General features: G+C 47.1%; 3 protein-coding genes across 5 annotated transcripts; 2 read left to right on the forward strand and 1 right to left on the reverse strand.

Moving 5' to 3' along the window:
* The first annotated feature begins 17,345 nt into the window (after positions 1-17,345).
* LOC123130272 (DNA-directed RNA polymerases II, IV and V subunit 12) lies at positions 17,346-23,235 on the forward strand. The gene is made up of 3 exons (XM_044550208.1): positions 17,346-17,587; positions 17,850-17,942; positions 22,940-23,235. The coding sequence occupies exons 1-3, from the start codon at positions 17,545-17,547 to the stop codon at positions 22,960-22,962; spliced, it is 159 nt and encodes a 52-aa protein (XP_044406143.1). The 5' UTR covers positions 17,346-17,544; the 3' UTR covers positions 22,963-23,235.
* A 402-nt stretch (positions 23,236-23,637) lies between these two features.
* Positions 23,638-27,155, reverse strand: LOC123130246 (uncharacterized). 3 transcript variants are annotated; one of them, XM_044550200.1, is made up of 6 exons: positions 26,369-27,155; positions 25,758-25,883; positions 25,149-25,206; positions 24,908-25,028; positions 24,722-24,814; positions 23,638-24,637 (listed from the first exon to the last, which is right to left on the reverse strand). In XM_044550200.1, the coding sequence occupies exons 1-5, from the start codon at positions 26,675-26,677 to the stop codon at positions 24,724-24,726; spliced, it is 705 nt and encodes a 234-aa protein (XP_044406135.1). In that variant the 5' UTR covers positions 26,678-27,155; the 3' UTR covers positions 23,638-24,637; positions 24,722-24,723. The 3 variants fall into 3 exon arrangements, with proteins under 3 accessions (XP_044406135.1, XP_044406132.1, XP_044406126.1); XM_044550197.1 differs by having other exon boundaries at positions 24,908-25,206; XM_044550191.1 differs by lacking the exons at positions 24,908-25,028; positions 25,149-25,206 and having other exon boundaries at positions 26,369-27,123.
* Positions 27,156-69,478: 42,323 nt separating this feature from the next.
* On the forward strand, positions 69,479-70,382 carry LOC123092434 (autophagy-related protein 8-like protein DDB_G0290491). Its single transcript, XM_044514212.1, has one exon. The coding sequence runs from the start codon at positions 69,629-69,631 to the stop codon at positions 70,124-70,126; it is 498 nt and encodes a 165-aa protein (XP_044370147.1). The 5' UTR covers positions 69,479-69,628; the 3' UTR covers positions 70,127-70,382.
* Positions 70,383-72,089: the final 1,707 nt, after the last annotated feature.

A 72,089-nucleotide genomic window follows, 5' to 3' on the forward strand; every position in this document is an offset into this window, starting at 1 on the left:
CCAATGTCACCTCGGGAATATGCAAGTTGAGTCCCATAACATACATCAAGTAAATCAATATGATACCCCATTGTCACCTCAAGTATTCATACTGCAAGACATACATCATGTGTTCTCTGATCTGAACATTCAATCCGACAAGTCAAAACTTCAAAGGGTAAAGATTCAATTCATCACAACAAGAGTAGAGAGGGGAGAAACATCATATGATCCATCTATGTTAACAAAGCCCATGATACATCAAGATCATGACATCTCAAGATCATGAGAGAGAGAGAGATTAAACACATAGCTACTACTACAAACCCTCAGCCCCGAGGGTGGACTACTCCTTCCTCATCGTGGTGGCCGCCGGGATGATGAAGATGGCCACCGGTGATGATCTCCCCCTCCGGTAGGGTGCCGGAACGGGGTCTAGATTGGTTTTCGTGGATGAGGCTTGCGGTGGTGGAACTTTCGATCTAGGGTCTCCGCGAGGGTTTTTGGAATATTTGACGATTTATAGGGCGATGAGGGGGTGCGAGAGGCCACCGAGGTGGGCACAACCCACAAGGGCATGCCTCGCCTAGGGGGCCAAGCATGCCATGGTGGGTTGTGCCCCCCTCAGGGTAACCCCAAGGTGCTGCTCTGGCCCATCGGATGTCTTTTAGTTCATTAAAAATTGTCAAAAAGTTTCACAGTGTTTGGACTTTGTTTGATATTGAGTTCCTGTGATGTAAAAACAAAAAACAGCAACTGGCACTGGGCACTGGGTCAATAGGTTAGTCCCATAAAATGATATAAAGTTGCTATAAAATGATTGTAAAACATCCAAGAATGATGATATAACAACATGAATACTTCTTAAATTATAGATACATTGGAGACGTATCAACATCCCAAGCTTAATTCCTACTCGTCCTCGAGTAGGTAAATGATAAAAGAAATAATTTATGAAGTGTGAATGCTAGCAAAGTGCATAAGTTTGATAAATGATAATTTCAATCACTTCCCCTAGCATCATAGCAGAAACTCTTTCTCGTAAAACTCATCATGACAAAGTTGTTGGAAATATGCCCTAGAGGCAATAATAAAAGTATTATTATATTTCATTGTTCATGATAATTGTCTTTTATTCATGCTATAACTGTATTATCCGGAAATCGTAATACACGTGTGAATACATAGACCTCAATATGTCCCTAGTGAGCCTCTAGTTGACTAGCTCGTTGTGATCAACAGATAGTCATGATTTCCTGGCTATGGACATTGGATGTCGTTGATAACGGGATCACATCATTAGGAGAATGATGTGATGGACAAGACCCAATCCTAAGCATAGCACAAAGGTCGTTTAGTTCGTTTGCTAGAGCTTTGCCAATGTCAAGTATCTCTTCCTTAGACCATGAGATCATGTAACTCCCGGATACCGTAGGAGTGCCTTGGGTGTATCAAACGTCACAACGTAACTGGGTGACTATAAAGGTGCATTACAGGTATCTCCGAAAGTATCTGTTGGGTTGACACGGATCGAGACTGGGATTTGTCACTCCGTATGACGGAGAGGTATCTCTGGGCCCACTCGGTAATGCATCATCATTATGAGCTCAATGTGACCAAGGTGTTGGACACGGGATCATGCATTATGGTACGAGTAAAGTGACTTGCCGGTAACGAGACTGAACAAGGTATTGGGATACCGACGATCGAGTCTCGGGCAAGTAACGTACCGATTGACAAAGGGAATTGTATACAGGGTTTCATCGAATCCTCGACATCGTGGTTCATCCGATGACAACATCAAGGAGCATGTGGGAGCCATCATGGGTATCCAGATCCCGCTGTTGGTTATTGACCTGAGAGCATCTCGGTCATGTCTGCATGTCTCCCGAACCCGTAGGGTCTACACACTTAAGGTTCGGTGACGCTAGGGTTATTAGGAAGACTAGTATGTGACTACCGAATGTTGTTCGAAGTCCCGGATGGGATCCCGGACGTCACGAGGAGCTCCGGAAGGGTTCGGAGGTAAAGATTTATATATGGGAAGTTGTCAAACGGACACCGGGAAGTTTCGGGGTCATACCGGTATTGTACCGGGGCCACCGGAAGGGTTCCGGGGGTCCACCGGGAGGGGCCACCCCTCCCGGGGGACCACATGGGCTGCGCGGGGCAGGGAGCCAGCCCCTGGTGGGCTGGGCGCACCCCCTCCCTTGGGCCCTTGCGCCTAGGATTGAGGGGGGAACCCTAGAGGGGGCGCCCCCCCTTGGCTTGGGGGGCAAGCCACCCTCTCCCCCTCTCCCCTTGGCCGCCGCCCCCCCTAGATGGGATTTAGAGGGGCCGGCCCCCCTTCTCCCTTTCCCCTATAAATAGAGGGGTGAGGGGAGGGCAGCTGCACCACCCTCCAAGGCGCAGCCCTCCCCTCCCCAACACCTCTCCTCCTCCGTTGTGTGCTTGGTGAAGCCCTGCCGGAGTACTGCTTCTCCACCATCACCACGCCGTCGTGCTGCCGGTGGAGTTGTCTTCCTCAACCTCTCCTTTCCCCTTGCTGGATCAAGAAGGAGGAGACGTCTCCCGTCCCGTACGTGTGTTGAACGCGGAGGTGCTGTCCGTTCAGCACTTGGACATCGGTGATCCGAATCACGTTCGAGTACGACTCCATCATCACCATCCCCTTGGCTAGCTTCCGCTCGTGATCTACAAGTGGTATGTAGATGCAAACTCTCTCCCTTGACTTGTTGCTTAGATGAACTCATAGATGGATCTTGGTGAAATCGTAGGAAAAATTTTAATTTTCTGCAACGTTCCCCAACAGTGGCATCATGAGCTAGGTCTATGCGTAGTTCTCTTTGCACGAGTAGAACACAATTTTGTTGTGGGCGTGGATTTTGTCATCTTACTTGCCTCTACTAGTCTTTTCTTGCTTCGGCGGTATTGTGGGATGAAGCGGCCCGGACCAACCTTACACGTACGCTTACGTGAGACAGGTTCCACCGACTAACATGCACTAGTTGCATAAGGTGGCTGGCGGGTGTCTGTCTCTCCCACTTTAGTTGGAGCGGATTCGATGAAAAGGGCCCTTATGAAGGGTAAATAGAAGTTGACAAAATCACGTTGTGGTTATTCGTAGGTAAGAAAACGTTCTTGCTAGAACCCAATTGCAGCCACGTAAAAGATGCAACAACAATTAGAGGACGTCTAACTTGTTTTTGCAGCGACTGATCATGTGATGTGATATGGCCAGAAGTTGTGATGAATGATGAATTGTGATGTATGAGATCATGTTCTTTGTAATAGGATTCACGACTTGCATGTCGATGAGTATGACAACCGGCAGGAGCCATAGGAGTTGTCTTTATTTTTTGTATGACCTGCGTGTCATTGAAGAACGCCATGTAACTCACTTTACTTTATTGCTAAACACGTTAGCCATAGAAGTAGAAGTAGTCGTTGGCGTGACAACTTCATGAAGACATGATGATGGAGATCATGATGATGGAGATCATGGTGTCAAGCCGGTGACAAGATGATCATGGAGCCCCGAAGATGAAGATCAATGGAGCTATATGATATTGGCCATATCATGTCACAACTATATAATTGCATGTGATGTTTATTATGTTTATGCATCTTGTTTACTTAGGACGACGGTAGTAAATAAGATGATCCCTTACAAAAAATTTCAAGAAGTGTTCTCCCCTAACTGTGCACCGTTGCTACAGTTCGTCGCTTCTAAGCACCACGTGATGATCGGGTGTGATGGATTCTTACGTTCACATACAACGGGTGTAAGACAGTTTTACACAGCAAAAACACTTAGGGTTAACTTGACGAGCCTAGCATGTGCAGACATGGCCTCGGAACACGGAGACCGAAAGGTCGAACACGAGTCGTATGGAAGATACGATCAACATGATAATGTTCACCGACGATGACTAGTCCGTCTCACGTGATGATCGGACACGGCCTAGTCGACTCGGATCGTGTAACACTTAGATGACTAAAGGGATGTCTAATCTGAGTGGGAGTTCATAATTTGATTAGAACTTTATTATCATGAACTTAGTCTAAAACCTTTGCAAATATGTCTTGTAGATCAATGGCCAACGCTAATGTCAACATGAACTTCAACGCGTTCCTAGAGAAAACCAAGCTGAAAGATGATGGCAGCAACTATACGGACTGGGTCCGGAACCTAAGGATCATCCTCATAGCTGCCAGGAAACAATATGTCCTAGAAGGACCGCTAGGTGACGCTCCCGTCCCAGAGAACCAAGACATTATGAATGCTTGGCAGTCTCGTGCTGATGATTACTCCCTCGTTCAGTGCGGCATGCTTTACAGCTTAGAACCGGGGCTCCAAAAGCGTTTTGAGCACCATGGAGCATATGAGATGTTCGAAGAGCTGAAACTAGTTTTCCAAGCTCATGCCCGGGTCGAGAGATATGATGTCTCTGACAAGTTCTACAGTTGTAAGATGGAGGAAAACAGTTCTGTCAGTGAGCACATCCTGAAGATGTCTGGGTTGCACAACCGTATGACCCAGCTGAACATTAACCTCCCAGATGAGGCGGTCATTGACAGAATCCTCCAGTCGCTCCCACCAAGCTACAAGAGCTTTGTGATGAACTACAACATGCAGGGGATGGAAAAGACCATTCCTGAAGTGTTCTCGATGCTGAAGTCAGCAGAGGCTGAAATCAAGAAAGAACATCAAGTGTTGATGGTCAATAAGACCACTAAGTTCAAGAAGGGCAAGGGTAAGAAGAACTTCAAGAAGGACGGCAAAGATGTTGCCGCGCCCGGTAAGCCTGTTGCCGGGAAGAAGTCAAAGAATGGACCTAAGCCTGAGACTGAGTGCTTTTATTGCAAGGGGAAGGGTCACTAGAAGCGGAACTGCCCCAAATACTTAGCAGATAAGAAGGCCGGCAAAACCAAAGGTATATTTGATATACATGTGATTGATGTGTACCTTACCAGTACTCGTAGTAACTCCTGGGTATTTGATACCGGTGCCGTTGCTCATATTTGTAACTCACAGCAGGAGCTGCGGAATAAACGGAGACTGGCGAAGGACGAGGTGACGATGCGCGTCGGGAATGGTTCCAGAGTCGATGTGATCGTCGTCGGCACGCTGCCTCTACATTTACCTACGTGATTAGTTTTGAACCTTAATAATTGTTATTTAGTGCCAAGTTTGAGCATGAACATTGTATCTGGATCTCGTTTAATACGAGATGGCTACTCATTTAAGTCTGAGAATAATGGTTGTTTGATTTATATGAGAGATATGTTTTATGGTCATGCTCCGATGGTCAATGGTTTATTCTTAATGAATCTCGAGCGTAATATTACACATGTTCATAGTGTAGATGCCAAAAGATGTAAAGTTGATAACGATAGTCCCACATACTTGTGGCACTGCCGCCTTGGTCACATTGGTGTCAAGCGCATGAAGAAGCTCCATGCTGATGGACTTTTGGAGTCTCTTGATTATGAATCGTTTGACACATGCGAACCATGCCTCTTGGGCAAAATGACCAAGACTCCGTTCTTCGGAACAATGGAGCGAGCAACCAACTTGTTGGAAATCATACATACTGATGTGTGCGGTCCAATGAGCGTTGAGGCTCGCGGAGGATATCGTTATGTTCTCACTCTCACTGATGACTTGAGTAGATATGGGTATGTCTACTTAATGAAACACAAGTCTGAGACCTTTGAAAAGTTCAAGGAATTTTAGAATGAGGTAGAGAATCAACGTGACCGAAAGATAAAATTCTTACGATCAGATCGTGGAGGAGAATACTTAAGTCACGAATTTGGTACACACTTAAGGAAATGTGGAATCGTTTCACAACTCACGCCGCCTGGAACACCTCAGCGAAACGGTGTGTCCGAACGTCGTAATCGCACTCTATTGGATATGGTGCGGTCTATGATGTCTCTTACCGATTTACCGCTATCATTTTGGGGATACGCTCTAGAGACAGCTACATTCACTTTAAATAGGGCACCGTCTAAATCCGTTAAGACGACACCGTATGAATTATGGTTTGGGAAGAAACCTAAGCTGTCGTTTCTAAAATTTTGGGGATGCGATGCTTATGTCAAGAAACTTCAACCTGAAAAGCTCGAACCCAAGTCGGAAAAATGCGTCTTCATAGGATACCCTAAGGAAACTGTCGGGTATACCTTCTACTTAAGATCCGAGGGCAAAATCTTTGTTGCCAAGAACGGATGCTTTCTGGAAAAAAGAGTTTCTCTCGAAAGAAGTAAGTGGGAGGAAAGTAGAACTCGATGAAGTACTACCTCTCGAACGGGAAAGTGGTGCAGCTCAGGAAAATGTTCCTGTGATGCCCACACCAACTGAAGAGGAAACCAATGATGATGATCAAGGTACTTCGGATCAAGTTGCTACTGAACTTCGTAGGTCCACAAGGACACGTTCCGCACCAGAGTGGTACGGCAACCCTGTCTTGGAAATCATGTTGTTAGACAACAATGAACCTTCGAACTATGAAGAAGCGATGGCGGGCCCGGATTCCAACAAATGGCTTGAAGCCATGAAATCCGAGATAGAATCCATGTATGAAAACAAAGTATGGACTTTGACAGACTTGCCCGATGATCGGCGAGCGATAGAAAACAAATGGATCTTTAAGAAGAAGACAGACGCGGATGGTAATGTCACCATCTATAAGGCTCGACTTGTTGCTAAGGGTTATCGACAAATTCAAGGGATTTACTACGACGAGACTTTCTCTCCCGTAGCGAAGCTGAAGTCCATCCGAATCATGTTAGTGATTGCCGCATACTATGATTATGAGATATGGCAGATGGACGTCAAAACGGCATTCCTTAACGAACATCTTAAGGAAGAGCTGTATATGATGCAGCCGGAAGGTTTTGTCGATCCTCGGAACGCTAACAAAGTATGCAAGCTCCAGCGATCCATTTATGGACTGGTGCAAGCATCTCAGAGTTGGAACATTCGCTTTGATGAGATGATCAAAGCGTTTGGGTTTATGCAGACTTATGGAGAAGCCTGCGTTTACAAGAAAGTGAGTGGGAGCTCTGTAGCATTTCTCATATTATATGTAGATGACATACTCTTGATGGGAAATGATACGAAACTCCTGGACAGCATTAAGGCCTACTTGAATAAGTGTTTTTCAATGAAGGACCTTGGAGAAGCTGCTTACATATTAGGCATCAAGATCTATAGAGATAGATCGAGACGCCTCATAGGTCTTTCACAAAGCACATACCTTGATAAGATTTTGAAGAGGTTCAAAATGGATCAGTCCAAGAAGGGGTTCTTGCCTATGTTACAAGGTGTGAGACTGAGCTCGGTTCAGTCACCGACCACGGCAAAAGATAAAGAAGAGATGAGTGTCATCCCCTATGCTTCAGCCATAGGATCTATTATGTATGCCATGCTGTGTACCAGACCCGATGTAAACCTTGCCGTAAGTTTGGTAGCAAGATACCAAAGTAATCCCGGCAAGGAACACTGGACAGCGGTCAAGAATATCCTGAAGTACCTGAAAAGGACGAAGGACATGTTTCTCGTTTATGGAGGAGACGAAGAGCTCATCGTAAAGGGTTACGTCGACGCTAGCTTCGACTCAGATCTGGATGACTCTAAGTCACAAACCGGATACGTGTATATGTTGAATGGTGGAGCAGTAAGCTGGTGCAGCTGCAAGCAGAGCGTCGTGGCGGGATCTACGTGTGAAGCGGAGTACATGGCAGCCTCGGAGGCAGCGCATGAAGCGATTTGGGTGAAGGAGTTCATCACCGACCTAGGAGTCATACCCAATGCGTCGGGGCCGATCAAACTCTTCTGTGACAACACTGGAGCTATTGCCCTCGCCAAGGAGCCCAGGTTTCACAAGAAGACCAGGCACATCAAGCGTCGTTTCAACTCCATCCGTGAAAATGTTCAAGATGGAGACATAGAGATTTGCAAAGTGCACACGGATCTGAATGTCGCAGATTCGCTGACTAAACCTCTCTCGCGTGCAAAACATGATCAACACCAGAACTCTATGGGTGTTCGATTCATCACAATGTAACTAGATTGGTGACTCTAGTGCAAGTGGGAGACTGTTGGAAATATGCCCTAGAGGCAATAATAAAAGTATTATTATATTTCATTGTTCATGATAATTGTCTTTTATTCATGCTATAATTGTATTATCCGGAAATCGTAATACACGTGTGAATACATAGACCTCAATATGTCCCTAGTGAGCCTCTAGTTGACTAGCTCGTTGTGATCAACAGATAGTCATGATTTCCTGGCTATGGACATTGGATGTCGTTGATAACAGGATCACATCATTAGGAGAATGATGTGATGGACAAGACCCAATCCTAAGCATAGCACAAAGGTCGTTTAGTTCGTTTGCTAGAGCTTTGCCAATGTCAAGTATCTCTTCCTTAGACCATGAGATCGTGTAACTCCCGAATACCGTAGGAGTGCCTTGGGTGTATCAAACGTCACAACGTAACTGGGTGACTATAAAGGTGCATTACAGGTATCTCCGAAAGTATCTGTTGGGTTGACACGGATCGAGACTGGGATTTGTCACTCCGTATGACGGAGAGGTATCTCTGGGCCCACTCGGTAATGCATCATCATTATGAGCTCAATGTGACCAAGGTGTTGGACACGGGATCATGCATTACGGTACGAGTAAAGTGACTTGCCGGTAACGAGACTGAACAAGGTATTGGGATACCGATGATCGAGTCTCGGGCAAGTAACGTACCGATTGACAAAGGGAATTGTATACAGGGTTTGATCGAATCCTCGACATCGTGGTTCATCCGATGACAACATCGAGGAGCATGTGGGAGCCATCATGGGTATCCAGATCCCGGTGTTGGTTATTGACCTGAGAGCGTCTCGGTCATGTCTGCATGTCTCCCGAACCCGTAGGGTCTACACACTTAAGGTTCGGTGACGCTAGGGTTATTAGGAAGACTAGTATGTGACTACCGAATGTTGTTCGGAGTCCCGGATGGGATCCCGGACGTCACGAGGAGCTCCGGAAGGGTTCGGAGGTAAAGATTTATATATGGGAAGTTGTCAAACGGACACCGGGAAGTTTCGGGGTCATACCGGTATTGTACCGGGGCCACCGGAAGGGTTCCGGGGGTCCACCGGGAGGGGCCACCCCTCCCGGGGGACCACATGGGCTGCGTGGGGCAGGGAGCCAGCCCCTGGTGGGCTGGGCGCACCCCCTCCCTTGGGCCCTTGCGCCTAGGGTTGAGGGGGGAACCCTAGAGGGGGCGCCCCCCCTTGGCTTGGGGGGCAAGCCACCCTCTCCCCCTCTCCCCTTGGCCGCCGCCCTCCCTAGATGGGATTTAGAGGGGCCGGCCCCCCTTCTCCCTTCCCCCTATAAATAGAGGGGTGAGGGGAGGGCAGCCGCACCACCCTCCAAGGCGCAGCCCTCCCCTCCCCAACACCTCTCCTCCTCCGTTGTGTGCTTGGCAAAGCCCTGCCGGAGTACTGCTTCTCCACCATCACCACGCCGTCGTGCTGCCGGTGGAGCTGTCTTCCTCAACCTCTCCTTTCCCCTTGCTGGATCAAGAAGGAGGAGACGCCTCCCGTCCCGTACGTGTGTTGAACGCGGAGGTGCTGTCCGTTCAGCACTTGGACATCGGTGATCCGAATCACGTTCGAGTACGACTCCATCATCACCATCCCCTTGGCTAGCTTCCGCTCGTGATCTACAAGTGGTATGTAGATGCAAACTCTCTCCCTTGACTCGTTGCTTAGATGAACTCATAGATGGATCTTGGTGAAACCGTAGGAAAAATTTTAATTTTCTGCAACGTTCCCCAACAAAAGTAGCAACCAATTCACATGTTAAGGTTCAAACAATGAATTCTCTTGAATTCTCAACAACCTATATTCTTAGTCACCAAACAATTGCAATTCAACTTATTAAATAGAGTCTAAGTAAGAGCTCAACACACTCAACCATCATATAGTCATCTATGATTGCTAACACTCACCGCATACACATGAGCAAAACGTTTCAACCAGACACATAGAAAGATAGGGGCTTATAATTTCACCTCCCAAAGTATTCACCTCAAGGGTGATGTCAACAATAATAACTCATGCTACCCATATCCAACTAGATATATGTGCCTAGATCTTTCCTCACCACATGATACCTGCCAAAAGAGAAAAATAAAAAGGAATAGAGAGAAAAACTTTGACTCTTGCATGAAAGTAAATAAATAAAAGTAAAAGATATGCCCTTCACAGAGGGAAACAGAGGTTGCCATGCACTTTTTGGTTGTATGCTCAATCCCTTAGTGCAAGAGAACATCACGTTGTATTGCCCCTTATGATGGCAACCTTTATTATGCAGTCTGTCGCTTTTATTCTTCGCCATCACAAGTCCGTACAACGCTCAATTTTCTCTTACACTAAATGATCTAACACTTTTAGAAGCAATTTTATTGCCTTATTGCACCGATGGTAACTGAAGGATCTTACTCAATCCATAGGTAGGTATGGTGGAATCTCAAAACAAGATTTGGGTTTAAGGGTTTTTGGATGCACAAGTAGTATCTCTACTTGCTGCGGAATGTTTGGCTAGCAAAGATGGGGGGCAAGCACCACATGTTGAAGGATCTATGACAATATAACTTATATGTGAATATGAACAAACATAAATCATTATGTTGTCTTCCTTGTCCAACGTCAACAATTTTGGCATATAATATTTTGATAGGGGCTCACAATCACAAAAGATTTCCAAGATAGTGTATTTGCATGTGAAAGTTCTCTTCCTTACAGTAATCATTCAGGAATTGCTTGTATGACCAATATTGTGATTGTCAAGCTTCAAAAGATTTCACTTTGTAGACCCAATGTGAAGCTACCACTAGGAATGATATGAACATACAATTTCAACTTCATGATATTCAATCCAGTCAACAATTTACTCATAGGATATAAGTGAAGCACAAGAGTAAATGACAAGCTACTCCAAAAAGATATAAGTGAAGATCAAGCGAGTAGTTAAGCAAATGAGTAGCTATGTGAGGGCTCTCTCTTATTTAAAAGTTTCAGATCTAAGCATTTTATTAAAACATCAAGCTAAACAAAATAAAATGGCATTCCAAGAATAGCACAACTCATGTGAAGAAGCAAGAACTTAGGCTCAATCGATACTAACCGATAATTGTTGAAGAAGAAAGGTGGGATGCCTACTGGGGCATCCCCAAGCTTAGATGCTTGAGGCTTGTTGGAATATTAACTTGGAATGCCTAGGGCATCCCCAAGCTTGAGATTTTGTGTCTCCTTAATTCCTCTCATATCACGGTTTCCCTAAATCTCAAAAACTTCATCTACACAAAACTCAACAAGTACTCGTGAGATAAGTTAGTATAAATCAATGCAAAACCTTATCATTCTCTACTGTAGAAAATCACTAAATTTGTTATTTAACATTGCCTACTAAATGCCTCTGCATATTTAATAATCCTATCCTCCAATAGAATCATTAAACAAGCAAACATATGCAAACAATGCAGACATAACAGCAATCTGCCAAAACAGTACAGTCTGTAAAGAGTGCAATATTCATCATAGACCTAACTCCAAAAATTCTGAAAAATTACCACACTGTAGAAAAATTATTATAGGTTACCGTGAAAAAAGTTCCAACATTTTATCACATTCTGACTTTTCTCAGGAATTTTTGCAACAGCGATAAACTTTCTGTTTTGAAACAGCAAGATGTAGACTTGCAAAATAAGCATGGTAAAGGCTATCCTTGACATTTTTATTGAAAATAAAGATGAAAACATTATTATAAATAACAGCAAGCAAATCTTAACAAAATAAAATGGCGCTCCAAGCAAAACACATATCATGTGATGAATGAAAATATAGCTCCAAGTGAGATTACTTATAATGTTGGAGACGAAAGTGGGGATGCCTTCCGGGGCATCCCCAAGCTTAGTTGCTTGGATCTTCCTTGAATATTAACTTAGGGTTCCTTGGGCATCCCCAAGCTTAGGGTCTTGTCACTCCTTATTTTCCTCATATCGACATCTCATCCAAAACTTGAAAACTTCAATCACACAAAATTTAACGAAACTTCGTGAGATAGGTTAGTATGATAAAGAGCAAACCATTTCACTTTGGTACTATTAAAGACATGATTCATAATTGTTTCCACACAATTCCTACTGTAGCATATCATTTCCACTATTTATATTGAGCAATATAAGCCATATAAACTAGGAAACAAGCAAACTATGCATTGAAAACATAATATGTCAAAAACAAAACAGTCTGAAGTAATCTGTACTCCAACCATACTTTTGTAACTCCAAAAATTCTGAAAAATTAGGACAACATGAGAAATTTGTTTATTAATCTTCTGCAAAAAATAATCAACTCAAAACAACTCTTCTGTTAAAAATGGGAATTATTTTTGTGAGTGCAAAAGTTTCTGTTTTTCAGCAATATCAAATCAACTATCACCCAAACTATCCCAAAGGCTTTAGTTGACACTTTATGGAAACAAAAGCAACAAAACATGATTAATACAATAGCCTAATCATGTTAACACACAAAAACAGAAAGTAAAAGTGTTGGGTTGTCTCCCAACAGGCGCTTTTCTTTAATGTCTTTTAGCTAGGCATGATAAGTTCAATGATGCTCGCATAAAAGATGAGGATTGAAACATAACAAGAGCGTCATCAATCATAAGTTCCTATCTCATAATAATTTTCAGTAGCACCATGGATAGATTCATCCATATAACCATCACATAAAGCATTCTTTTCATGATCCAAAAGCATAGAAAAATTATTAATCTTTATGGCATACATGTCATCATAATAATCATCATAAGTAGCAACTTTGTTCTCATCATAGTCAATTGAAAACTCTTCCAAAATAGTGGATGTATCACTAAATAAAGTCATGACCTCTCCAAATCCACTTTCATCAATATTGTAATAAGATTCGACACCCTCCAAAATAGTGGGATCACTACTACCTAGAGTTGACACTCTTCCAAACCCACTTTCATCATTGTAATCATCATAAATAGGAGGCATGCTATCATCATAATAAATTTTCTTATCAAAAGTAGAAGGAATCAAAGGATCATATTCATTACGCAAAGCATCCCCAAGTTTAGGACAAGCAATATTTTCAGCAAATAAATCTTCAAACATTTTATAGTCATCAAACATAGCATCCCCAAGCTTGTGGTTTTGCATATAATCATAATCATTCTTATCAATAGCATGAATGGCACCAATAGTATAGTAAACATTATTATCATATTCATCCAAGCAAGTGCCAAAAAGATTTTCAAGATCGTAAGAGACATCATTGTCTTCCCAATCATAATCATCACAACAAGAAGTAGGCATCACAAAATCATACTCAATATCAACATCCTCCATCAACATATTTGATTCACTTTCATGAGGCACAATGGTGATAGGAGCAATAGTACTTGGGAGAGTTACCTTTTTACCTCTACTTTTTCTTCTTTTCTTTTTCTTCTTCACCACCTCACGTGTGGGTTTAATCAACTTTTTCGAGCTTCTTGTTGAAGAGATTGATTGGATAGGAAGCTCCTCCCCTTTACCTGATTCATCATAATAAACACTAGGAGGGTATTGGGAAATATTTTCCCTTTCATTAGTACTCTCTTCATACTCTATTTGTTTTCTTGTCTTTATATAGTTGGAAATATAAGGATTCTCAATGCAATTTACCACACAAAACATATAAATTTCCTCTAGATGAAAATCAAGAAATCTATTGATATTAAATTTTGGAATACCCTTAGTTATACGTTTCATTTCTTCATACCCCAAAAGAAGACTAAGCTCTTTATGATGCTCAAGGGTAATCAAGTTATGGCAATTTTTGGACACGATTTGATCATGAAACAAATAGCATTGGAGATTTAAATGACCACGTTCATTGCAAAGTTCACAAGGATGGCAAAAAAATTAAATCTTTCATCACAATCATCTAGCCTCTCTTGCAACATTTTCGTTTCTAAATATTTATGCTTGTTACAAAATCTATCTTCCCTTTTTGGTGTGCTTGCACTCCCAATTCACTCCGCAAAAATTGACATTCTTATAGGAGACATCATTATCATGACCAATGCAATCATCATTAGCATCATGGATATTCAAAGAATTTATACTAGCAATATTGCAATCATGCCCATCATCCAATGTTTTTGTGCCATAAATTTTGTTGAATTCTTTTTCTAGAAATTGAGCACAATTACCAGAATCCTTATTCTCAAGATAGATATTATAAAGCTAAGGAACAACCTGAGGCAATCCAATCTCCATTTTTTGTGATTTTCTTTTTATAAACCAAACTAGTGATAAAACAAGAAACTAAAAGATTTAATTGCAAGATCTAAAGATATACCTTCAAGCACTCACCTCCCCGACAACGGCACCCGGAAAGAGCTTGATATCTACTATGCAACTTTATTCTTGTAGACTCATGTTGGGCCTCCAAGTGTAGAGTCAAGTGGATGACCTAAGTTTTATCAATCCGTGGGAGGCGTAGGATGAAGATAGTCTCTCTCAAGCAACCCTGCAATCAAATACAAGAAATCTCTTGTGTCCTCAACACACTTAATACAATGGCAAATTGTATAGGTGCACTAGTTTGGCGAAGAGATGGTGATAAAAGTGTAGTATGGATAGTAGATATGAGTTTTTGTAGTGCGAACAATAAAAAACAACAAGGTAGTAAATAGTAAAATAGAGCACAAATGGTATTGCAATGACGGAAAATGAGGCCTAGGGTGCATACTTTCACTAGTGCAATCTCTCAACAATGCTAACATAGTTGGATCATATGATTATCCCTCAAAGTGCAATAAAGAATCACTCCCAAGTTCCTATTAGCGGAGAACAAAAGATAGAAATTGTTTGTAGGGTACAAAACCACCTCAAAGCTATTCTTTCCAATCAATCTATCCTAGAGTTCGTACTAAAATAACACAAAGCTATTCCTTCCGATCAACCAAGAGTTTGTACTAAAATAACACCATATGACACACATCAACCAACTCTAATGTCACGTAGATATTCCAATGTCACCATAAGTAACCGTGAGTTAATTCTACGATATGCATCAAACAACTTCATGATCATAATATTCAACCCACACAAAGAACTACAAGGAGACCCTAAAGTTTCTATTAGAGAAAAGATAATAAAAACGTGCGTCAACCCCTATGCATAAATTACCCCAATGTCACCTCGGGAATCTGCACGTTGAGTGCCATAACATACATCAATTGAATCAATATGATACCCCATTGTCACCTCAAGTATTCATACCGTAAGACATACATCATGTATTCTCAGATCTGAACATTCAATTCGACAAGACAAAACTTCAAATGGTAAAGATTCAATTCATCACAAGAGTAGAGAGGGGAGAAACATCATATGATCCATCTATGTTAACAAAGCCCATGATACATCAAGATCATGACATCTCAAGATCACGAGAGAGAGAGAGAGAGAGATTAAACACATAGCTATTGGTACAAACCCTCAGCCCCGAGGGTGAACTACTCCCTCCTCATCGTGGTGGCCGCCGGGATGATGAAGATGGCCCCCGGTGATGATCTCCCCCTCCGTCAGGGTGCCGAAACAGGGTCTATATTGGTTTTCGTGGATACAGAGACTTGCGGCGGCGGAACTTCCGATCTAGGGTCTCCGCGAGGGTTTTTGGAATATTTGACGATTTATAGGGCGAAGAGGGGGTGCGGGAGGCCACCGAGGTGGGTACAACCCACCGGGGCACGCTAGGGGGCCCAGGCGCACCCTGGTGGGTTGTGCCCCCCTCTGGGCACCCCCAGATGCTGCTCTAGCCTATTGGATGTTTTCTGGTCCATAAAAAATCCATAAAAAATTTCGCAGTGTTTGGAATCCGTTTGATATTGATTTCCTGCGATGTAAAAACAAGTCAAAAACAGCAACTGGCACTGGGCACTGGGTCAATAGGTTAGTCCCAAAAAATGATATAAAGTTGCTATAAAATGATAATAAAACATTCAAGAATGATAATATAACAACATGAATACTTCATAAATTATAGATACGTTGGAGATGTATCAAACCTTGACGAGGCAAAGTCACATTCTCCGGCACCCCGTATGGTGCACCAGTCCGGGCGCCACGACCGCGTCGTGGTGGATGTCGCCGGCTCATCTCAGGATGGATCCATCATTGACGTGGCGTCCATTGGCGCCGTTCGGGTTCCGGGCTCCGACGAGGAAGAGTAGGCAATGGGAGATGGCGCCTTGAGTCCCGTGAGCCGGCTTGTGTGCCATGCCCTATGCTACCTTGCCGGCGACCGGATCAACACTCTAGGGAACGCAGCCGGACGCCGGAGCCGGACGAGCTCCGCTTAAAGATCAGTTTTACGTTACATGTAATAATATGGATTTGAGGTATCTGGATGTAGAATGAAATATTTGAAGCATGACCGGTCACTGCCCGCAGACGCGCTGGCGTTTAAGGGCTCGGATTTGCCAAGTCCGGCTATAGATACTCTTACTCCTTCGCACTCTAAGAAAGGGAAAAAAGAGAAGCGGAGCAGTAGCACGCGTGGGAAAGGACGAGAAGCGGCGACGCTAAGGGGAGATCGCGGGTCCACGTTAGAGCATCTCTAGCAGATCCTGCAAACCAGGTCATCCGGCAAAATAACCGCCGGTTTGTGGGAAGAGGCAGTTTTGCCGGTCCGAATAGATCCTGCAAATCCGTCCATTCCAATTTTTTTTGTGGGATCCAGAATCTGCGGGCTCATTTCCTTCATATCTACGGGATTTGAGCTCTTTTTTACATGACCTGAAAACATGGAAACGGTTGGTGGGATAGAACTTTCAGCTCCTGCCACGGTTTTCCTCGAGTGCGATCTCGCTGGAGCGCCTTGATGCCGGCGACCACCAGACCCTAGCTGCCGCCCAGCGAGCTGCCATCGCTGCTCGGTGAGTTGTCGCCGCCCCGCGAGCTAGCTAGCTGCCCGCTGCCGCTAACTAGCTAGTTGATGCCTGCTCCTTGCGTCCGCCCCCGCACTCCTTGTCTTGCTCCACGGCGGCGCCGTCATCGGCAAGACGCATGCTCCTTCTCGCGCTGTGGCACCTCTGCCCCTGCTCGTGCCTCGTCTGCGGATGGGGAGATGCGGCGATGAAGATGGACCCAATTGTAATTTAGCAGACATTTTTGGAGGGTTTATATAATTTTGCCAGAACCATTGAATATTTTTACGGGATGTGTTCTATCAAAGCAAAAAGTCATACCCAAAAAACGTTAGAGATGCTCTTATCTCCCCTATCGCGGCAACTCCGACCCTCCTCCCTCTCTCAAGCAAGGTGCTGATCTAACGGCCCAGAGAGGCCAGCCCGTTAAGCGTTGCCTTCCCTATTTCACCCCGCTCGCGGCGCCGCCCCTCACGAACCCTAACTTTTCCAAACCCTACTCCACCCACTTTGCGACACTCTACTGGTCTCCCCGATGGATCCACAGCAGCCGGAACCCGTCAGCTATCTGTGCGGAGGTGCTCTCTCTCTCTCTCTCTCTCTCTCTCTCTCTCTCTCTCTCTCTCTCTCTCGTTTTCTTGCTGGCGTTTATTTTTCGCCCAGATGTTAGGCGCCTTGCGTTGATTCGATTTGTCGACCACGAAGAGAAGCACGGTGTTGTGCCGATCTGACTTGCCCGTGCCTCTCACAATTATCATTCAGCTCTCCGTTGTATTTCTCGTATAGATAATTTGATTTCCCCTTCATATTTTAAACGATTATGTGTACGCGTTCCTACAGATTGCGGAGCTGAAAACACGCTGAAGACAGGGGATGTGATCCAGTGCCGTGAGTGTGGCTACCGCATCCTCTACAAGAAGCGCACCCGCAGGAGTATGGCCCCTTCTCTTTATTCACTCCATCCATTCTTAACCTCTTCACTTTTCCTGTCGCGGTTTAATATTTCATTTGGCGATTGCTTTGTGTGCACTTGTCTGATACTCCCTCCGTCCGGGAAAAGTTGTCCAGAGCGCAGTGTAATGTTCTTTTTGTAAAACAACCCTCGAAATTTGAAAACTGTCTGAAGTAGGTACCAGTCTCCTTCTCCTCCCTCCGCCCGTCCTCCGCTCGTCGCCAGGGGCCGGCGCGGTCAGATTCCGCCGCCGTGCTGGTGATTCCGGCGCTCGCAGACACCCATGAACACCCGCGCCGCCCACCCGAGAACAGCTGCCCATTGATTCCGCCGCCCACCGGAGGCGAGCTGGTCCCCGATTCCCCCGCGCGTCGCCAGGACCAACCGCTGACCACCTGCGCGATTCCGCCGCCACCTACCTGCGTGATTCCACCGCCCACCGCCACTGCCAGCCACCTAAGTGACGGAATCGCCCACCCGACGGTCACCGAGCTGGTAGCCAAGCTTGGCTGGTGGAACGCTCTTTCCTCGCCCCCGCCTCTGCTGCTGCTGCTGCTACGAATCCAATCACCGGCCCCGCCTCTCGTAGGCATTCCCCTGGACGCATGAAGATGTTTGGAAACAAACAATCAATCATTTTTTGGAAGCAAATTAACTATCCATTTTTGGAAACAAACAATCAATATGATTCCACCAGGTTCCTCGAGATTGGAGTATATTTCCAAATAATTTCAGTGCACAATCAATCAATTTTATTTTGGAAAGAATCAATATGATTCCACCAATTCCTCAAGTCTGGAGTATATTTCCAAATATTTTCAGTGCACAATCAATCAATTTATTTTGGAAACAAATCAATGTTCCACCAGATTCCTCAAGACAGCAGTATATTTTTCAAAACAATCAATCAAATGTTGTAGTCTTGACCAGGAGAATAACATTTTCAATCAAAAAGTTGCAGTCTTTATACATACGGTTTTCTTCAGTTAGTCTTATGGGTCATCCAAAAAATAGTTCATTGGAACATTCTTGTTGACAGCTCCTTGTGGTCAAATTCCAAATTATTGTAAGGAGTTAACTGAATTTAGTTTCGGTAAAGTTTACAGTAAAGCCAAATTAACTGAATTTTAATTAACAACAGGAATTTTCTTGCTGGCATATCTGAGAAACTCTAATTTTCTCACAATTTATCTAAGAAACTCTAATTTCTCACGATTTTTTTGCACTGCAAATTCACACTGGCGTTGCAAATCGTCAGGTGTAGTACTGGCATTGCATTGCAAATTCACCATATATAATCCCTCATGACAGTTAGATGGAGTAGCACTCTTGATTAACAGGACAAGAACATGGTGGCAACACTGTTAGATGGAGTAGCAACTAACAGGGTGTGTTTCAGAATTAACAGGAACATGGTGCATATCTAGACTTGTGTACTCTTGATTGCGGTGATTTTGGTAGATAATGTACTCCAGCAACGACATCTAGACACACAAAATCTTCAGATCCTACTACTCCACATGTACTCCAGAAATCACAGTTTCAGAATTAACAATCTGACATTAAGAGTTAAGATTTACTGAACTTGGTGAAGGTAGATCAAAATTTCAGTGCGGCACTGAATTTGTAAACATCTGAATTACAACACAGGATACTGACAGTAAATAAATTAGGCTAGATTTTGGACACATTTTGTGCAATCACTGAACTACAATGGACAATTTTGTTAGCTAGCAGCTCCTGAAGGAATACCTGTCATTGGCCTGAATAACCTAGACCTGCCCACCATTGAGGAAGCATAAGTTAGCAGATGAGTAAATGTTGATGTTGATTTGGATAATCAGAGTTATGACCAAGTTGCAAACATCAAACATCACATTTGGTACTGCAGGCACTAATGACTGAACATCACATTGCAGCGAGCTATAACAATTAAATCACTGAACTAGCATCAAAACCTACTATAGTCCTGCAGGCACAAAAAAGGAAGGGGAATGCTAAAATAGCAGCTTGTTGAGCTGGTTCGTCAAGTTCAGGAATTTCCAGAGAGGTTCAATGCAATTCTTTGCAAACTGAATTTCAACATTCTTCCTGTGAAGCACAAAGATCACATCAAGCACAGCGGGGCAATATCAAGCGATTGGGACGCGGCATGGGGCTGAAAGGGGCAAAGGGCCTGACCTTATCGTCAAGGACAAGCCGCAAGCGCGCCACGGCCTTGCTCTGCCTCCGCATCCGGCGGCCCCGCACGGCGATCCCGAGCAGCGCGATGGCGACGGGCACCGACCACGCGCTCATCGCTGCGCGCGTCGCCCACAGTAGCAGCACCTCCACAGGAAGCCTCCACCACGGAGGAGGAGGACCTGGAAATGGCCGCCGCCGAGTAGATCGAAGAAAAATTGAGCCTTCTCCTCACCGTGGATCACCATGGGGAAAGAGGAGGGGAACAAGGAGAGGGAAGCTGCGGGGGAGGCGTGGGGTGGGTGAGGCTTGGGGCAGGAGAGCTCCGGCGACGCGGGGACCTGCGGGGGGGCTGCAGAGGAGCCGAGCTGCCGAGGCGCGAGGGAGCACGACAGAGGGGCGGGGGAGACGACGGGGAGCTGCGGGTTTGTCGGGAATTCACTGGGGGTGTTTTCAGAAAAAGACCATGGAGACAACTTTTTCCGGACGGAGGGAGTAGGTTATAAATTGCTTGTGCCTTGTGCTGTGGATATGTCCTTCTTGATCTAGCCGATCCAGTGAACATAGTTCCCTAACTACCACCTCAAACAAACAAACAAAATCATTACTCTGCAATTACGTTTAGAAAAAAAGATGTAATATGCATCTGAAACATTGAAATTCAGTTTCACAGAACAGTATTCACCATCAATGAACCTGGAAGTGTTCCTCCTTTACGGGTGGAAATAGTTGGTCACCACATATTCGTCATTGTGTAATCTACCGCTGTATAATTACTAATGCATAGTGGATCTAAGTATGTGCCAGTTCTAGGTGATCTGGAAGTGCTTATAAGCTCACTACATGCTTCCATTTACTTGTGCATTAGTTTCTGACTTGCTCAAGGAGAATGAAGATCCATATGGAAATAGGAAGTTTAAAAAGTCTACATAACCTCTTGAATCTTGGGGAAAAGCCGCATAACTCCATTAAATACATGATGTGTTTGGTTCATCCACTTGTATTAAGGTTCACAAGGAGGTATATGAATCAGATTGTTTCTATCTGTTACTTTGTTTCTATTCATTACTTCATTCACTAATGAACTTGCTAATATACTATAAACCAATTGAGTACAGATTTGTGCAACACTTTGTGGCTTAGCCAAGCTAGAAAAGTTTGAAAGATTTACATAGCCTCTTGAACGTTTTGAAATGCCATGAACACAATAAAATTTTAACGGATATACCGCAGCACAGTTTATGCAATTATGCTTTATAGTATACTGTTTGAAGTAAATGAGGTTGGCAAACCAAGTTTGTGTCCTAGTAATATTTTTCTGTTTGTAGAGGTACACTTTTGTTTCTTTAACACCCCCCCCCCCCCCCCCCCCTTTCTGTCATCAAAGGCAATAACGTTGCTACCCCTTTTTCTGTCTTCAAAGCCAACAATATTGCTACTGAATCTAACTATGTTGACTTGTGTTAAATGAAAATAACCGGGTACATGTCAGCTACATACTTATCACATTACAAACAATGCACTTGACATATCCCTTGGATCCATGGGCGGAGACAGGCCCCAGGCAGCCCAGGCGGCGGCCTGGGGCGTGCGGCCCATCTCCTTTGTGGCCTGGCCCAATTCGCCTGGGGCATAAGGCACTTAGGCCTGTCTGCTTCGTTCACTGGCGCCCGCTGCAGCGCTTTGATGGGCCGGCCCGCAATGGGAAAGGCAGCGAACAGAAATCACAAAGAAAAAAAAACATGACTGCTTCAGGATTCGATCCTGCACCGCTACCTTATTCTTGCTTAGCTGACCACCACACCGATTGGGCATCTGTGATTTTCATTGCGCTAACAGTACATTTACTATAGCCGCGCTATTTATTTTATTTTACTTTCATAAAATCGTAAATTTAAAGACATTCATCGATATTCAGACATAAGTTCACAAACTTCAAAAAAGTTCATCGATTTTGAGAAATAGTTCACAAACAGGCCAATGGGTTCATCGATTATGAGAAATACTCCCTCCGTCCCAAAATAAGTGACTCAACTTTTGTACTAGCGTTGAGTCACTTATTTTGGACGGAGGGAGTAGTTCACAAATAGGACAATAGTTCACAAACAGACATTCATCGATTATGAGAAATACTGATAATGATTTACTGTAATGCACTGTTAGATAAAGATGGAACATGGCAGCATAGTCCAATTTTGACTAATTTGAATGGGTTCACTTTTATCAAATAGGAGCATGTCTTCTACACAGTACTTCCTATGTTAGTCATCTTCCAAGTTTATTTAGAGAGGTAGTAGAAACAGGCCAATGGGTCATTACAACCGAACCAACTAATCTACTTGCTCCAAATATATGCCTTGAAACTACAGTTTTTTAGGGGTAGTTATTAGCTCTTAAGTTTCTCGCCTGGGGCGTCACCCAATCCTGGCTCTGCCACTGCTTGGATCCTCAAGATGCAGCCACCTGGCCCACCTATTGATAATTAGGAATACTGTCAATCTTGCTACTTTACTGAGGACTACTGATCTTGATTGCAAAGTGGTTGTGATGAATTAGTTGGTTTTAGGTCAAAGCAGGCACGCGATCGTCTATTTCTTAGTTTTTGTTTTGAGTTTTGACCATGGACTAAGAAGTAAAAAAAATTGCTCTCATGGTTGTTATGGTTGAGAAAGATCTGATGTATGCTCAATGATGCCACTCAATATTAGATTTTTCAGTTCAAACTGAATTTGTTTGCAACATATAAACATGCATGGTGTGTGCAATCTCTGATTAAACCGTCTCCTTGCTTGGGCAGTTGTTCAATACGAAGCTCGCTGAAGACAAAAGAACAAACATCATTCACTGTTGGTTCGTGCCTCGATTTGATGGAGTGTGTGCCCGAGACAAAGCTACAATGGAGAAATGTATTATATACAGTACTTTTAGGTCTTATTTGTCCGTTGGACTTTGGCTTGAAGTGGTAAAACTTGTCGTAACCGTATTGAGACTTTAGACGTTTGAGAATCCAGATTATGCATCCTGAAAGCTGGATATCGAAAAATGGTTATTATTGCTATTGCCAGCAATAAAATGCTCTGTTGGTTGGTTGCAGGCTTTTGCTCTTATTTGCTGCCCGAATTGCTATTTCCTTCATTCTCCTGCCGTGTTCTTTAGTTTTGCTAAACTGAGCTTTATAATGTTCTGTGTGATTTAAGGATTTTCATTACGTCATTGTCATATTTGGGGTATGACTAGGCGACTAGCGCATAGTAGGATACTCTTACAATGTTGCAGGTGATAATTAGGACATGTTTGGTTTTAACCTAGGTTTGCCCTACCAAACAAGCTAGGCAAATTTTTGGTGGAGCTGTTGGTTGCCCATGAATTGACTAATGTCGGCTATAAAAATAAACTAGGATAGCCAAAGAGGCATTGGCATGCCAAAAAATTGGTAGCCATCCAACCAAATTTTGTGGTCATGGCCAAAACACACGCTAGATCACTCGCTTCCTGTAGTGACAAACAACAGAAAGACCAGCTTTTGCAAAGAAACATACTCCCTCCGTTCGGTAATAGATGACTCCAGGGGAGGCGGAATCGTGAACAAATCAATTTTACAATAAGGCCCTTCCGAAATTTGAAATCATTACAATCCAGTACCCAGTTCTCCGTCCGCTCGTCGCGATCCACCGCGCGGAACCTCCGTCCGCCGGCCAGAACCTCGATCTCCCGCCGGCCAGAACCTCGAGCTCCATCCCTAGCACTAGGACCCCGTCGCCGGCGTCAGCTCCTCGAGCTCCCGCACCCAGCACCTCGAGCTCCCCACCTCCGAGTACCTCGAGCTCCGTCTCCGGCAGCAAGATAGCGCCGGTAACTCCAGCACATCGAGCTCCGTCTCCGCCGCTGCCAGGATCAGGCGCCGCGGCTCCATCTTCTGCCTCTGCCAGGCTCAGGCGCCGTGGCTCCATCTTCCGCCGCTGCCAGGCTCAGGCGCCGTGGCTCCATCTTCCGCCGCTGCCAGGCTCAGGCGCCGCGATTCCATCTTCCGCCGCTGCCAGGCTCAGGCGCCGCAGCTCCATCTTCCGCCGCGGCTCCATCTTCCTCTCCTCCTTGCTGTAGCGTGGGAAGGTGTCTCTGCATCTCCACGGCAAGGTTCGTGGCCACAGGGGTGCAGCTGCTACCACAGGTTCTTCTATAGATGTTGATCCTCTGAACGATCTGTAGATGTTGATGTTGGTGTTGATGCTACCACTGGTTCTTCTGTAGATGCTGATGCTACCACAGGGGTGCAGCTGCTACCACCATCTCCTCTGAAGGATCTTCTCGCGCGCCACCACTGGTTCCTCACGTTTTTCTGTCTCTGTAGATGTTGTTTGAATGACTTGAGTTGTCTGAAGAGAGCCAGTTTCTTCAGGTGCATCAGTGAGATCAACAAGTTGTCATTGAGGAAGCTTTTAAACTCCTGGAAGTTCTCCTCTGTGGGGCGATAGTGGCCACTGTGAGGCCAAATAGCCTGCCAACAATAAAGTTCAGGTTGTGTCAGCATGTTGCCTGATAAAACTGGTGTAAGAGCTGTTTGCAGATAAGAATTGCATACCTTCAGAGTCCCATTTTGAGCAACCAGTTTCCTAGCAGCAGATGTAGCTCCCCCAGCAAGAAAGCTAGAATGCTGAAATTTACCTTTCTTCTTCTGCAATTTATAAAGGCAAAAAAGATTCATATTACACACTGAACTGACATTTCTACATTTGAAGCAGAGAAAGAGAAAGAGGAGCAGCAGCACCCTCCAAGCAGAGAAAGGGAAAGAAGACCAGCAACATCCTCCAAGCAGCAGTACTCTACAAGCAGTAGCAGCACCACCACCACCTTCGAAGCAGAGAAAGAGAAAGAAGAGCAGCAGCGCCCTCCAAGCAAAGAAAGGGAAAGAAGACCAGCAACATCCTCCAAGCAGCAGTACCCTACAAGCAGTAGCAGCACCACCACCACCTTCGAAGCAGAGAAAGAGAAAGAAGAGCAGTAGCGCCCTCCAAGCAAAGAAAGGAAAAGAAGCAGAGAAAGGGAAAGGAGCAATTCCGTGCGTCCCTGCAAAGGTTGTGTTCAGCAGGATAATGGAAGCAGTTTGCAGGCCAGTAATGTGTTAAATTTCACACAATCATTTCCATTGTTGATGACCAGGAAGAGCATAGGATACGAGCACAGATTGTGTGTAAACTCCAACAGATTTGATTACTGTATATGAAAGGAAAGGATGATGCAATTTTTTTATTAGCAACATGGCAATCTCTGTGTCAATAACTATGTGGTTCAACTTGTATGATTGTGTGAGCATGAAGTGGTTGTGTGAGCATGAATTAGGAGTAATAATTGTTTCTTCTAGAAACACATCAGTGGTAATAATAATAATAACAAATGAAGCAACTAACTGACCTTGTATTGCAACTATTGACATTGTATTGCAACTAAATCCGAATGTGCTGCTTCAGGTAATTGACATTGTATTGCAACTAAATTGTTTTTAGAAAATGCAGATGTCATTTTTGTCATATTTGGGACTCTGCAATTTCTTACTCACTGAATTTATCATATAATGTGGTTCATGATCAATGGTGAAAGAACTGAACACAGATGGTTACCATGGGGGAGCGTAGTGATTGGAATTGCTTATCCTCTCGGACGTCGACACGCAGTTGTTGGTCGCCGGGCACAAGGCAAGGGAGGGGGGCCTCTTCTGCACGCCAAGGTAGCTCGCCTTTGTGCCACTGGAGCAGCCAAGAGAGCAAGAGAAATAAACAAACACACATGTCAGACCACCAGAAAAGAAGAAATTCAGTTAACTGGTAACTGCATCCCCTTCTTCAGAGAGAGCTCAGGTTCTGAATTTTCCCTTCAGTGTACACACAAGTGGAGAACAAAAAATCTAGCAGAAACAGAGGACTGAACCAAGATACGGCAAAGAATAGCTGCATGTTTCTGAAGATGCAGCCTAGTGCCCAAATCTGTGCGCCATCTGTGCGGGATTTGTGCGATCTCAAGTCGCACGCAAGTGGCAGATGGGAGTACAGACTACAGAGAAATGACTAATGCTTTGATCCAATGACTACTGGCAAGCGGGATTTGTGCAGGACAAAAAAGACTAATGCTTTGATCTAATCTTATGGCGCCTACAGACTACAGAGAGGTTAACTGAACAGTATACTTGAGAATGGAGAAAGGGATTCCAGAGGTGAGAGGTGGCTAGGCTGACCGTGATGTAGATAACGAAGGAGGCGACGATGGTGCGGTACCGGCCGAGCCACGAGTCGGCGACGGCGGCGCCGAGCAGCGGCAACATCGACGCGGCGCCCGACCACGCATTGACGGCCGCGGGCGCTAGGGCAGCGGCTGGCGAAGCTCCTTGGCGGGTGTGCCGGCTGGCTCGGTATGGAGTCAGAGCTTGCGTACTGCCGCTCCAGGCCGCCGCCCGCAATTCTGCCGGCAGATCAACCACCGGCGATGTGGCAAAAATTGAAGCTTGAGACGGTGGGGAACGAGGAGGGGGACGAGCCGGCAGCATCGCAGCGTGGTTCGGGGGAGGAAGGCGGCGTGGGGCGGGGGAGGGAGGAAGGCGGTGGGGGGCGGCGTCGGAGAGCCAAGACGGCGAGCGGGCGAGCAAGAATGGTGAGCGACGGAGTTCTATGTCGGGAGCGGAGGACCGCGGGATTGGTCGGAAAAAATAGAAGGACTGTTTCGCAAAAAATACGACGGGGTCATCTATTACCGAACGGAGGGAGTATTTATCATGTGCATCCAGACGCCTTTTTTTTTCTCAAAAAGACCGAAGACCGTATACAAGTATCATAAGTTCTTACAAACACACCCTTCCAGAAAAATAGAAAGCTTTCAAAATTTTGAGATTGTTGAAGTCTTTTTTCTCCTGTATCCACCAACGGTGAGCCGGTGAAGGACGGAGAGAACATTATTCCTGCCCTTGGATAACGCTGCCACTTTGCTGCCTCAGACCAAACACGAAGAATCTCTAAAGAGGAACTGAAAAGGAAAAAATAGTTTCAACCCCCCCCCCCCCCCCCCCCCCGGTCACCTCGGTCACCTCTCTCAAGGGCGTGACTTTTGTTTGTTTGTCATGTGCAACCTGATGTTTTGGTCACATATGATGTATCGTCAAACTAATGCATATAAGAAGGTTTGAGTGGGACTTAAACGCCAAATTTCCATTTTAACGTTTTGATAGACCTGTACTCAAAACCAGCCGACTGTCCATGTGTTGCTACGATGAAACAACGATCATACTGGATGAACCTTTGTCTTCTTGTCTGGCTATGTCATCATCTTATCATGACTGAACAATCAAAATCCGCCATTGCCATTTTCTGAGATACACCCAGCGACATGCACATCGTTCTGATGACTGAAAGAAATGGCTCTACAAGAGTTGCACTCCGCAGTCCCTATAGGCTAAAACAACAGAACATAATCAGCATGATTTCCGCAATGCATATAATGAAATAGGAACATGCATATAATGAAATAGGAAGTACTCCTAGAGTTAATTTCAGCTCTTAAATTTTAGTTCATGGCAAACTGCACTTGTCAACGTTATTTTCCCCATTATGTCAAAATAACCTAGCAACGGCAATATTATGAACTCTCGAGTCTTGTGCAATCAAAAGCCATCATTTCTTCATGCAAAATACTCCTTGAAACTCTTCACGGAAAAGGAGATGGATGTCATGCACAATTCTCCTTGACACTCTTCACAAGAAAATACGTTGCTCATTTTATATTTGTTTCCCCTTCCCCCATTATTACCTAGCACATTGTCAATCAATTAACGAAATAGCTCTAAAACAGTACGAAAATCATAATGAAATAATGAAATAGCTCTCGCGTCAATAAAATCCATAATTTCACCATAATGAAATAGCTCTCGCGTCAATCAATTCTCCTTGTCAATAAAATATCACCATAGTAACAGGCAATGAAACAATCTGTATGAAGAACAAAGAGGAAGGGAAAGAATGAACACACAGAAAATGCTGTTATATCTCATTTCAACTTTATCACAGAACCACCACACACAGAAAAAGAACCTCACACAGAAAAAATTAGACAAGACTACCAAGAACAAGGCATTGAATAGACATTTAGAAGGGAAGTTCTGCAGCTGCACTAAAACGTTTCTGACAGATATAATACACGAATAGTAAATAGGCCAAGATATTTATTCTTAACCACCACTAACTATTTTACAAGGATAGCTTGGCTGTTTGTAATAACTAAATACTGCACAGGTAGTGTTGCTTCGGCCGATCATGGATCATGCTGGCTTCTTTGCGTGTATCTCAAACGCTGCCGTCTTCCCGGCGGAAGTGCTGGGCCATCCTGCCTCCTATCAATACCTGCACGATTGTTTCCAGCGTAACGTCGATCAAAGATGCCATGGCGATATCCGCGGTAACTGCTGGTGTGCCTCGAGTGCCGATTCGAGAAACCCTGGCGCAGCCAGCTTTGCGCGCTTGACCGTCGGATGCCCTGCCAATCTTCACGTGAGTTGCGCCTATCACTGAATGGCCTGGGCTGCGGCAGAAACCTAGGGAAGGCATGCCTTCCATCTGGCCAAATGGTAGGTGATCCTAGTCTTCCATTCAGCCAGGGCCTAGGGGCACGATGTCGGTTATCCGGTGATTCTACTTGGTCTTGGGCAGGAGACCACCAATCATCACCACTTTCTTCCCCAGAATCTTCATCAGGAGACATTGCATCTCTAGTCTCCATAACATAGTCACCAACTATTACTGCACCAGGATTCTGTGACCTGATTGCACTAATGACATCACCAAACTCCTGCTCACGTTCAAGGCGATCCCAAGACCTTTTCCTTGAGATATCTACAAGGGCAGGCTTTGCAAGCAAGTGAGCTGTTCTAGCATGCTCACGCAGCTGCTCATAGCTACCAACAAATTTGCAGCGATCATGGGAGCAACACCTCGACTTCTCGTCCAGATACCTTCTGACTTCTCCAGCAGGAATCCAGCCTGATACTGATCCTCTACAGAGAGGACACTTCATGTCAACTGAAATTTGCACAGCATCATGACATTCTTGCATTATAATGCTACTTTCTCCTACGAATGGTGTTGAATTAGCAGATTCTTGGTTATTAGCATTGTCAATGTGTCTTCTGAGGCTTGGGCTCAACAAATGTCTGGAAATCGTACTATAGTGAGATCTTGGTTGGACTGTTCTGTTATTGGAGTTTGAAAGCACCGAAGAGGTTGAGTGTGAATCACGGACCTTACTATCTCCATTCATTTCTCTGAACCGATCTAGGCAATTAGAGTGTCGATGGCTTGTGTTACAAATATAACTTCTGCAGCCATTCTTGTACGAACTGCATATAAGTAAAACAGCATTGTGTGGTTGCTCCATACAAATAGGGCAAGAAATCCTGTCCCATTCCATATGCAGAGCAGTGCATGATGTGACTGTAGGTCTGTTACTTTTCTTACTTGTCATCTTGAAATCAACTGTGACGAATCTACTTTATCGTTAGAATTGTTGAAGAAAGAACTATTAATTGACTCAAGTCGAGCATTTATACAGATTAAGAAAAACATTATCTTGCTAAACATAATTTCATTGCAATACCGAATTAAACATTAATACATTTTTACAACGGCAGAGAAAAAGGAACTGTCTTACTAAAGCTTTAAGATAAGATAATCTGGGGGGATCAGATTTTAGTTTCCAAATCAGTGTTAGCCCCAAGGACTAAGGAGATTATCATGGTGCAAAGTAACTCATGCCTTGCAAAGATACGAATCACAATTCTAGAAAGTTCTGGTACAAATGGTAAATAGATAAAATCATTCTCAAGATTTGGGACATTAAGAAATAAACATCGTGAAGCTATAGTTTCATCAGTACAATAGTTCTTGTCTAACATGTGTTATAGTGAAATATGAATTACTGGCCTTGAATCTTCATACAAACTGTTCCAAGACATTGACGGCATTAAACAAGGCAAATTACACCAGATTAAAATTAGTAATTTGCCACAGGAAATTTTCTATAGTAAAATGTTACATTAGTTATCAGCAGTGAAATAAATATAAAATATATATATTAAGACAACTACAAAAAGGATGAGAAATGAGTAAAGCAGATGGTTAAGACAAATGCACCTTCAGAAAAAAAAAGTGAAAGCAGAGGTTTCAAGCACAAAAGTAAGTTCATTAAACTCTGGGAAAGGGTTAGCAATAACCTACAGGCAGCAGGCGTAGGTTCTGCACGCTTCAAAGTAAAGAGCCGTGATAATATTGACACAACAGAAACCCTGAAATAGTTTTACACCATCAGTATTTTAAGATCATAATCTACAATACATAACAACCAATAAGTAGAATAAAAAAGCATCCGGAAAAGGAGTTATTTTGTTTGGATAAGTTCATAACTGACTGAAACATTAGTACTTGGCTGCTAGCACAAATAGGAATCAAATATGTGAATTTACATTATACATGAAAACAGAAATTTCCCAGGCTTGTGATTTCTATCAAAAGTAGAAATACGAAGATTACAATGTAGCATTTCTCACTAGGAGTTGACAACAGCCTTGAAAATAAGCATAACAACCCCAACACGACCTCTGGAAACAACAAAGTAGCCCACAAGTATAACCATGAGCAATGGTTTAGCATTACTCATGTCTACAACATAGATTCAGAATTGGAGAAGCTAGCATTACTCATGTCTACAACATAGATTCAGAATTTGAGAAGCTAATATCTCCTAGGTGATCTTACAGTCGAATGCTTTCCAGGCCACGCTTCTTACTAAGATAAGTCAACAGAAGATCGCCCATGTGATAAAGATCAAATACGTTGGAACCAACAAAGGATCGGTGCAATCCATATCGATTCTTTATTTAATTAATTTTAACACCGACAAGGACAGCAGCCCGTGAGTTTTTCCTCTTAGTTTCCTCGAGACCATCAAAATCCCCAATCCCCTCTAACCGTACAACGAATCGGCAACTAAATCCCCTTACCCCGCAGCCAAATTATCCTATTGAGCCGAGAAAACCTAGCCAAATCAACGGCGCTATTGCCTACCAACCCTGCCGTGGCCGATAATTTAGATCGGGTCGATCTAGCGCCGATCGGGAGGAGGGAGGCAAAATCATCCGAGAGAATCAAGAACACGCGACGGGGAGAAAACGAAAGAAAGGTGAAATTATTACGGCGGTTTGACGAGACCGCAGATCGGATTAGGCCGACCCTCCTCGTCTGCCTTTTCTTGCTTGGGAGCCTTTCTTTCGGGTATTTTTCCGTGGCGGAACAGGTGGGGGGTGAGGGGGTATTGGTTGCGTTTGTGGTCGCGCGCGTGGGATGGGTGGGGTGGGGTGCGGTTTTATGGCGAACGATGGGGAGGGGGTTGGCCGGCTTGAGCTCCTTTTCGTTTCCGTTCGGTTTAAAGCCAGGACGGGAGTACCCTCAAAAAAAAAAGCCAGGACAGGAGTAGTTTCTTGTCTTTTTTTTGAAAGACCTAGCTTGAGGAGCTGGTGTTTTCATGTTAATCATAGCAGGGAGAGTTGCGGGAAAAACAGGGGCATGGCACTGACCCACGGACCAGAAAGAGAAAAACAAGGGAAGAAAGGGAAGAAAAGCCTGACAATCAGCCTATCCCTTCTGGAGGCAAAGGAGAACGGGTGCATTAGGCAGGCTGCCCCGGCTTGACGCCCCAGATCGATGCCTCTCCTGATTGCCTGCATGATCGCCGTCGCGGAGGGCTCCATTTCTCTGAAAGTGCAGCTGTTTCGGTGCAACCAGATCTCCCAGAGCGCCAGCATCGCCAACGATTTAATCCCTTTTCTGAACTCTGGCCTTGAACGCTCCACAAACCACAACACCCGATCAGCTGCCGTTGCGTTGCCATCTTCAGGCTGCAGCCGCAGGGCCTCACAGCCGTGCCATGTCGACAGACTGTTCCAGAGCGAGGCGGTGAACGGGCATGTCCAGAAAACGTGCTCAGCAGTCTCAAGGTTGCGCACACAGAATTGGCAGAAATATGAGTTTGGCCATCCTCGTCGTTGCAATCTGTCGTTACACCACAACCTGTTCAGCATCATCAACCAGCAGAACACCTTCAGCTTCCCAGGCGCCCATGTCTTCCAGATAAGTTGTGGGAAAACCGAGCCGTGGTTGGTCTGGAATTGCGCTCGATATGCTGACGATGCCGAGTAGCAGTCACTGGCCTCTAGGTTCCATCTGATTTCATCTGCGCATTCCAGGTTGAGAGAGATGGACGCAGTTCGCAGCAGCCGTGCCAAACGCACGCAGTCTTGCACCACCAGCTCGGTGTGTCCATGCGCTAGGTCCTGGATCCAGCGATCCTCATGCAGGGCATCGGCCACACACCTGTTCTTCCGCTTCGAGTGCTGGTATAGGGCGGGAAATAGCACCCTGAGCGTGCCCATTGGCAGCCAGGAACATGTCCAGAAGCTAGCAGTTCGGCCGTTTCCAATTGTGACTGATGTAGCCGCACTGAAGAAAACCTTGTCTGCTTCCGAGCACGGCACTTCCATGCCCACCCACGGCCTTTCTGGGTGCTTCCATGTTAACCAGAGCCATCTTTGCCGAAGAGCTCTGCCGAAGCGCTCGAGGTCGATGATCCCCAGCCCCCCCTTGTCTAGAGGAGAGCAAACCTCGGACCAATTGACCTTGCATTTGCCACCGGAGAGCTCCTCATCCTGTGCCCAAAGGAAACGTCGCCGCACCTTGTCGATCTCTTTGAAAAACTTCTTCGGCATGCGGAGCACGGTGAGAGCGAAAGTAGGGACTGCGCTTAGAACTGCTCTGACAAGGACCCGCCTGCCGGCGATGGACATGAGCCTTCCTTTCCACCCGGCCAGCCTTGCCCTAATCCGATCGAGGACGGACTGGAGGTGCACGATCCTGGTTCTGGTGAGGGTGAGAGGCAGCCCTAGGTATTTCATTGGGAACATAGCCACGGTTCCCCCAAAACTCTGCAGCACCTGCTGGATGTCAAATTCTTCGCAACAGATCGGAGTTGCAGTTGATGTCTGATGATTGATCTTCAGACCTGTGGCTTCTCCAAACTTGTGCAGAATCTCTACTAAAGCATCCATCTCTGCCTTGTCCGGGTTCATGAAAATCACGGGATCATCTGCGTAGAGGCTGACCCTTAGCTTGAGCTCTCTCCTTGGTAACGGCTTGATCATCTGCTGCATGACCGCCTCATCGATCAGGCGCTGCAACGGGTCAATTGCAAGAATAAAGAGTAGTGGTGACAGCGGATCTCCCTGACGGAGCCCTTTCCGGTGTCTGATCCTGGTCCCTGTCGTTCCATTTAGAAAGAACTGAGAGCTCAATGTCGATAGCAACCATGCCACCCAATCCCTCCACCGAGCGCTGAAGCCCATCTCTTGTAGAAGCTCCAGCGGGTAATCCCAGGAAACACTGTCAAACGCCTTCGATATATCCAGCTTCAACAGCAGTGACGGTGTTTTGCTTCTGTGCAACGCTCGTACTCCATTTTGTACGTATAGGAAGCTGTCCTGGATGCACCTCTTCTTCATGAAGGCCGATTGCACCGGAGAGACAATTGTGTGTATCACTTTTGCCAGTCTGATCGACAAAACCTTGGTCACCAACTTGGCAAAAGAATGTATCAAGCTGATCGGCCGAAAGTCAGTCATTCTCGCGGCACCCTCTTTCTTTGGCAGCAGCGCCACAAACACCGTGTTTAGCGCAGCTAGACTCCCCCCGCGAGGTTGTAGAAGCGGTGGAACGCCGCCATGATGTCATCCTTGATGGTTGGCCAGCAGGCTCTGAAGAATGTGCCAATGAAGCCATCAGGCCCCGGCGCCTTTTCTGCTGGTGACTGCAAAATTGCTGCCCAGACTTCATCTCCAGAGAAAGGATTGTCCAACCCAACATCTTGAACCCTTGGCAACCGCAGTGCCTCCCAGTTTAGCGTGACACTCCGGCCCGTGGTAGCTGTCATTACTTTGCTAAAATGATCATGGATGGCTTGGGCCTTGTCTGCATGTGTTATTGCAATTCCATCGTCGCTCTGTATGGAGTGAATGAAATTCTTGCGCCTCCTGGAACTGAACTTGGCATGAAAAAACTTGGTGCTAGCATCCCCCATTCGCAGCCAGAGCACCCTGGAGGCTTGCCTTTTCCTGGCTCTCTCGATGGCCGCCAGCCCCACCAATCTCATCTTGAGCAGTATGCGCAGTGTAAATTCTGCAATCGACAGAGTTCTTGCTTCTTGAGCTACTTCTAACCGCAAGATGACCTCGCTGGCAATGTGGAACTGCAGCTTTGCATCACTGAAAAGGGAGTTGCTCCAAATCTTCAGATCACGAGCAGTGTGGGTCAACTTGGTTTGCAACCTTGAGAACGCACAACGCTGCTGAACTGGCCTATTCCAAGCCCGCTCGACGGTGGCATGAAAATGTGGAAACTTAGGCTAGAAGGACTCAAAACGAAAACGAGCAGAGCGCTTAGGGGCGTCGCACGGTGCTAGGATCAGTGGGCAATGATCAGAGCACGCCGTGGCAGAGGCCATCAGCCCATAAGCGGGGAAGAGTAGCTCCCAATTTACATTGCAGAAAAATTTATCTATGCTAACCAATGTAGGGTTTTGCCTTTCGTTACTCCATGTAAAACGTCTATTTTTGCACTTGATCTCCCGCAGACAAGCCGAGTCTATCGCAGCTCTAAACCTACCCATAGTGCGCCTATTTAAGTTGAAATTGTTCTTGTCCCTAGCGTCATAGATTACGTTGAAATCGCCTATAAGAAGCCACGGCTTAGATGAGGGTGGCGCTGATCTAGCTAACTCACGTAGGAAATCATCTTTTCTAGCCTCGTCCGCTGGCCCGTAGACTGTGGTCAGCCAGAACGCAGCTGCCGAACGCAGGACGGTGACTTTAGCAGTAATTGCAAATTCTCCTACAACATGGGAAACGATCGAGACAATCTGGCTATCCCAAAGAACAGTGATTCCTCCCCTGGTGCCTATCGCCGGAAGGACAATGCAGTTAGCCAGCCTCGCTCCTCCTACATCCTTGACTAGGGCCGGCGACCAGACATCAATCTTGGTCTCTTGGAGGCATAGGATCGCCGGACGGTGTGCTGTTGCCGTTTCGCACACAGTGTCGTGTTTAGCTGGCATATTCAATCCTCGCACATTCCAGCTAAGAATTAGGCAGTGATTGTCATGCATAAGGAAACCAAAGCATGCTCCAACGACTACTACTACCATTGAACAGGATCATGGAGGGAAACAACCACACACAGCCGCTCTCGAGGGGATGCTGGCGCCCTCCAATAGGCCCCAAACTGCGCCAGCACCAACTAAACCTACCAGCTAACCTGACAAGAAGAGAAACAAGACCTAACTCAACCCAGCGAAAGGCTGGGCGCCGTTGGAGGCTACTAACATAAGCAGAAACTAACATGGTCACACTACGGCCTCATCGACAGCTCCATCAGGTCCTGCCATGGCGGCAGCAACACGCATCACCTCGTGGTTGAGGCGGGTGAGCTTGGCGATGCAGGCAATGTCTTCGTCGGAGAGCGGCTCGTCAAACTTGCACAGAAGCTTCTTAGCGGCCTTGGCGGTCATCTTCTCCTTGGGACCCAGCAGGCCCAGCTCACGCACCAGCCTGAGGGTTCCCCGCTGCGCCACCGGCACTGAGGACGGGTTGGCCGCCTGCCTGGCGCTGTGACGAACGGGGGGCGGCGCAACCCTGGTCTTGGGGGGGGGGGGGCGACGAACAGTGCACCGGCGCAGTGGGCACAAGCGGCGGCTTTGTTCCTTGGAAGAGGTCCTGCGGTGCAGCAGCTGCGTCTGCAGGTGCGGACGCCGTGTCGAGCTGCAGGCAGCAGACCTGATGGGTAACGGTGCCAAGCTGCATCTCGACGACCGTGGGGCGGGCCGGTTCATTGTAGCTTAGGAGGCCCACCGCAGCAGTTGGGCCCGCTAGAGTTGGGCCGAAGGCGTCAAGCAGGCCCGTGGACTCGGCGTTGGCGTTGTTGACTTCTTCATTGAAAAGCAAAGGCTCGGAGACGGCAGCTGCCACGTGAGCCTCCAGCTCAGCGGCCATGCAGTCAAAAGGTGGTGGCGGCGATAGCGCTATCTTGGCACCAGCGAAGAAGTCCACGATCAGGTCGGCGACTGGTGGCGCATTAACGGGCGCCTGGGGGGCAGGGGCCGCGGGGCTTGGAGCAGGGCTGGCCCTGCACCCCCAGCACGACGGCGACCAGCGTTGTGGCGGCCCCTGGAGCTCTCGGAGCGGCGCTGGCCCGGGGGTGAGCGGTTGCGGCGGTGCGAGGAGGCCTCCGTGTCCACCACCTTCTCCTTACCCACTCGGCTGCGACCTAGGAGGGTGTCTTTCCAAGACCTGCGACCGCCCTGGTCGTCGCCCTCATTGTCCTTGCGGTCGCCACCACGAGCACCTCCGTGGCACCCCACATCCACCAGCGTGGCGAGCTGACGGTGATGCTGTGGCTCACGTTGGCCATCCTCCACGCCCTTCTTCCAGGAGGCCACCGGGATGATGCGCGGCATCGGCCTGGCATCATCATCCGAGTCCAAGGACGGCAGGCCGCTCTGAGCAGAGCGCGACGACCGCGGCTCGTACGGGGTCCAGTCCTCGATGCGATCGACGTGGATGAGGACGTTGTGGCGGCTTGCTGACGGTGGCGCGGCGACGACGCGGCCGGGCGGCGAAAAGCCCAACATCTCCTCCACTCTGCCCGCCTCGCGCTGCATCAGCTAGAAGGTGTGCTTGGTAGGGATGAGGCCGACGTCCCAGACCCAGACCCAGCAGGCGAAGCTCTTGGTGTGGCTGCGCTCGAACGTGCGGCTGTCGAGGCGGTCGACACGACAGCCGTGCGCCTTCTCTGCCCCCTCCATAGACCAGAAGTGTTGCGGCATTTTCTCGATGACGACTCGGACGTGGTAGTTGAACGTCTGGATCACGGCATGGTCATCTTCATGCCAGCGCTTGATGAAGAATTTGGCGCCGTCGACCGTCAGCGCGCCCAGCCTGGCCACCTGCTCCTGGTGGACCGGCAGGTCGAAGATGATGAGGTAGTCCTCCGGGTCATGGCAGGTGATCCGCAGCTGGTGCGGCTGGATGCGCAGCCGCGCCTCCAGCTCCTGGCCGACCGCCATGGCCGAGGAGGTGCGCCTGGCGTCCGCCGCCGTGAGAAGCACGACCTGGCGCTTGAGGACGAAGACGGCGTGCTCCAGAGCGGGGGTGGACATGACCACCTTGCAGATGTGGCGCGGACGGCGCGCAGGGTCGGCGACGTGGGTGCCCTCCATGGCAGGCGAGGGGGACGCGGTGACGGTTGGTGGTGGAGATACGACAGCAGCAGCAGGGAAGCGAAGCCTGTCCCGCACCGGCACCCGAGCAGAGGCTGCGGTGGGGTTGCTCCAAGGGTTCTGCGGACACTCCCAGCCGAAGTGGCCGGAGAGGTTGCAGATGATGCAGCAGATCGGGTCCCGACAGTCCTTCCTATGGTGTTTCTTGCTCGGGCAACGGAAGCACTTCCCCCCTAAACTGGCTTAAGAAGGCAGCCTGGCCAACAGTCACATGGAAAGCACCACGCCGGCCAGGGATGGATGGAGATGAGCATGGCCGAGCTGGGGCGCCGACCTTTCCGGGACGAGACCATAGTCCAACCACGGTCCGGCTCCGGGGATGGTGAAATGGTGGAGGCCACAGGCGCAACTACTATGGATTGAAGACGCGGTCGCTCCGAAAACGGCAAAGAGACGTGATCCATAGTAGGATCCACTGGGCGGAGCAGGGCCGAGGCGGTGGAGCACTCCCCACGAAGCAGGATCCGCGGTGGGAGAACGGGATCTCGCGCATTGACGTCCAGGGGCAGCTGGGAATCCGGTACCATGGATGGACCGGAGGACGCAGGCGATGCCGGTGTGGATCCCCGCCTGCTACCGCTAGCACTGGATGTACAGGAACGGGGGCGGCCCATACCTCCAGCTGGACACTGCAGGCGGGGTGGCGGCGGTGGCCGCCGCGGCCGGAGTGACAGCAGCGCGTAGGGGCTAGGTTGGGAAGCTCACGGCCCTAGGGGGTGGCCGCCACGGCCGGAGCGGCCGGCGGTGCGGAAGGGGAGGAGCGCTGAGAGGGGGGAGCGGGGCGGTCAGAGGTCTTCGCAACGGAATAGCAGACGAATAGTAGAGTACGGAGTAGTTTCTTGTCATGAATGATGTCTTCGGCTCAAGGTTCTGATTCAACCCTTTTTCCCCTTAAATTAAATTAAGTATTGCTGTCCGTTCGGAGAGTATGCTGTCCATTCTGCCTATAACGTGGCTAGGACGAGTCGCTTCTTGTCTGATCCAAGTGCAAACGGCGGGGACAATCTTCGAATTGGTCCTTGGAGGAAAGAATGTGGAAGAAACTGTGGAATGTTCAGTCTCCAAACAAGATGAAAATTGTGCTCTGGAGGCTTTCCTATTACTGCCTGCCTTCGGGCGAGCAAATGCAGCGGCGTCAGATCCCGACGAAGACGGACTGCTTCTTCTGTGGTCGCCCGGAAGGCATTGAACACGCGCTACTGTTTTGTGTTCATGCCCGACCTGTCTGGGACGAGATCAAGGTTGCTTTTGGGATCAAGTTGTGTTGCTCATCTTTCATCTCTCCCAAGCAGTGGTTGTTCAACTTGCTAGCGAGTGGCTCTGATCGAGACATATCCATCATAACGGTCACTTTGTGGCACATTTGGGAAGCCATGAATTCTGCCCCGAATGAGCCTGAGGCTCCTCCTCTGAAACGTACATCGGCGAGGGCGCGGGCTTTCATCGAGATGATCTTTCAGCAACTGTTCAAATCTGGACCTGCAGCTCCTTAGGTGACACTGGCTTCTAGCTCCTGCTGGTCCCCTCCTTCGCAAGGTACGCCGCTTCTATCTTCAGATGTCGCAGTCACCTTGGAGCAGAATGCTTCGGCGACGGGCGTTGTGGTGCAAGACCACACTGGCCAGTGTGTGGCGGCGGCCTCAGAACTGGCTGAAGCGCTTGCTCTTCGTCGTGTGGCTTTTTTGGCTCATCGGGAGAACTACACTCATGTGATCTTCCATTCTGACTGCCTCGGTTGTTCAAAAGCTGTGCTCTTCGATCCGTGACCAGTCCGTGGTTGGCTCGATCATTTCTGATACCAAGACGGCCTGTGAAACTCTGCCGTCTGTGTCTTTCAAGCATGTTCGTCGACACTGTAATGTCTTAGCTCATGTTTTAGCTAGGTCTAGTTTGAACTCAAGTCTTTGTTTTTATCACTCTGCTCCGGATTGCATCCGGGAGACTCTTTGTAATATGTTTGCATGATTAATAAAGGCAAACGTTCTCTGAATTTTTTTAAATTAAGTATTAGTCTCATCTCTTAAATTACAAAACAGTAAAACTGGGTCACCCATGCCTGCTCATAGCTAATTGTTCTTTTATAACCATCCCTCTCACTTCTGAACGTCCCAGATCCTCTTTGTCCTACAAGGTCCTTGTCGCCCCGTAACTCCATGCTAGACCGCAAGTCTGCAACCCAAAGTAATCGGGTTGCTGCTCCGCAAATCGACCCAGATATCTTCTCGTGAACCTAGCCGAAAGGCCATGAACGGTGGTCATAGGCTCCCGACGTGTCTCATTTTTCAACCGTCTCGTGCCTTTCCTTCTTCCATGCTGCCGTTGACAGCGTGGCGTATCTGCTTCCTAGGCCCATCGCAGCCGTCCGGCGTGTGCGCGCCTGTGGCCTTTGGGTGTGGTGCCACCCTCCTGTACGTACTCTGCCTCCACCGTCGGGGGTGATGGTGCATCGTAGGGGTTCCCTGCGAGCAAGAGGAAAACTGAAAACGGGTTTGTTTTGCCCTTTCCATCCTGGTTTCAACCTACGTCCACTACCTCATTGCCACGATTCCGATCGATCGGAAAGCTCGTAAATCTGATTGTTATTCTCTCCTCATGCTTCAAATTATTCGCTTGGGTAAAGAAAGATTTACTACATTGTGACGCCCCTGTAATTAAGGTGTAGTGATCTGTGACTAATGATGTCATCTCATCCTATTTTTCTAAGCTTAATTGCCACTTAATTAAAACCAAAGTCAAAATCAAATTCAAATCGGAAATCAAATAATTATTTCTTAAAAATGTAAAACAAACATGTTGGCTCACTTGCAAATATTCACTACGTAACTAATAGTTAGGAAACAACGTTATTTGAAATATTTAGATACCCCTAACCTATTTAAAACTGTGCCAACCAGACTTGTATTTGGCCATTTAAAAATAAGCAAATACTTATAAATGCCCAGCCCAACTCCCCCTCTCATCTTCAACCTCCTGTTAACATGAGACTGGATGGCTGCCCCTCACACGTTCATGGCCATGGATGGCCACGTGTCGGCCATCCAGCTCCTTCCCGTTGAGGGAGTCCTAGATTAGGGGGTATCCGCACAGCCGAACTATATACTTTGGCCGGACTGTTGGACCGTGAAGATACAAGACTCAAGACTTCGTCCCGTGTCTAGATGGGACTCTCCTTTGCGTGGAAGACAAGCTTGGCGATTCGGATGTTAGATCTCCTTCTTTGTAACCGACTCTGTGTAACCCTAGCCTCCTCCGGTGTCTATATAAATCGGAGGGTTTAGTCCATAGGACAAGAACAATCATAATCATCCTGGTAGCTTCTAGGGTTTAGCCTCTACGATCCCGTGGTAGATCAACTCTTGTAATACTCATATCATCAAGATCAATCAAGCAGGAAGTAGGGTTTTACCTCCATCGAGAGGGCCCGAACCTGGGTAAAACATGGTGTCCCCTGCCTCCTATTACCATTAGCCTTAGACGCACAGATCGGGACCCCCTACCCGAGATCCACCGGTTTTGACACCGACATTGGTGCTTTCATTGAGAGTTCCTCTGTGTCGTCGCGACAAGGCTTGATGGATCCTTCAATCATCAACAACAACGCGGTCCAGGGTGAGACTTTTCTCCCCGGGCAGATCTTCGTGTTCGGCGGCTTTGCACTGCGGGCTGATTCGCTTGGCCATCTGAAGCAGATTGACAGCTACACCTCTGGCCATCAGGTCAGGTTCGGAAACCTGAACTACACGACTGATATCCGCGGAGACTTAATCTTCGACGGATCCGGGCTTATGCCAGGAGCGCCGAACAGTCACGACGAGCATGGCCTAGACCTGCTGTCAGACAATATTCGGGATATCGCGCCTGTAATAGCTCCAGAACTAAATCCGGGGCAGATCGCATCGTCCGAGGACGGGTGGATGGACCCCGCCCCGGAGGCCGCATACTCATCGGTGGTAGAACCAAACACGGACTCCACCCCCAAGGAAATCTGTGTCACCGGACCCCCGGACTTGTGTACGGTTGTAGGTTCCAGACCGCGCACCCCCGAGCGCGTCGAATCTGGTTGGGCCCCGGTAATGGAGTTCACCGCTGCGGATATCTTCCAGCACTCGCCCTTGGGCAACATGCTGAATTCATTAAAGTCTCTCTCTTTGTCAGGACACTCTTGGCCGAACTATGTCCGGCTCGAGTGGGAAGCAGGCGACGAGGAAATTCACTGCCCACCCACCACCCACTTCATTGCCACTGTCGACGATTTGACCGACGTGCTTGACTACGACTCCGAAGACATCGACGGTATGTACGACGATGCAAGAGAAGAACAGCAACCACCGCCCACAGGGCGCTGGACAGCCACCTCCTCGTATGATATATATATGGTGGACACTCCTAAAGAAACCAATGGCAATGAGGCAATAGAGGATAACACCTCAAGGAAAAAAATCAAAGCATGGGCGTCATCGGCGCTGCTCTAAGCCCCGCCACAGCAGTATCGGCACAGGAGACGAAAACAATCCAGATGGTGCCGAAGATGAATACAATCCCGATCAGCCTGCCTTCGAGCAGGCCTGACAGGAAGATGGGCAGGTTAGCCCAGACAAACAGGCGACGGACGGATACTTGGAGGAGGACAACTACATGCCCCCCTCCGAAGATGAGGTGAGCCTCGGCGACGATGAATTCGGCGTGCCTGAGGATCCCATAGAGCAGGTTCGCTTCCAGCGACGGCTTATGGCCACTGCACGAAGCCTGAAAAAGAAGCAGCAGCAGCAGCTCCAAGCTGACCAAGATCTGCTCATAGACAGATGGACTAAGGTCCTGGTAGCCGAGGAATATAGACTCGATCGCCCCACCACAGGGTACCCAAAAAAAATTTGCTACCTCAACCTGAGAAGGAGGTCCTAAAGCCCACACCCCGACACCAATACATCACGGCCTGGGGCAATACGCAGGAAACGCGAGGCAACATCCATAAACCACAACGCAACAGACATAAGCGTCACAAAAATAATGGTGACGCCCAAGGCATGGCAGTCGGTGCCGGATTCCACGGCTCCCAGTCCGGTCAGCGGAAAGAGAGCAATACAGGCCCGTACGACCCGGGCAGCATACTCGACCAATCATGTCAAATTCATGGTACCCCTGGAATGGCAGCCAATCATACCAATAGAGAAGGCCGGATCTTCAAAACAAAACGGCCGGTCACGCGCCGGAAACAATAAAAAGGGGTCTCAAAGCTATGAAGAGAACGAGGAGCCCAGACCATTAAACATTATGAGGTAAAAGAAGAATCCTCCGCAAACCAACAAGGGAATGAATGTGTACTCCTCAGGAAAATTACAGCCGACCATCTCTGACCACACAGACCGTCCATCCAATCTCAACCATGGCAATTCAATTCAACTTACCATCGACCCAACAGTTGGTGGGTTCCACCTCATAGGAGCCCCTATGGGCATAAACAACAGCTCAAACTTGCTGCGCCAAGACATAGTTCACCGGATAGGTATTGATCGCTCGAGGATCAAACCCACTAAAAACATCTTCTCAAAGATGTCGTTCCGGGTGTAAAGGCCAAGTCTTACAGGCTTAGCACCCTGGAGGTTGTCTTCGGATCACCAAACAAACACCATACCAAAGATTAATTCTTCGGCATTGTGCCATTATACAGTAACTATTATATACTACCGGGACGAACCGTGTTGGCTCGACTCAATGCGGTACCACACCATGCCAAACCCACGTGACATAGTCACAATTATGGGCAAGACCGAACTCCACCCCGACACTGGAAAGTATACCGTCGCTGAGGTAGCGCATTGTGCCATTTTATCGAACCTCGATTCAATAGCCAACCCTCCCGGACACCAACAGAGGAGTCCGAGCTACTTTACGGCATGATAGCCCGGCTCGACCAGACTTTGATCAAGCACCCGTGGTTCAACCACCCTATGACACGCAAATGCCTCTAAGCATTTTTCTTTACAGGCTCACTTTTGCGCAGAACAGGACTGGCGACATGGAATCAACTCGGACGCACAGAGAGGGAATAGTATTCCCCAAGAAGACAGTCCGTATACATTTTGGATCCACACACAGCTTCCTCCCGGCCGGTCGCAACAGGTTCCGCTAGTATACCTCTTTTCATAGCATAAACCACACTTATACGCATAGACATGTCACTCCACTACAACATGTAGAACTATATGACACTTACCGGCCGTCATTCCTCATTGACGCCTTTTTCGTCATAACGGCACTCGCACATAGTGTCATGCCCCATTATGCCAGGGGCTTCATTGTCCTCATAATATGGCAACAAAGTCTGGCCACCCTCGCGGTCGCTCGGCACCCCGAACTTATAGCACTATATGCATCGGCTCCGAATCATGTCTTGGGTCATTAGTTGGGTTTGCCTGGCTCCCATGTTTTGGTACCTTACGTTCCGCTCCATCGGCTAAGGTAGCGCTGGGAGAACTACTGCGATTGTGTCCCGGTTCTTCCGGACGAGCACCTCAGTAGAGAAAGCCGAAAACTGACTGTCATGATACAGCGAGAGCTAGTCATCTGTTCGAGAGGTTGTAAAATCTTTAAAGATTTATTCCGCATAATGCCATAACAAATGCAGAGTGCGACGGATCGGTCTTCCGATCAGGCGCTGTTAGAGCCCCTCGTACGATCTTCCGAACACCAGGGGCTGCGCCTACCATACTCGAATTCCTATGGCTAAGTGAGTGTGATAAAGCCCTATAGTCTGATTGCCTGGTTCGTTGTGATGAACACCTCCTTCAAGGACCCAAAAATGGGATAAAGAGTGTTCAGGTATGTCCCAAACACCCCCGTACTTTCTACGTGGGGGCAGAAGCCGACGACTGGCCAACTCTCAAGATTCATATATACTAAACGGCCGCACAGGAAGAAAAAACTTTCATATAACATGCAATAAATAGTAACAGTGCCAGTATCCCGCATTACAAAGGACAACATGACTGCCTTCAGGGAAATATAGTGTCTTTGGTACACTGTTCTGCCACAAGGAGGGCTCCTTTCAGGACACCATCATAATATAATTCGGGCTTGCGGTGCTCCTTACCCTCCGGTGGTCCCTCAGTCATCAGCTTTTCAGCATCAAGCTTCCCCCAGTGCACCTTCGCACGGGCAAATGCCATGCGTGCACCTTCTATACAGACCGACCGCTTAATGACTTTGAGCCAAGGGCAAGCACCAACAATCTGCTTCACGAGTCCAAAGTAACTGCTTGGAATTGGCTCAGCGGGCCACAGCCAGACAACTAAGTCCTTCATGGCTAGTTCGGCCGCCTGGTGCAGTTCGATCAACTGCTTCAGCTGATTGACAAAGGGCACCGGATAATTCGGTGCCAAATACTGCGACCAGAAATGCTTCTCCGCAGACTTCTTCTCTTCAGCCCGGTAGAATTGGGCAACATCAGATATGCTGCGTGGCAGGTCTGCAAGCGCTCGTGGAGAAACAAGAATTCAGCTTGTCACTTAGAGTTTCTCCTATTACTATATCAAAATCGCTTTGAGTAAAAAAGTCGTACCAGCCGCAATCCTCCTTGCCTCATGAATTTCCTTCAGAGCACCTCGGGCTTCATCCTGAGCATCATTTGCGGCTTGGAGAGCTTGGGCGAGTTCAGATTCTTTCCCTGCCAGACCCTGCTCCAAGGTCTCGCTTTTCTTCACGGCCTCCTGGAGGTCTCGTTCAGCTTCAATGACCCTGGCCTCGTGCTTCTCGCGAAGAGCCTGCTCCGTGGCGGCCTTCTTGTCGGCTTTGGCCACAGCCTTCTTCAGTGCCCCAATTTCGGCATTTGCTCCTAGAGCACACAATACAAATATTTTCAGGCACAACTACTCATTTGTGCTTAACTTATCAAAAGGTTTTGACATACCTTGCTTGTCCTCCAACTGCTTCTTCACTGCCAAGTTCTTCTTCGGCCCGTTCCAGACTCTGCTTTAGTCCGGACACCTCCGCAATATGTGAGGCGATCATCGCTACAGACGCCTATTTTCAAACAAAGAGATATATGTCATCAACCGAGTCTCGTACGAAGCGGAAATTTGATCCCCTGTCCGGCTCTCTCTCTTTCACCGGACAGTGCATCAGGGGCTACCGGTCATACTATGACAATCTTCAAAGGTTTCTAAAAACATACCTCAAAGCCTTTTATAAGGCTAAGGCATGATTCATTCAGTCCGCTCTCAGCGGACTAAATCTTTTCAATCACCGCACCCATGAGGGCGCGATGTTCATCGACGATGGATGCATTTTTAGCACTGTCGATAGGCCGCCCTGCAGCTCTGCTTCGACAGAGGTTGCTGGCGGAGTGGGCTTGCCTCCCTTCGTCAAGAGGGGCTGCCCGCCAGATCCTGGAGCTTCAAAGGTCTCCAGGACCGTGTCCGGCTGCGGGCTGAATCTAAAATCGCTCCCGCCGTCGACGCTCATGGGAACCGTTGCCCCCGTGTATCCGGCCCCATAGGTGTCCCCTCCCTGGTCTGGGTCCTGCTGAGACGACACCTTGGTGTCACGCCCAGGCTTCGGGGAAGGGGCCTTCGGAGGCGTCTCGCTCTCCAGGGCATCTGAGCTCAGCGAATCCTCCGAGGAGGACTGTCCGGCACGAGTCCTTGCCGGGCTGCACAAAGTATGGCGCAAGTTAAAATATTGCACCTTAGTAGTCCTGGGCGCTTAGGCATATCCGGATTTCGTGTACTCACGATTTTACCAGGGGCTGGGCCCTGGGATCCCACTCTAGGCTACTATTGGTAGCCATGGTGGACGCCTCTGGAAGTGGATTTTTCCCCCTCTTCGGTGATTCGGCCTCCAAGGATGAGGAGGCCATCCTTTTATTCCCTCCCCCCATGGAGGACTCGTCTTCTTCCTCCTCCTCTTCGTCTTCAGAGGAAGGATGGGCGCTGGAGTCTTCGAATTTTGTGTTTGAAGCACCGCGGGGACGGAGGCCGCTCCGGGTCTCCTTGGCCTTCTTGGAGGCCTCTTTCTTCGACGCCTTGTAAGGCGCCGGGACCAGCATATTTGTCAGAAGAGGTCCTGCCGGTTCCTCCGGCAGCGGGGCCGGACAATGTATCCGCCCCACCTTCTTCGTCCATTCCTGGGATAATTGCGGAAAACATGATAAAGCGTCTCCCTCAGGATATGCCAGCTAAACATGGATAGACAAGTATAGCGATAACTTACCGGGCTTGCGGGGCAGGACATTTGATACTCGCGGTCCTCGGCAGAGCCCGGCCACAGTTTGCCAGACTTGAAGAGCACCTTCTAGATGTCCTTGTGTGAGGAGCCATAGAGCTCCCGTAGGGTCTGGTGCTCGGCCGGGTCGTATTCCCACAAATTACAGGCTTGGTGCTGGCAAGGGAGAACCAGGTGAACTAACATCACCTGGACTACATTGACGAGTTTGACATCCTTGTCTACCACGCCCTTGACGCGTGTTTGGAGCACCGACAGCTCATCGGATGAGGACCAGTCCAGGCCCTTCTTGGGCCAGGACGTGAGCCGCAGGGGGGCTCTAGACCTGAATTCAGGAGCAGCGGCCCACTTTTTACCGCGCGGCTCGGTGATATAGAACCACTGCTGCTGCCACTCCTTGATGGAATCATTGAAGGTGCCTGTCAGCCATATGACCTTGGGCATCTTGCTCACCATGGTGTCGCCGCACTCAGCATGCTCGCCGTTCACCACCTTGGACTTCACACTGAAGATCTTCAGCCATAAGCCGAAGTGGGGCGAAATGCGGAGAAAGGCCTCACACACAACGATAAACGTCGAGATGTTAAGGAAAGAATTAGGGGACAGATCATGAAAATCAATCCTGTAATAATACATGATGCCGTGAACAAATGGGTGAAGGGGAAACCCGAGCCCGCAGACAAAATGAGGAAGAAATACAACCCTCTTGTGGGGCTCCGGGCTAGGGACGATCTGTCCCGCCGTCGGAAGACGGTGGCCGATTTTCTTGGCCAGGTACCCGTCCTCTCGAAGCTTTTTGATATCCTTCTCCTGGACGGTAGAGGCCATCCATTTGCCTCCTGCTCCAGATCCGGACATCTTCGGAGAACCTCTTTTTGGTGGAGGAGATGAGTGCTTGGGCGCTAGGGCTCGAGCGAAGGGGAATGGACGAGCGGAAGGGAGAGGCATGGGTAAAGAAGAGGAGGCCTTATCTCTTTATAGAGGCAATAAAAACTTTTGCACCTCCCTACTTGCCTGGTGTAACCTGCTCGTTCCCCACTCGCCGCGATTGGCGGTGCGATTGGGCTACCCGTGCCCATATTGATGAAAGCCCCGTGATAAGGGGAACACGATCTCTGCTTCAACAAGATGTGCCCAGTAAACCGCCTCGTAGTATGTGCGGTGGCTGGCTGTGGGAGGACGGTTCGATAATGACTCAACCATGGTGTGATGTCATGTTATTTAAAGATGTCAGCAGATTATACTTGTGGAATATCGTTCTCTCTACGATGGCATGTGAAAAATCGTCTTGCAGAGCCTGACACGATTTAAGTGTTCGAAACTTACTTTGGAGTATTCAGAGATGGAACCCGCCTTGCAATGCCGAAGACAATTTACACGCCGGACTCATCGTCATTGAAGCCTGGTTCAGGGGCTACTGAGGGAGTCCTGGATTAGGGGGTATCCTGACAGCCGGACTATATACTTTGGCCGGACTATTGGACCGTGAAGATACAAGACTCAAGACTTCGTCTCGTGTCTGGATGGGACTCTCCTTTGCGTGGAAGACAAGCTTGGCGATTCGGATGTTAGATCTCCTTCTTTGTAACCGACTATGTGTAATCCTAGCCTCCTCCGGTGTCTATATAAACTGGAGGGTTTAGTCCGTAGGACAAGAACAATCATAATCATCATAGGCTAGCTTCTAGGGTTTAGCCTCTACGATCTCGTGGTAGATCAACTCTTGTAATACTCATATCATCAAGATCAATCAAGCAGGAAGTAGGGTTTTACCTCCATCGAGAGGGCCCGAACCTGGGTAAAACATGGTGTCCCCTGCCTCCTGTTACCATTTATTAGCCTTAGACGCACAGATCGGGACCCCCTACCCGAGATCCTTCGGTTTTGACACCGACACCCGTCGCCTATATGTCACCCCTGACTTCATTGCACGAACCCTAGCTCCATTCCCCTCCCTTCCTCGCGCATCCGTCGACCTCCCCGCCCTTGTTAGGCCGAACCACCATTGCCATGGCCTTCGCCGTTCTCGCTCTCACCGAGCTCCCTGGCACCTGAGGCTTCGTCCCCATGATTCATCATCGTCCACTGCTTTAACTACGTCCATGGATCAAGCTTGAATGGGCCGAGTCAAGCAGATCGAGATCTTCTTCCACCTCCTCCCACCACGGCGCCACCGTCGACTCCGGCACCCTCGTTGCTCCCGTTCCTCGCCGAGCCTTTCTTGTGCTCCCCAGTGAGAACCCGCTCGAAAGCCCTCTCCCTAGTATCCGAATTTCTGCCTGTAGCTGTTCTCGTCACGGTCGAAGCTCGCCGCCATTGCCATGCTCGTCATCGCGTCGTGCGCGCCCGCACGCCCTCTGGCCACACCATGAGCCTCTGGCCGCCACGCCCGCGCCTGCCTGCACTCGCCTGCTGATGACCCACAAGTATAGGGGATCAATCGTAGTCCTTTCGATAAGTAGGAGTGTTGAACTCAACGAGGAGCAGAAGGAAATGACAAGCGGTTTTTAGCAAGGTATTTTTGGCAAGCACTGAAATTATCGGTAACAGATAGTTTGGTAGCAAAGTGATTCATAACGGGTAACAAGTAACAAGAGTAGCAAAGGTGCAGCAAGATGGCCCAATCCTTTTTATAGCAAAGGACAAGCCTGGACAAACTCTTATATAAAGCAAAGCGCTCCCAAGGACACATGGGATTTATCATCAAGCTAGTTTTCATCATGCTCGTATGATTCGCGTTCGCTACTTTGATAATTATGTGGGTGGACCGGTGCTTGGGCGCTGTCCTTACTTGGACAAGCATCCCACTTATAATTAACCCCTCTCGCAAGCATCCACAACTATGAAAGAAGAATTAAGATAAATCTAACCATAGCATTAAACATGTGGATCCAAATCAGCCCCTTATGAAGCAACACATAAACTAGGGTTTAAGCTTCTATCACTCTAGCAACCCATCATCTACTTGCTACTTCCCAATGCCTTCCCCTAGGCCCAAATCATGGTGAAGTGTTATGTAGTCGATGTTCACATAACACCACTAGAGGAATGACAACATACATCTCATCAAAATATTGAACAAATACCATTCACATGATTACTTATAACAAGACTTCTCCCATGTCCTCAGGAACAAATGTAACTACTCACAAAGCATATTCATGTTCAAGATCGGAGGGGTATTGAATATCATTAAGGATATGAACATATATCTTCCACCAAATAAACCAACTAGCATCAATTACAAAGAGTAATCAACACTACTAGCAACCCACAGGTACCAATCTAAGGTTCTAAGACAAAGATTGAATACAAGAGATGAACTAGAGTTTGAGATGAGACGATGCTAGTGAAGATGTTGATGAAGATTAGTCCTCCCATGATGATATGATCATTGGTGATGACAATGACTTTGATTCCCCCCTCTCGGAGGGAAGTTTCCCCAGCAAAATCGCTCCGTCGAAGCCCTAGATTGCTTCTGCCCAGGTTCCGCCTAGAGACGGTGACGCTTCGTCCCAAAAGCCTTCTCCTTATTTTTATAGGTCAAACCCCTTCATATAGCAAAAGATGGGCACCGGGTGATGGACAGGGCCCCCACAATCTCTCAACAATGCTAACATAGTTGGATCATATGATTATCCCTCAAAGTGCAATAAAGAATCACTCCCGAGTTCCTATTAGCAGAGAACAAAAGATAGAAATTATTTGTAGGGTACAAAACCACCTCAAAGCTATTCTTTCCGATCAATCTATCCTAGAGTTCGTACTAAAATAACACCAAGCTATTCTTACCGATCGATCTAACCAAGAGTTCATACTAAAATAACACCATATGATACACATCAACCAACTCTAATGTCACCTAAAAACTCCAATGTCACCGCGAGTATCTGTGAGTTGATTATGTGATGTGCACCAAACAATTTAAGATTCATAATACTCAATCCAACACAAAGAACCTCAAAGAGTGCCCCAAGATTTCTACCGGAGAAACAAAGACGAGAATGTGCATCAACCCCTATGCATAGATTACCCTAATGTCACCTCGGGAATCCAAGAGTCGAGTGCCAAAACACATATCGAGTAAATCAATATGACACGCCATTGTCACCACGGTATTCATAGCAAGATATACATCAAGTGCTCTCAAATCCATAAAAGTATTCAATCCGATAAAACGAAATCTCAAAGGGAAAACTCAATTCATCACAACAAGATAGAGAGGGGAAAACACCATATGATCCAACTATATTAACAAAGCCCGCGATACATTAAGATCGTGCCATCTCAAGAACACAAGAGAGAGAGAGGGAGAGAGAGATTAAACACATATCTACTAGTACAAAACCCTCAGCCCCGAGGGTGGACTACTCCCTCCTCATAATGGTGGCCATAGGGATGATGAAGATGGCCTCCGGTGATGATCTCCCCCTCCAGTAGGGTGCCAGAACGGGGTCTAGATTGGTTTTTCGTGGCTACAAAGGCTTTCGGCAGCGGAACTTCCGATCTAGCATTGGTACAACAAGGTGCTATACAAACGGGTTTTAACCCCTTTCCATGACGGCATTTGGAACCATCGCCAAGTGAGCGTGGGCGATCGGTGGTCCTTCCCACATGACCCAAAAACCGTCGGGGATCGGCCCCCGTCCACACACGCTCGGCAAAATGAGGTTGTGTGCGTCGGGCGAGCGATCAAATATGATTATACGTACAGTTGTATTAAAACATTACAATTATAAAGGCCAAATTGTTTCCAGTCGTAAGTACATCCCATACAGTTAGTCTCGGTTAAATGTTTCCGTTCGTATGTATATTCCACACAGTCAATCCAAGCAATACGTTTATGGTAGTATGTACATCCCACATAGTCAATCCAAGAAGTACGTTTCAGCCCACACAATCATTTCAAGGAAAACCTTTCCGTTTGCATGTACATCACACACAATTTTCCCCATTAAATCTTTTGTGATAGCGTTGCCATTGCAGACGATATTAACAATTTTACCATTTGCGTTATTAAATGCATCACACACGGTGCGTAGAAGAAAAAACTGTGTGGCATAGGTCATCCGTCACACACACTTTTTATGTGGTAAATGTTTGTGCATGGTGGCATAATGCAAACAGTTTTCAAGAGGAAGTCGTGTGCGATTGTTCATTGATCCAACACGTTTTATTCCTATAAACTGTGTGCGTTGTCCGAGATCATCGCCCACGGTGTTTTCTCAATAACCATTTGCAAGAGAAAAAACAAATTAGCAGGCTAATTTGGTAATTAGAAGGCGAATTGGCCTATTATTAATAATACATTTATTAATCTAACTGACGTTTCATATTAAGCACACAATATATTTCATTTTCGTATTTAAGGAAGCATGATTTCATAATTGAAATAAATCAGAGTACAACAACATATAGTTTCAGCACTCAGCTACCCCATTACACAACTGCACTAGCACCAAGTTTCACATGCGACATCTATAACCTTTGGGAATTAGCATCATAGACAGTACATAGACATATGAATCTCATCTGGAAAACTGCTGAAGCGGAAGGCAAATATTGAGCCTTCATTGATGTTGAACATCTTTGCAACTTTAGGCCAGTGCATGTGGATGATTGACCATCCATCCTTTGTCCTCTTCAGGAAGATTTCAATATTGTATCGTGGATGTTATATGAATACCTTCCTCGCCTCCTGACCATACATGTGGTTTGAGAGGTAATCATCAGTGAACTGCTTTGGAAAGGCCTGAAAACAAGGATATGCATAAATATCTTCTCTAGATTTGAAATGGCGCAAAGGAATTAAAAAGATAAGGTATAGCAGTTAGTACCATGCTGTAGTGAACTGATGTCTTCTTCATTGTGCAGACAAAGATCTTGTTGTTTTTTGTCGCTAATTTCTTTATCCTAACAATCTTTCTGAGTTTCTTGACTTGACTAATATTCATGGACAACTCATTTCCCCATATGCAAAAGGGGTCGAACAGTGGGTCAAAACCTCTGACAGCAGGACCTACATGTGCAAGACCAAATTGTTAAAAACCTAATATTTAAAAACAAGAAGTGGAAAGGTGTGTTATTAACTGCAATAGACCTAATATTTAAAAACAAGCAAACATATATAGTCATTCAAACTTGTATTGTGCATGTCTAAGTACACTAGTTATTGGCCCTGTTTGGATCCATGGGTTAGAGTTGGTTTGATCTAGTTTGGGCTCAAATAGCCCTAAAGTATCCAAACATGAGGGCTAGATTGAGCTAGTTGCGTCTAACCCACCCAAAACAACTATCCCACCCAAGAGGTTCTAATTAGGACTAGTTCTCCTAGTGCATTTATTGTCAATCTAACCCTGTCATCCCAACACCTCTTTGGCCAGAGTTAATTTAGGGTCAGTCATTGTTGAGTATCATTGTTATTTACGAAATGTAGGATGGCATAGGATTTACTCTAGCTTGACTTGTACTCCAAGATGACCATGTACTCCTATATATATATATATGCCCACGAGGCTCAAGCAATACAATCAACTATTCCACAAATCTCTCTCTCTCTCCCTTTTAACCGTCATGAGCTAGAAACTAACTCTAACCTCTAGCTAAGTTAGAGTATCCAAACAGTGCCATTGTTAAATCAAATGGAAAGGCATGTTAAATTCTCCCTTTAGTCCTTTTACTCTGCATATAAGAATTGATTGAAGTCAAACTTCATAAAGTTTGACCTTATTTATATGAAGAAATATCAACATCTACCATGCTAAAGTTATACATATGAAAATTTAGGTCATGACACATCTATTGATATTGATTTCATATTGTGAATGTTGGTATTTTTTTCTATAAAGTTGGTCAAACTTTACGAGGCTTGACTTTAGATAAATCTTATATGCGAACTAAAAAGATTCAGAGGGAGTACAACATGCTTAACAACAACCAAATATAGTCATTCATAGAGCTATTGTTAAAATTGGTATTGATGAAATTGAACAACACAATTTATACTAGCACATACGGAACATCACACTGTGAATAGCTGAAATAAACAAGGCATACTACAAACAACCAAAGATGGCAATTGAAACTGGACATATGCTAAGTATAAACAACCGAACAACCATAGAAATAAACAAGGTGTAATGCAAACAACCAAATATAGCAATAAATACTGACATGTTCTCACTACAAAAGGGGTTCGAGAAAACAAATCATGGGTTTCCTCACTTGTCACAGATTGGCTCCTCCTCGTGGTCACTGTTGATGAGGTCTGAATTTCTAGCTGAGGATCCCAAGCCAGGGTCGCAGAACATGTCCTTCAAAAATGACAAGAGGGGCTCCATGGCAATGAAGGATGGAAAATTGTTCATAATGAGCCACATGAGATCAGTGGCAGGACCATCGATGAGATCGACGATTGTCGAACCCGAAGGGTTGGGGGTGAGCAACTTAACCTGTGACATAGCCCGCATCAAGCCATTGTTGTCGACGACCTCGATGTCATAGACGGTGTTCGCGACATGCTAGAATACTCTAGCCCACTGATTGAAAGGCTCAATCCAGGTCCAGTCATCATTATCAGCTTCCTCGGCAGCCACCTCGCCGATGTTGGGCGAAGAGGCCGCGGTAAAGCTCTTTTGGGCCATTCGCTCCTCGAGCTCCCCGGGAAGCATAGCCGGGCTTAGGCTGCGATGCTCTTGAGTGGGGGAGGGGTGGGGATGGGGATCTCTGGGAAAGGGAGTGTTTCGCAGGCGTCATCTAAGAAATTCAGGACGACGAGGGTATGCATATCAGTGGGTAAACTGCACGGGCAGACCGGTAGAGGTTGACGATGGAGGCGGCGACAATGGCGACCTAGCTAGGTTTGGAGCGAGGGAGGGGTGGTGTGTATGTGTTTGAGCGGGGAATTTCGGGTGAGCGAAGGATTTGGGGTGTGTGTGGAGGGGATGAAAGTGCAACTAATCCCCGGGTGGTAATTCATAACAACACATAGCTCATTGAACTAACATCCATTCAAGTTAAATGTTTCAGAAAGTTCAATGATTGGCATGACATGAACTAGAGATGTGGACCCTTCAAAATGCTAAGGACAAAGATTGGCAAAAGCTCAAGACTCTTCATTTTCATTTTAGTGACCCAAGATCACATTGAGTCCATAGGAAAGACAATACTATTAAAAGGGGATGAGGTGTTGCTTAATGATCTGCTTGCTCAAAGTTCTTAGTGATATTGCTCCAAAACCCTCAACCATGCACTTTCTCATTTCCACATATGTCCAAAACCCAAAGTCAAACTCGGCCCCACCGATTTGATCTATCTAGCGTCACCGAGTTCATTTGACATAGCCACTGCCAGAAACCCTAGACAATTCGATCTCACCGATACGGATCTCGGTCTCACTGAGATGGCATTCCAAACTCTCTGTTTTGCTTTTTAACGTTTCGGTCTCACCGAAATGAGCGATCTGTCCCACCGAGTTCGCATTGCAAACTCTTTGTTTCCCTTCATAAAGTTTCAGTCTCACCTAAATGAGCGATCGGTCCCACCGAGTTTGCCTGACCAACTTTCTGTTTGCTCATTGCTGAAATCGGTCTCACCGAGATGAGGTTTTGCCCTAGCCCTGGCATATCGGTCCCACCAAGTTGATCATGTCGGTCCCACCGAGATTCCTAACGTTCACATTTTGAACTAAATCGGTCTTACCGAGTTCATCTATTCGGTCTCACCGAGTTGGGTCAAATGTGTGTAACGGTTGGATTTTGTGTGGAGGCTATATATACCCCTCCACCCCCATCTCCATTTGTGAGAGAGCCGTAAGAACGTGCCTACACTTCCACTACTCATTTGCCGAGAGAGAACCACCTACTCATGTGTTGAGACCAAGACATTCCAATCCTACCACTAGAATCTTGATCTCTAGCCTTCCCTTAGTTGCTTTCCACTCAGATCTTCTTTCCACCATAGCCAAATCTATGAGAGAGAGTTGAGTGTTGGGGAGACTATCATTTGAAGAACAAGAGCAAGGAGTTCATCATCAACATGCTGTCTATTACCTTTTGGAGAGTGGTGTCTCCTAGATTGGATAGGTGTCGCTTGGGAGCCTTCGAAAAGATGGTGGAGTTGAATCAAGGAGTTTGTAATGGCAAGGAGATTGCCTGCTTCGTGAAGATCTACCCGAGTGAGGCAAGTCCTTCATGGGTGATGGCCATGGTGGGATAGACAAGGTTGCTTCTTTGTGGACCCTTCGTGGGTGGAGCCCTCCATGGACTCGCGCAACCGTTACCCTTCGTGGGTTGAAGTCTCCATCAACGTGGATGTACGATAGCACCACCTATCGGAACCATGCCAAAAATCTCCGTGTCTACATTGCATTTGCCTTCTCCAAACCCTTCCCTTTACCTTCACATGCAATGTTTTACTTTTCGCTGCTACACTCTTAGAATTGCATGTGTAGGTTGATTGCTTGACTTGTGCTAAGTTGCTAAAATCTACCAAGACTTAAAATCGGGAAAAGGCTAGATTTTATTTGGTCAAGTAGTCTAATCACCCCCCCTCTAGACTTACTTTCGATCCTCCAAGTGGTATTAGAGCTTTGGTCTCCATTTGCCTTGATTTCCATAGCTTTTGGTGATCATAGCCTTGGTTTCACAACCTAAGAGAGTATGGCGTCTAGCGAGGGAAATTACCATCGTAGAGGTCCTTACTTTGATGGTACTAATTTTGCTAGTTGGAAGCACAAGATGAAAATGCATATTCTAGGTCATAACCCCAATGTTTGGGCTATTGTGCATATTGGTTTGTAAGGTGAATACTCCAAGGATGGAAGAGAAGCGGACCATGAAGCGTCCGCGGAAGAATTGAAGATGTTGCAATACAATGCTCAAGCTTGCGATATCCTCTTCAACGGATTGTGCCCCGAAGAATTCAACAAAATCAGTCGTCTTGAGAATGCAAAGGAAATTTGGGATACTTTGGTTGATATGCATGAAGGTACCAAGTCCATCAAGGAATCCAAATTGGATGTGCTTCAAAGTCAACTTGACAAGTTCAAAATGAAGGATGGTGAAGGAGTCGCTGAAATGTACTCTAGGCTTGCTCTCATCACAAATGAGATTGCCGGCTTAGTAAGCAAAGAGATGACCAACAGATTCATCATCAAGAAGATCCTAAGAGCCTTGGATGGAAAATATGATATCGTGTGCACCTTGATCCAAATGATGCCCAACTACAAAGATCTCAAGCCAACAGAAGTCATGGGTAGAATTGTTTCTCATGAGATGTCACTCAAGGATAAGGAAGAGCTTCACAACAAGTCTAGTGGTGCTTATAAAGTTTCATGTGATGCTCCTACAACATAAAGTGAAAAACAAGTCTTCAATGAAGAACTAAGCTTAATGGTGAAGAACTTCAACAAGTTCTACAAGAGTAGAAGCAAATAGAGAAGTTCCAAGTAAAGGTCCTACAATGACAAAAGATCTTCTAGTAGTGATTGCAATTGCTACAATTGTGGAAGACCCGGACACTACTTCAATGAGTGTACGACTCCCTAGAAAAGAAGAGAAGACTCACCTAAAAGGAGAAGTAAAAGAGATGAATCACCACTAAGAGAGAGAAGGAGTAGAGATGATCATTATGAACGAAGACATCAAGCTCATGTTGGTGAATGGGTATTCGGTTCCGACTTCGACAACTACTATGAGAGAAGTTATCACCCCGACTCCGAATATACTCAAGATGAATGTGTTGCCAGTCTTGCACTTGTGTCATCCAACTCCTACGACATATTTGACTCACCAAATGAAGGGATTGGAAGATTCTTCATGGCTAAAGTCCCCAAGGTATGACACCCCGAGTATGTTGATTTCAATTGTGATGAAGATGATTTGATAGGTGATGATGATTTACTTGTTGACAACACTAGTGATGAAAACTATGACGAAATTGCTATTAATCATGCTAATCAAGATGAAACGAATGACAATGATAAGAAGGAGATTGAGCGTCTAACTAAAGAACTAAACACTCATAAGTAAACTACTTTAGAGGATCATTAAGAGCTTTTAAAGACTCGTGAGAAGCTACGCTTTGAGAAGCTCAATTTAGAGCAAGAGCATGGGTTCTTAAGAGCAATCAATGATGATCTTCGAAAGAAAAGTCCGTCTTACATTGCCAAGCGTTTTCTCTTGTCTACTTACATGCCACAAGTAAAATCTAGCAACAAGAGCTAGAAAGATTCTTCTTCTAGTAGTAACAATAATCATGCTAAATCCAATATTGTTGATTCTAGTAGTTCTCTTGATTCCACTAATGATTCTCTTAGCCAAGTTACACTTGAGCAAGAAAATAGCTTATTGAAGGAAATTATAGAGAAGGTGTTTACAAGATCCTTGCCGGAAGTAAGCAATTTGAGGAAATTGTACACAAGCAAGGAAGGCACCGAAAGAATCAAGGTGTTGGTTTTGAACAAAAGTTCAATGCCAATGGAGTTGAGTGGGAAGAAGATCAATACCCCAAGACGAAGTTTGTTCGTCAACAAGAGAAGTATGACCCTACTTCTTTCAAGGGAACACACGCTCAAGATGATCTTCCACCACAAGACCACAAGCTAAAAGGCAAGGACAAGCTTCAAGAGGAGATTGATGCATTTGAAGAAGCTCCTAAGGCCTTGGTCAAGTGGGTTCCCAAGACTACATCAAGTTCTACTTCATCAAGTACGACTACAACTCCAAGGATTCCCATCAAGTTGATGTGGGTCCCAAAGAAGAAGAACTAGAGAGTTCTTGAGGGTGAATCCACCAACATACTTCACTCATATTCATTTTGGCAAGGACAAGTGCAATCAACTTCCATAGCTTGCACTAGTTCAAGGAGTCACAAACCCTCTTGTTGGTAAGTCAAGGGACAAGGTAACCAAATGCTTCCATGGACATCATCATATGTGTACTTCACTCTATGTCTATGGATATCCTTGTTTGTTCCTTGTGGGACTAACCCATGTAGGTATTGATAGTGCAACTCACTTCAATGGATTGCTCCAAATGATCTACATCAACATTGAGCATCGACATCTTCAACATCTACATGAAGTCATCATCGACAAAACCCAAGGTTAGTTTATCCCTCTAAGGGGGATATCACATCTAGGGGGAGCCTTGCTCTAAGAATTGGGCTAAAGCAACTCTAATGGCGTGAAAACAACAATGCTTTATGTAAAAGTGGTAACCCCACTTGTGCTTAAACAATGAGTATGACCTATGATTAAATGTTCTCATTTGACTCCTAAGTCAATATACTCATATATAGATGACCTAGTCATCGCCAATTGCTCGATAGATGCTAGAGTGTTTGTGCATGCTTTGCCACATATTTCATTTGCTATCTTATTGTGTAGCGTGTTGGTTGCATAATTTTCTCCATTCTAGGACATCCATTTGTTGCTTTGATTGTTTGGTTTTTCTTTTTGCCAAATGGATGGACAAGAATGCCTAAGTACTCCCTCTAGCTATCTATGCTTTTCTCGTCTCAAAATCTATTCATGCTACATCACAAAGCTTGAACAAGTCAAATTCGGACCCTCCGGGTGAGGAGCACTCGGAGCCACCGATCCGTGAAGGGCTTAAAATTCCAAAACCTCTTAATGCATCTCGGTCAGACCAACTCATCCACTCGGTCTCACCGAATTCATTAAGCTGATCTAGGTTTTCACCTCGGTGCAACCGATTTGAACAATTTGGTCACACTAAGTTGTAGTAACTGCTAGCAGTTTTGCATCTCGGTGCAACTGAGTCATTCCACTTGGTCACACCGACAGTGACAGGCTATATATACCGCAGGTTGAAATTTTGGAATCTCCTCCAAACCACTTCGTGAAGATCTACCCGAGTGAGGCAAGTCCTTTGTGGGTGATGGCCATGGTGGTATAGACAAGGTTGCTTATTCGTGGACCCTTCGTGGGTGGAGCCCTTCATGGACTCACGCAACCATTACCCTTCGTGGGTTGAAGTCTTCATCAATGTGGATGTATGATAGCACCACCTATCGGAACCACGCCAAAAATCTCCGTGTCTACATTGCGTTTTCCTTCTCCAAACCCTTCCCTTTACCTTTATATGTAATGTTTTACTTTCCGCTGCTACACTCTTAGAATTACATGTGTAGGTTGATTGCTTGACTTGTGCTAAGTTGCTAAAATCTGCCAAGACTTAAAATTGGGAAAAGCTAGATTTCATTTGGTCAAGTAGTCTAATCACCCCTCTAGACCTACTTTCGATCCTACAGGGGTCCAAGGTGGTGTTTGAGGAAATGCCGCGGGTACTAAAATTTTTACTAGGCGAGAGTAAAGTGGCATGGCTACCGAATATGTGGATCAAGGGATTAAAGTAGAGTGGGGCGGGAGTAACGAACATCACAAATGGTTAAAACATAATAATCATGTGCTATGAAAACGAAAAACACTCCAACCGAGCAGATAATTTTGAGATTTCGAGGGATGCAGGCGGGAACAAAATGTCGGGGCTATTGAAAATTTGTATCTACTGATTGAAGCAGAGCGGGAGGAATAGACATCACACACGGTCTCCACATGCTAATCGTGTGCTATCAAATAGAAAAACCACCTAGGGGGGTAGATATTTTCGAGATTGCAAGGGAGTAGATATTTTCGAGAGGGGAAGGGAAGCCTCATGGAGCTCAATCTACTGTGATCATGTGGGTGACAGGGGCAGGGGCACGGCACACGGGTAGTCCTAGTGAACCGTGTGTGTTTCGTACCCGATCGGAGACGATTGCTGCGTCCGACTCGTCTGTTGTTCATAAATTTGGCAAAAAAACACGGGAAAGGGCCAGAACACAAACACACTTGCATGTGGTCCAAATATATGTATGAAAAGGGTGGTTTGATGTTCAAATACCCAATGCACATCTTTGATGTGGCACCTGTCGCACAAAGCGCATGTTATTTATTGCTAGCCCCCCCCCCCCAAACACACACACACAGACACACACACACACACACTTCATCTTGCCGGGAGGGGAATCCTATCTATAAACGCATGCCCCCAAATAGCTACGTCTGACATCTCACCCTACCGTAACACAAAACCGAAAGGAGTACATCATGGTCAACCCCCCTTTTCTTTCAATCAAATGCGAACCATGTGCGGGCCCACAAATGTGTTCTTATGGTGTTAGATGGGTGAGACCACATACGGACAACACCTGCGGGTGGCCCGATGTGTGTGTGTGTGTGTGTGAAAACGATGTGGTGTGATATTTAAATAACCAAATCACAAATTTGATGTGGCACATGTGCATCGCAAATTAGCCGGACATCCTCGACCCCATGGAGGTTCATCTAGTGCGAAGTAGTACTGTGTCCCCCCCCACACACTTTGATTCGGTGGGAGGGGGCATCTCACCAAGGCGTATTGTAAGACTGACCAAGAAGAATCACCACCTTGGCCCTATAACCTCTCTTGTTGTTGGGTCAAAGGCATGCATGGACGTCCACACACGGCCCCACAAAATAGGCTAGTTTGTCGCTGATAACCACAAGAGGGAGTGCCTGAAGACAAACACTATGTGCATGTGGCCCAAACATATGTATGAAGTGTCATGTGGTGTTTGAATATACCCAATGCACAACTTTGATGTGGCGGCGTGCTTTTGGAACCGAAAAGTCCCCACACGGAGCGAGGGTTCACGACGCGTATACTATATATATAGGGATTCATGAGTATGCGAGCCCTCGAACTTAGGTCTTGAATCTCACCATGATCGATGTACGACTATACGGTAACGCGAACCAAGAGAAGAAGAATCCACCCTGGTAACCTCTCTCCCATTGTTGGTTGAAGTGATGGACGTCCACGTGGGCCCATGAATATATAGGCCGTCAATGATAACCAAGCGAGGGAGAGTGTCCAAAGACAACCACTGCATGTATGTTCCCCAAACATATGTATGGACATGCATGATGCATGCATATATGTTTGAATACCAAAAGCACAACGTTTTGATGTGGCGCATGCATGCGTCAAAAATCGCACAGTCCCCACACAGATCTAGTTCATGACACGTCGCGTGCTTGCCCCCCCCCCCCCCACTTCGACCCGGTGGGAGGGATTCGTGCGTACACATGCGCTCGAAGTATAGTTGTTGCATGTATTGTACCGTATAAGACAAACCAAAATTCAATCCCCTCCTAATTATAAGTCAAATTAACCTCTATCGCTGTCGGTTGAAGTGATTGACCAAGCGGGCACACAGAGATGGACAAATCATCATTCCGATACCCCCGTGAGTGAGTGCTAGAGGACAACCGCCATCACTTGCTTGTGGGCCAAACACATGTATGGAGATGTGTGGTTGAGATGTTTGAATACCTACTATATATGCAGAACTTTGATGTGGCACCTGCCTTGAAAAGCTTTAAGTACCCCACACAAACCTCGAGGTTCATGACACGTAGTATATATATGTTGCACCCTCCCCTCTTCGACGCGTAATATATACTCCTATGTACCATCACACAACCCGAAAATAATCCTCCTTGTTCGTCAAATTACCTTTCTCGTTGTGTCATATATTAGATGGACGATGACCTCGCGGGCCCATGGAGGGGAGAGTCTCAGGCGAATGAGTAACAACCATCATCTGCACGTAGCACAATGTGTTATTATGTTTTTAATACCCAATATGCACAACTTCTTTGTGGCACCTGCCTCAGAAACCGAAAAGCCCCCACACGGAGCGAGATCGTTCATGACGTGTGTGAAGTATGTGCTGCCCCGGCCCCCCCTCCCCTCTTCGATGCGTATTATATACTCCTACCGCAACACAACCCAAAAAGAAACCTCCTTGTGAGACCGGGGAATTCCTCACGTGAGACCGGGGATGCCCAAAGCCACATTGAATTCCTCACGTGAGATCGGGGATGCTGAAGGAAATATGCCCTAGAGGCAATAATAAAGTTATTATTTATTTCCTTATTTCATGATAAATGTTTATTATTCATGCTAGAATTGTATTAACCGGAAACTTAGTACATGTGTGAATACATAGACAAACATAATGTCACTAGTATGCCTCTACTTGACTAGCTCGTTGAATCAAAGATGGTTAATTTTCCTAGCCATAGACATGAGTTGTCATTTGATTAACGGGATCACATCATTAGAGAATGATGTGATTGACTTGACCCATTCTGTTAGCTTAGCACTTGATCGTTTAGTATGTTGCTATTGCTTTCTTCATGACTTATACATGTTCCTATGACTATGAGATTATGCAACTCCCGTTTACCGGAGGAACACTTTGTGTGCTACCAAACGTCACAACGTAACTGGGTGATTATAAAGATGCTCTACATGTGTAACGCCCCGAATACAACTTTCCATATTCGTAACTCCACCTCTTGCCTTTTCCGGAGATGCGATATGATATTTCCTCCGTGGTTGGGTTTTTGTCTTTTGTTTTTTCATTTTGATCATGTCATGCATTTCACCTCATGGCATCATGTGCATTGCATTCACATGTTTTTTTCATAAAACTCGTTACTGTTCGTAGTTGCTGATTCTGTCTTTGTCTCTATTGACCAATTGTCAGGCCGCTTGTCTTCGTTGACCGTTCTGAGACCAACCACCCATTTGCACGTGATCGCTTTGTTCCTCTGCACAGCGCACAGACCCCCTCTTGTCCGCGTCCGAAATCCCCCGAACCCAACCCGCTCAGTCATCACCGTTGCGTCCGGATCATCCCCAAACATCTATAAAACATCTCCGTTTTCTTATTTGGACTCCCTAACCCATTTATCATGGACCGCCCGATCGAGATCGGAGGATCCAAATCATCCCCTTTCGTGTATATATATAAACCACCTACTTACTAAATCAGTTCAAACCCTAGCCTAACCCTATTCCCCTCCTTGCTCCGCCACCCAGTCTCCTCCTTCCTCGGGATCCGCCCCGACCAGCCGAGCCAACCGACAGCCTCCCCCCATCCTCGGGATCCCCCCCGATCCAGCCACCATTTCTCCTTCATTTTCAGCACCACCCCAACCGGCAGCCTCCACCTTGCCCCGATCCAAATCCACCGGAGCTCCCTCCGCCATGGAGCACCACCAGCAGATGAGTTGCCGCCCGTCTCCTCTTTCTCTCCCCTGTTTCCCTCTCCTTCCTTCTCTAATCTCTCTCCCTTCCTCATTTGAATTCTTATCTGCCAGGAAACGAACGGGGCTCGCCCCTGCTGCCATGGCCGCCAGCGACCAGAGCCGCCGTGTGTGTCCTTCCCGTCCCTGCCTTTTGTGCCGCTCGATCGGGTCACCTCCGCCCGGCTCCTCTCGCCCCGAACCGCCCGAGGCCTCCTGCCTCCCTGATGCTCGTCGCCGAGCACCAGTGCTCCAAGGCAGGCCCTTCTACAGCTCCTCGTCGCCTCCCTCTCCTTCCCTGGTTCTTCCTTCCCCTAACCTTGTGGTCTCTCTCCCGTGGATCACAGGAACCCTGCCGCCGCCGTTCGAGCTCTCCGGCCGGATCTCCCTCTCTGCCGCCGGGAACGAGCTCCGAACGCCCGGATCTGCTCCTCCTCGCCTCGTCCACGTTGCCGGAAGCCGCACCTTGGACCTCTGCACCCTCACCGGAGCAAGCTCGTCCCTAGTCCCGCCAAGTCCCCTACCATGCTGGAGCCAGCTGTAGCTCCGTTCCCACCGCCGTTTGCCTCGCGCCGTCCAGGACCCTGTGCCGCCCCGCTTCCTCCACTCTCGGCCTCGCCTGGTTCATCTCCGCCGAAGTCCCGCTGGCGCTGCTCCTCTGCATCATCCCAGGGCGCTTGAACCTGTCTGCTTCTAGCCCTGCTTCCTCTGCATCAAGGACGAGGCCAACGGCAAGTCCAGCTCGATCCCCTACCTGCGTTGACCCGCTCCAGCGCCAGCGTGGACCAGCTCCAGTCGGCCCGACTCCCTCCACACATCCAGTCGGCCCAGCTTGCTCTGCCCCAGCCCAGCACCGAGCCGGCCCAAGTGCCGTGGTGAGAAACCAAGCCCACTCGAGATTCAGCCCGCATACATTTTTTCCTGTTCTGCGAATTTAGCAATTATCCCAGGATTTACTGTTTTACAGAAAAGACCCTCATGTTCATGCATTTATATCTCTCAAACTGTGCATCGGATTAAAATGTTTTAAATATGAAAAATGCTTAGAATTTTATCTAGTTTCATAATCTGCTACTTTCATCTATGTTTGAAATGTTTAAAATGCCGTTTGATTAAATTTGCTCAAATGCCATGTTAAAATGATTTATTTCATAACTAAATAACCATAGCTCCATTTTAAATAAACTTTATATGTAAATGGGGTGGAAAAATGCCTAGTTTAACATGGTCCACTTTATTTTCTTGTTTAACAACCTTAAAATGTGGTTTAGGGCAGAACAGTACCAAATCTAAAGTATGCACATGAGGATTTTCCGGAATTGTTATTTGTTGTTCCGGCCTCATTTAAACTTGTCTAGATAGGTAGTTTTTCATATGCTTCACCTCTTGCCATGTTTAACAACATTTAATATTGTTGTGTACCTAAACGAGAGTGAACTAAATACTTGAATGTGGTGTTTCGTCAATATGCAACTCGTTGCATATTGAGCTCCACTTGACTTGTAGTATTGTTTGTTGCACTTTGCTGTGCCATGCCTCTTTAAACCGGACATGCATCATACTTGCTTGTGCATCATGCCATGTTTATGTCATGGTTGTTTACCATGTTGTTTGCTCGGTTTTCTTCTCTTGTTAGCTTCGGTTTCGTTCTGGAGTTGTGAGGATTCGTTCGACTACTCCCGTTCGTCTACTTCATGGACTCGTTCTTCTTCCTTGCGGGATTTCAGGCAAGATGACCGTCACCTTGGATCTCACTACTATCATTGCTATGCTAGTTGCTTCGTTCTATCGCTATGCTGCATTACCTATCTTTTGCTCATCAAGCCTCCCAAATTGCCATGGACCTCTAACCTTTGACACCCTTCCTAGCAAACCATTGCTTGGCTATGTTACCGCTTTGCTCAGGCCCTCTTATAGCGTTGTTAGTTGCAGGTGAAGTTGAAGATTACTCCATGGTGGACAGGATTTTGTTGGGATATCACAATATCTCTTATTTAATTAATGCATCTATATATTTGGTAAAGGGTGGAAGGCTCGGCCTTATGCCTGGTGTTTTGTTCCACTCTTGCCGCCCTAGTTTCCGTCATACCGGTGTTATGTTCCCGGATTTTGCGTTCCTTACGCGGTTGGGTGATTTATGGGACCCCCTTGATAGTTCGCTTTGAATAAAACTCCTCCAGCAAGGCCCAACATTGGTTTTACCATTTGCCTCACCACCACCTACATTTCCCTTGGGAGTAATTAACCCAAGGGTCATCTTTATTATAGCCCCCTGGGCCAATGCTTGTCTAAGTGTTGGTCCAAACTAGAGCACCGTGCGGGACCATCCCTTGGCAACTTGGGTTATGTCGGTACCTGTACGCTTCGCTTATCCGGTGTTGCCCTGAGAACGAGATATGTGCAGCTCCTATCGGGATTGTCAGTGCACCGGACGGCTTTGCTGGTCTTGTTTTACCATTGTCGAAATGTCTTGTAAACCGGGATTCCGAGACTGACCGGGTGTTCTTGGGAGAAGGTATATCCTTCGTTGATCGCGAGAGCTTATCATGGGCTAAGGTGGGACACCCCTGCAGGGTATAAACTTTCGAGAGCCGTGCCCGCGGTTATGTGGCAGATGGGAATTTGTTAATGTCCGGTTGTAGATAACTTGACACCAGATCCAGATTAAAACGCATCAACCGTGTGTGTAGCCGTGATGGTCTCTTTTCGGCGGAGTCCGGGAAGTGAACACGGTTTCTGGGTTATGTTTGACGTAAGTAGGAGTTCAGGATCACTTCTTGATCATTGCTAGTTTCACGACCGTTCCGTTTGCTCTCTTCTCGCTCTTATTTGCGTATGTTAGCCACCATATATGCTTAGTCGCTGCTGCAACCTCACCACTTTACCCCTTCCTTTCTCATTAAGCTTTGTTAGTCTTGATACCCATGGTAATGGGATTGCTGAGTCCTCGTGGCTCATAGATTACTACAACAACAGTTGCAGGTACAGGTTTTGCGATGATCATGACATGAGAGCGATGTTTGCTTGTTTTGGAGTTCTTCTTCTGCTTCTTCGATCAGGGGATAGGTTCCAGGTCGGCATCCTGGGCTAGCAGGGTGGATGTCGTTTGAGTTTCTGTTTGTGTTTCATCTGTAGTCGGATGGTGCTCTGATGTATTGTGATGTTGTATTCGTGTGGCATTGTATGCCTTTTGTATGTATCCCCATCTATTATGTAATGTTGATGTAATGATATCCACCTTGCAAAAGCGTTTCAATATGCGGGTCTATCCTTGGTGGGACCTTCGAGTTCCTTTTGGATAGGGTCGCATATTGGGCGTGACAACATGTGTCTCCGAATTTACTTGTTGAGTTGGCATATTTCAAGATTAGAATTTGTCACTCCGATTGTCGGAGAGGTATCTCTAGGCCCTCTCGGTAATGCACATCATTATAAGCCTTGCAAGCAATGTGACTAATGAGTTAGTTGCGGGATGATGCATTACATAACGAGTAAAGAGACTTGTCGGTAACGAGATTGAACTAGGTATTGAGATACCGACGATCGAATCTCGGGCAAGTAACATACCGATGACAGAGGGAACAACGTATATTGTTATGCGGTTTGACCGATAAAGATCTTCGTAGAATATGTGGGAGCCAATATGTCGGGGATATACCCCGTGGTATGATCCGACCGGAGTCATAACCTGGCTGGAACTTGGTATACCGGTGGATGGTAAACCGGCGGACAGTTAAGATAGATGGCTAAGACAGACGATAAACTGGGAGGTGGTAAGTCGGATGATAAACCGGCAGGTGTTAAGTCAGATGATAACCTGGCAGGAGTTAAGTCAGATGATAACCTGGCAGACAATCTTAAACCGACAGACAATCTTAAACCAGCAGACCATCTTAAACCGGCACCAGTCATAACCTGACAGACAGTGATAACTGGGTTGCTAGGGGTTATGAAGCCCAAGACGTTATGAAGCCCAAGATGTCAAGAAGCCCATGAAGAGAAGTCAGGATAGTATAAGTCTTAGTCCGAGATGGACTCTACATATAACCCGCCCCTTCAACTTATATAAGGAGGGGCAGGGCTCCCCAAAGAGGGATAAGCAAGAAGAAACAATCTCTAGGGCTAGACACAACTAGGAGAGCCGGTTTACGACGACTCCCACGTGATGATAATGAGACCTAGCCACAAACAACATGTAGGGTTGTTACCGGATGATGTTTCCCGGGGCCCGAAGCTGTCTAAATCTTTGTCTTGCATGTTGCATCTCTCGATTCCGCTCAACCCCTCTCAAGCTACCACATAGATGCGTTGGCCTCATGACTAAGTCCTCACACTAGGACATTTGACGTGTTAATTCCACGACAGTTGGCGCCCACTGTGGGGCCTGCGCATAATGGTGTTGAGTTCTTGGAGGGATCTATCTCAGGATCGAGATGTTCGCGATTGAGCGGATGAAGAGGAGCCGGTGTGAAGAAATCGCACCAGATAACCTGTCATAGGACAGCCCGTGCAGAGCAGGCAAATTCATTATTTCTAATCAGAGTTATGATTAAGTCTGGAGCTGGCAATACGAGGTTAAAGTCGATGAGACTAGGGTTACATCGCGTGTAGCTACCGCCTCGAAAGACAAGACCGACAGGAGTACGATATGTCCAATCCGCTTCACGCGCCGTGTTAATCCGCCGAGACCGAGACAGTATTTTTTGGGATCTATCGTGGCTTCGTATAAATAATGGCTGTGAGTACACGATGCAAACACAAGGAAAGGAAACCTGGAAGACCGGCCAAAACTCCTTGGCTGCCGAGGCGAATTCAACCTACTAGCGCAATGGATGAAAGGTGTTCTTGCACAAACTTCAAGGACCTACTCCAAGACATTGCACGTGAGACCAAAAGCAATCCAAAAAAGAGTCAACCCAGGCGACCACCTGACAGTTCAATATCCAATACGATAGCCATAGATTCATTGAGCGAACACAGAGGTGTTCAGACAAGGCATTATGGGGATCATGCAAAAAGAAGTGTAGTATAATCATGGGAGGAGCATGAGCTGAAGACTAGCAAAATCCGGAGCCAGGTTGCTGTTGTTCCCCATGGTACATCAAAGGAGTACGCTGACGAGGGTTCTCCAAACCAACCACAACTGGGAGGAGGACAGGGACGAGAGTCAATCAAACCGGTTATGAAATAGAAAGCGGGCGCGAACTCGATTCCCCGCCAGAACACCAAGTCGCCAGACTTTGCTTTTAGGACACCGCCTCCGCTCGCTCCGGCTCGCCTTGCTCACCTCCTGCTCGCCCCGTTGTCCCTCGTCTCGACCCGACTCCACTCTGTGGAGTCGCCCGACCCTGCCGCCGGGTTACCTTTGTCGACTTCGCTTCAAGCACGACCCCACGCCAAGTCCTCTCTCCCACGCCTGAGTCGCCTCCGCCTCCGTGGAGACACAGTCCCGGTGTTGAACCACCGTCGGATCAAGTCGACCTAGGCTTGCCGCAGCCCCTGCGGACGTCCGAGTTATAATTGCCAAGTGCCCGCCTCGGTTTGAGTCGCCACTTGGCCAGCCGGGGCCTGACCTGCTGAGCCTTTCTGCTTCTGTGCCGATTCAGCACTGGTACAAGCCGACCCTGTTACAAACTTCCACCGCTGCATCTTTGGGCCGGCCATACCTCTGTTGCCGCCCGCGTGACTCAAGGCGCCCCTACTTCCAAGCCCCCGGCTATGCCCTTCCGTCGGTTGGAGATGGCCAAGACTTGCTTCAAGACCGAGCACCCGCTAGAAAGGAGGCAAGCTGAATCTGCTAGGATCCGTGAGAAGTACGCTGACAGAATTCTGGTGATCGTTGAGAAGGCTGATAAGTCCGATGTCCCGGAAATTGATAAGAAGAAGTACCTTGTCCCTGACGAGCTGCTAAACCCGCCAGTCCATGACCCATCTCGCCTCGACGACCGCAGTTCTACTATGGCTGGCGCACCATTCTGCTGTTGCAGCCTCAAGCCGGCGCCCCCGAGCTTCCTCCTCTGCCATGCATCTTCGCGGCCGCCACACAAACATGGCCTGTCACCACGGCCTACTTCAACTCGCCCGCTTCTCCCGCGCCAAATTGCCATGGCCTGCTGCGGCCCTTTCCTCCGCTGCGAGTCGTCTCCGACTCCGAGCCGCCGCCGTCTCGTCCTTTCGCTAAACCGCCGGGTCCGTCTCTGCCTTGGTCGGCCCTGAGACTCCAAGTCGCCGGGTCCGTCGTTCCTCCGTGCGCTCCCGGTCCTTGCCTCCAGCCGCCCCTGACTGATGAGCCGATGTTGCGACTGCTGGAGCTGAACCTGTAACTCACGGATGAGGGGAAGGTGCTACAGGGTCCTAAGACACCGACAATCATCTGGCTTGGAGGAATGATGTTTTGAGTTCTGGCAAGTTACTGTTGATCAATCGGCCTTGACCAGGAGGTGGACTCAAGCCGTTTCTGCTTGAGGCCGGTTTTCCTCTACCGCCAAGTTAACTCCCTTGCCGCTCGCCTCGGCTCTCGCGGAACCAGCAAGCCGCTGCCCGAGCTTGAGTCATCTCCTCTCCTGCTATGGCCTTCAACCCGCCCTCTGCTTTGATTATGAGTCGCGACGGCCCTAAGTCGTCGGCCTTGCGCCAATTCAGCTGCAACCGCTGAGTCGCCGATCAGGCCCGTGAGACAAGTTGATCCGCTTTGTCCCACCGGAGCCTCCGCCTTTGAGTCGTCATGGCTGTGCCTCACCGACCCGGCCTCGCGTTGAGTCGCCGGGCTTCACCGCTGCAGTGGCCGCCGCGCCTTCGGGGCGTTTCCAAGCCGTCTCCACCGGATTCTACTTCAAGTCACCGTGATCCACGGCCAGCTTAAACCGCCCTCATGTGAGCTCTTGCTCGTGACCCTGGGATGCCGGGTTATGGCTTTGTACCGCTTCAGCTGTACTTTGATGATGCTTCTGTCCGTTCATCATAAAACCAAGGAAGGGCAGGGCTGCGGTCGGCAAAGACAAGTCTGAAGCAGTCTGTGCATACAGAAGCTAATAAGCCAGCCCCTGTTACAGGCGAAAAGTGGTGAAGGAGAACGGATGCAGATACTATATGGAGATACAAAGCGAGCCTTTTAGTATCCACACAAAATTGGAATTGATAGCAGGTCACTTGAAAAACTTTTTCATTGACCATAGTTTTATGGTGTAAATCCGCAGTTCATGACTACCACAGACGGTGTACATAGCCCGCTGCCGGTCACTTTAAATCACATCAACATGTTGAGGATAGTGCCAAGCTGCTACCGTGGCCCGCTGGTGAATTAAGAAAGGGACGTGGGCATTATTGACAGGGCCCTGGAGGGGATAAAGCACAAATATCTTTTGTGCGCATATATGGATCAAGAGGAATTCAGCCGCCGTATTACAAGGTTATCTATAGATGTTATTTATGGACCATCGGTCGGCCAAGCAAATCAGGTGATATCCATCTAAATTTGTTTTATTAACACATATTATTTCTATCAAAGGACAAATTACTTTGAATTGTATATTTTTATACACAAGATTATTATTCATTGCAAATGTGGTTTACACCATGGATTGATAATATCTCGCCTGGGGATAATCCGGGACATATCACATGATGAATGGACGCACACAAGCTGCTGCCCTTGCGGTCCGGTCCACATCGGCTTGCTGGGATCACGTCTGCTCGTTGTCAGTGGACGTGTGCAAATCGCCACCCCTGAGTCCTGGTCTACATCAACACACTGGGCCGCACTTGTTTGCATGAGCTATTTTATTGAGTATAAGGCCAGTCACTGCTTGGGTAGCCCGGTTTTCTTCCAACAAATAGAAAGCAAATTATCATCAACTGCCATCTGCGCTGGATGGTTCAATGGATATATGCACAAGTCGCTGCCACTACAGTTGGGTTATCTTCAAACAGCCAGTTGGAAGGAACCATTGGCCGAGTAGCTGACACGGCTCATACGGGATCATTTATAACCCGCTGTAGTCACCTCAAACTTCTGTGGATTCACATTGCATTATCAACACCGATGATATATACCTTCTGCTATGGTCAAGTACAGAGAATCTCAAGACAACTCCTTGAGTCATCTTAAGACTCGGGGGCTACGATGATATGACGCAGCAAGTCTTGCCAGTTTCAGCAAATTCAAGTGCCCCAGGATATT

This window comes from Triticum aestivum, chromosome 1B (assembly GCF_018294505.1).
Source record: "Triticum aestivum cultivar Chinese Spring chromosome 1B, IWGSC CS RefSeq v2.1, whole genome shotgun sequence".
Taxonomy (NCBI): Eukaryota; Viridiplantae; Streptophyta; class Magnoliopsida; order Poales; family Poaceae; genus Triticum; species Triticum aestivum.

Coding starts and splice junctions, on each gene's coding strand:
- LOC123130272 (XM_044550208.1), top strand. CDS start 17,545: ATGGATCCACAGCAGCCGGAACCCGTCAGCTATCTGTGCGGAG. Junction 17,588..17,849: donor CGTCAGCTATCTGTGCGGAG/GTGCTCTCTCTC, acceptor GCGTTCCTACAG/ATTGCGGAGCTGAAAACACG. Junction 17,943..22,939: donor CAAGAAGCGCACCCGCAGGA/GTATGGCCCCTT, acceptor TTGCTTGGGCAG/TTGTTCAATACGAAGCTCGC.
- LOC123130246 (XM_044550191.1), bottom strand. CDS start 26,677: ATGCTGCCGGCTCGTCCCCCTCCTCGTTCCCCACCGTCTCAAGCTTCA. Junction 25,884..26,368: donor CCTTCGTTATCTACATCACG/GTCAGCCTAGCC, acceptor TGGCTGCTCCAG/TGGCACAAAGGCGAGCTACC. Junction 24,815..25,757: donor AATCACTACGCTCCCCCATG/GTAACCATCTGT, acceptor TATAAATTGCAG/AAGAAGAAAGGTAAATTTCA.
- LOC123092434 (XM_044514212.1), top strand. CDS start 69,629: ATGCCCTTCCGTCGGTTGGAGATGGCCAAGACTTGCTTCAAGACCGAG.